This window comes from Lycium barbarum, chromosome 2 (genome assembly GCF_019175385.1).
Source record: "Lycium barbarum isolate Lr01 chromosome 2, ASM1917538v2, whole genome shotgun sequence".
Lineage (NCBI taxonomy): Eukaryota > Viridiplantae > Streptophyta > Magnoliopsida > Solanales > Solanaceae > Lycium > Lycium barbarum.
The window spans coordinates 138,096,620-138,168,708 of NC_083338.1; the positions used below are offsets into that span (position 1 = coordinate 138,096,620).

The 72,089-nt window shown below is 32.9% G+C and overlaps 3 protein-coding genes, 1 non-coding gene and 1 pseudogene across 8 annotated transcripts; 1 reads left to right on the forward strand and 4 right to left on the reverse strand.

The window, feature by feature from the left end:
* Positions 1–22,159: 22,159 nt before the first annotated feature.
* LOC132627523 (uncharacterized) lies at positions 22,160–25,795 on the forward strand. 5 transcript variants are annotated; one of them, XM_060342911.1, is made up of 6 exons: positions 22,160–22,404; positions 22,935–23,209; positions 23,290–23,401; positions 23,499–24,687; positions 24,790–24,936; positions 25,032–25,795. In XM_060342911.1, the coding sequence occupies exons 3-6, from the start codon at positions 23,348–23,350 to the stop codon at positions 25,523–25,525; spliced, it is 1,884 nt and encodes a 627-aa protein (XP_060198894.1). In that variant the 5' UTR covers positions 22,160–22,404; positions 22,935–23,209; positions 23,290–23,347; the 3' UTR covers positions 25,526–25,795. The 5 variants fall into 5 exon arrangements, with proteins under 5 accessions (XP_060198894.1, XP_060198895.1, XP_060198891.1 ...); XM_060342912.1 differs by having other exon boundaries at positions 23,337–23,401; XM_060342908.1 differs by having other exon boundaries at positions 22,935–23,401.
* Positions 25,796–29,007: 3,212 nt separating this feature from the next.
* Positions 29,008–30,156, reverse strand: LOC132629002 (protein WHAT'S THIS FACTOR 1 homolog, chloroplastic-like; annotated as a pseudogene).
* LOC132627524 (protein WHAT'S THIS FACTOR 1 homolog, chloroplastic-like) lies at positions 29,713–31,535 on the reverse strand. The gene has a single exon (XM_060342913.1). The coding sequence runs from the start codon at positions 31,404–31,406 to the stop codon at positions 30,201–30,203; it is 1,206 nt and encodes a 401-aa protein (XP_060198896.1). The 5' UTR covers positions 31,407–31,535; the 3' UTR covers positions 29,713–30,200.
* Positions 31,536–32,028: 493 nt separating this feature from the next.
* TRNAY-GUA (transfer RNA tyrosine (anticodon GUA)) lies at positions 32,029–32,117 on the reverse strand. The gene is given in 2 exon segments: positions 32,029–32,064; positions 32,081–32,117. It is a non-coding gene; the product is annotated as a tRNA-Tyr (tRNA).
* A 3,231-nt stretch (positions 32,118–35,348) lies between these two features.
* On the reverse strand, positions 35,349–42,871 carry LOC132627525 (probable pectin methyltransferase QUA2). Its single transcript, XM_060342914.1, has 9 exons — positions 42,489–42,871; positions 41,221–41,944; positions 40,996–41,128; positions 40,320–40,560; positions 38,964–39,189; positions 38,679–38,854; positions 38,259–38,562; positions 36,835–36,973; positions 35,349–35,908 (listed from the first exon to the last, which is right to left on the reverse strand). The coding sequence occupies exons 2-9, from the start codon at positions 41,934–41,936 to the stop codon at positions 35,753–35,755; spliced, it is 2,091 nt and encodes a 696-aa protein (XP_060198897.1). The 5' UTR covers positions 41,937–41,944; positions 42,489–42,871; the 3' UTR covers positions 35,349–35,752.
* Between the last annotated feature and the right edge of the window lie 29,218 nt (positions 42,872–72,089).

A 72,089-nucleotide genomic window follows, 5' to 3' on the forward strand; every position in this document is an offset into this window, starting at 1 on the left:
TATATTTACTTTTCAAGGCAAACTTTTAATTATGCCTTAAGAAAAAGTTCCGCCTTATGGGGCATACTTTTAGTTATGCCTTAACTAAAAGTGTGCCCCATAAGGCGGAATTTTTCCTTAAGGCATAACTAAAAGTTTGTCTTAAGGAAAAGTCCTGCCTTATGAGGCATACTTTTGGTTATGCCTTAATTAAAAGTCTGCCCCATAAGGCATAGTTCCTTAAGGAAAAGTTTTGCCTCATAAGGCATAACTAAACTATGCCTTGAGGAAAAGTTATGCCCCCTCCGGCATAACTTTAGTTTTTCCTTAAGGACTTTATGCCGGATCCGGTATACAATCCTTAAGGAAAAACTAAAGTTATGCCGGAGGGGGCAGACTTTGCCTTGAGACATATATTTCTTTTTATTTTTTATTTACTTTTCAAGGCAAACTTTTAATTATGCCTTAAGGAAAAGTTCCGCCTTATGGGGTATACTTTTAGTTATGCGTTAACTAAAAGTGTGCCCTATAAAATATAACTAAAAGTATGCCCCATAAGGCGAACTTTTCCTTAAGGCATAACTAAAAGTTTGTCTTAAGGAAAAGTTCTGCCTTATGAGGCATACTTTTGGTTATGCCTTAATTAAAAGTCTGCCCCATAAGGCATAGTTTCTTAAGGAAAAGTTTTGCCCCATAAGGCATAACTAAACTATGCCTTGAGGAAAAGTTATGCCCCCTCCGGCATAACTTTAGTTTTTCCTTAAAGACTTTATGCCGGATCCGGCATATACTCCCTCCAGTCCTGCCTTGCGAAATTATTTTTTTATTTTATACCTGAGCGGGGGTTCGAACCCAAAACCTCAGGTATCCAAGCTAAGGGCAAAACTTAAAGACCACAAATATGAGGGACAAAATTTAAAGACTGCAAATATGAGGGGCAAAATTTAAAGACCACCCAAAAGAAGGGCAATTCTGCGAATTGCCCTATTTACTTACTATTTGCTTTATGAAGATTTTGTTAATCCATTTAATTATTAGATTATGTACAAAAATGAATTAAAAAATGAGAAAAAAGATAAATAGGAATGCTGGTCATAGAGAGGTGCCACATCACCTTATCTATGCCTAACTTTATTATATAAATAGATTAGCCAACACTAGGAAGACATACAGCTGAGCTTGGTAGCGCAAGCTTATCCCCCAAGTGGGGGAGCAAGGTGATGTGAATAATCATGGTGCAACCTTGATTTGAGGTCGTTACACAGAAAGTCCAATTTTATGTAACGACAAGTGTTATTGCGTGATTATCTGATTTGTATTTTGTCATTTTATCTTTACTTATTATTTTATAATTATATTTTATCCTTTATCATACTCTTTTATGATGGCTCTTTCTTTGTCATTTTATCTTTACTTATTATCTTATAATTATATTTTATCCTTTATCATACTCTTTTATGATGACTCTTTCTTTGTCATTTTATCTTTACCTATTATCTTATAATTATATTTTATTCTTTATCATACTCTTTTATGATGGCTCTACAATGTACCTTACTTTTCTTGTAGGTTTATCCTTCAAATTGTTGATGTATAACATTATGTAACGACGGGAAACGATACAATTATCCAAATATTATATTCATCAAAACAATAAAGTACATTACAATACGATACATTACGAAACAATACATAACAACCATCGAAGAGCAAAACATTATCACCTTTTCCACTGTGATGTTTTACTGTTATGAGCTTTCTGTTATGAGCTTGAATCTAAGTCATGCAGCTCAATTAAGACATGTACCTCCATGTGAACTATATGAAGATAAAAAGGTTATTTTATGTAGGGTTGTTCACGGTTTTGGTTAAAACTAAAATTAAATCGAAAATTTAATCAAACCGAATAAAAAAATCGACATTTGGTTTAGTTTGGTTTGATTTGGTTTTAAATTTTAAAAACCGATAATATTTGGTTTGGTTATGGTTATATTAAAAAATAACCGAACCAAACCGATAAATTATATACATAAATTTTTTAATTATTATATGTATAATATTAGTTTTTCATAAATAATTATAAATATTTTATACCTTTTAATCATTAACAGAAGCTCACGTTAGAGTCTAATGTCTTTAACTTAAATTTTTAGCCTTTGTCAACCATTTGATTTTAGGTTTTTTTTTTTTTTTTTGAATTTATACCTTTTTTTTTTTGTCTGAATGGGTCCTAAACTTCTAATATTTTTCATATGAAAAGGACAGAGGTTGTAGATTTGGAGGTTCCTATAGAAGATACTTCAGTAACATCAGCATTTGCTGCAACTCAAACATATGGTAATGCCCTAATACTTCTTCCGTGGGTAATCCTCCTAAAAAGCAGAAAAGAACAACTCCTTGTAGTTGAGACCCCAGCCTTTGGGATAATGATAGAAAAACATCTGAAGTTTTGGATCATTATACAAAGTTTTTTTAATAAAATGGAAGAATTGAGGGCAAAATGCAAGTACTGCCCCAAAGTTTGAGATCATTACACAAAGTTTTTTTATTTCATATATTTTCATTTTAATTTTAGGTAGTCTTTATGTTTAATTAATATGTATGTTTATAACAACAACTAAAAGCTCGTATGCTCTACTTTATTTCCAGGTATGTGTATTAAGATGACAAAAATGGTGCAACCACCACTTAGTTAGTTTTTAGCTTTATATGTAATAGTTTAGCAACTTTGGGTAACTTGAATACGACACTATCACTAATAGTGAAAATGTTTCTATGATGTATGTTCCACCTTAAACGATAAATAAAAGTTATCGTTTGAACAAAAAAAAAAATGTCTTTTTCAACTTTTTAATGTTTTACTGATAAGTCTCATGGTTGTTAGTCATAAACCGAAAAATCCAACCAAACCGACAATAACCAAACCAGTGGCTATTATTTTATTTGGTTTGGTTATGGTTTTAGACATTTAAAAACCGACTAAATTGGTTTGGTTATGGTTTTAATCAATAACCGATCCAAAACGAACCATGAACACCCCTAATTTTATGATCATCTTAGCGGAAAAAAATATTTACATGTATGTATTCATTTCTAAAATTTGTCCCTTTTAATTATACTGAACTACAGTATTTATGTGTATTGTACGGTATACATTTTATGTTACGTAGACTTTAGTAGTATACAATAGTTAAGTATAATTGAATCACACATATAAATCTTATATCCCAAAAGTATACGACACAGAACTTGAAATTTTTATTTAGCATGTTGCAACTTGAAGTTTAATTACACGGCCTTGAGTTTTGCTAGAGTTATATAAAACTAATCTGGCATTCTAATTAGTATTAGCTCAATAATCGTCATTGCTAATAGATATATTGAGTTAATTCTCCTGTGCTGTCTGCTGGAGAATATTTTTATATGTTCTTTGGCATTAAGAAAAAGAGCAGATCATTTTCAAAAGTAACAACTTGTGCTAAATAACAAAATTTACTGATTCCACCCCTAGATTTTGTAGGGGCGGTAGGATATTTAAGAAAGTAAGTGAAAATTAAGGAGAGTGGACAAAGATATTTTAGAGATAATTACGTTTCCATTTGCCAGCAGAGGTAGCATAACAAAAAGAGCTTTTACATCTAGTGGTAAATACTCCCTTCCTCTCAAATAAAACTTGTGGTCCTTGTAAAAATATTTGTCTCAAAATATTTTTTATTTTAAAAAATCAGTACTAAAAATATAGTTCGAATTTCGAGAGTCAGATTTCTTTATTTTGACCTAAATTCGGACTCACCGTCTTTAAATTTTTTGAAAAATAATTTACATATTCCGAAACTAAATAAAAATTACTATAAGTCACAATAATTAACAATTTAAAATCTTTAAAGGACACACGAATAAATTGTGATCAAAGATTTTTTTGTTTGACTCTCGAAATTCGAACTATGTCATATAAATTGGGAAAGCGAGTATTAATTACATCATTTAAGAGGGAGTATTTCATTGATGGAGTTGACATAGATATAGTAATAAACATTTATTTAGGAGATATAACATGGTGAAATATTTTAAGAGACTAAAATAGTCATAATGCTATTGTTCTTAGTGCTTTCTTAAGGGGCGGGTAAATGAAAAACACAACAACCATTTTGAGAAGGACATAGTAATTAGTACATAGTAATTAATTACTATCTCCGGTTCAAAATAAGTGTCTACTTAGTCTTCAGCACACCACTTACGAATATACTAACTTCTCGGAAAAAATATAGTTATTTTGACCAAACTACCCTTAATTAAATATTACCTAATTAATATAGTTTCTTGACTACATAAAAACTCACTTATCTAAATGGGGATAAATTTGAAGAAAAAAATAATAATTCCTTCTTGATTACAAAAGGTGGACATTTATTGAACCAAAAGTGAACACTTATTATGAATAGTTTAAAATACGATGCAAAAAGAACTTGTAATTCTTAGACGTATATCAAGATATCAATGTAATGAAACTTGCGATATAATTAAGAAAAGGCCTCTCCGTTCTTGTCCCACACCGGCGGCTAAATACCTATAAATTTAATTAGTATTAGCCAACACAATTAAGACGTCATGCCGAGCTTGGTAACACAATCTTATCACCCAAGTGGGGGCAACAAGGTGATGTGAACAACCATGGTGCAACCTTGAATTGGGTTCGTGGCAATACATGTGGCAATATGGAAATTGAAGGAGAGGGATGCTATGACCTTTAGTGTGAGCATCAGCCCCATCCCCTGCGGCATGGCGTAACAGAGCAAGCTATCTTTCCCCACCGTGTCATCATAGACAAACTCCGGATCTAAGTCCAACCACAGCTCGAGATCTCTATCGGGTTAGTCGTTGGTTGAACCATCATTTTTTTTAGTACTGACAACCAAAATATTGATCACCTTTTCCACTACATGCAACGTTATCATGGTGCTTAGGTGTTCATTAGGAGTCACTTTTGTCTTCTTCTTTTTTCCCACCCGATGTCCGATATCCGCATTGGAGCTTGACTATATTCGGATTTACGTTGCATAGGGCCCATTCAGGGTAAATGCTCCTACCAAAGATTTCTAGATGTCCAGGGTTCGAACCCGAAACGTCTGTTTAAGGGAGGAGCAGGTCCATACACTACACCACATCCTTTGGTGATCACTTTTGTCATATATTGTAAGTTCATGTGTGCATAGAGGTTACGTTTATGAGAGAGTTTTATACAAATGTGATGATTTTTCGTGAAAGACTCTAAATTCTTATGTATTTACTAGAAAAGTTCTTGAAACCTTTTAGTCTTGGAAATAATTTCGGAAGAAAGTCCTTACCATTTAAATATTAAAAAAAAATTGTATATAAATACTATTTGCACACTAACCTTAACTAGGAAGCTAGTATATACAGAGGTCGGGGAGCCATTCATTTGTAGCTCCAAATTATTCAAGTCTCTAGTAAACAAATTTCTATTTTTTCTTTATCTAGCTAGTATTCTTTTTTGCAATCTTGAATATAGTAAAGTTGACTTGGATAATAAGAAATGTGAGCAAATCTACAAGATCATGATCGAGTTGGCAAGTGTTGCTCCGTGCAAAATGACGTACAGAGTTAGAGAACTAAAATCAAAACGTTAGGGATCGTTTTGATGTGAATGTCGGGGATAAAAACTTCTTCTCCAATTAAAGCTCTTAAAGGACAAAGTATAATACTTTTACAAGGATGAAAATACGATTTCAAAAGAGAAAAGGAGAGTAAAAGACTAAGTGGTTAGTAGAATTTGCAGGGATTTTATACCTTGAAGTTTGTCCTTTGTCTTCTATTTATAAATGTGGATGTTCTGGGTCTAAAACTGACATTTAGTTCGTCGGTTACTATTCTGAACTATATTATATATCCTGAAAGTATACGACACATATACATGTTGGATATTATGTAAATATTTTTGTTATTTAAAAAAAAAAAAACAGTTTTGTTAGAATATTAGTTCGGTTTCCCATTTAAGTTTTATTAACGGTTAAATTGATACCCAATAAGGTTCAATTAAAATTATTTTCTTAAATATATTTCCTTGTTAATGCTTTCTTAAGGGCGTGTAAATAAGAAACACGATAACTATTTTAAGGCGGAGGGAGTAACTAATTATAATACAAAATATAATGTACAAAAAAAAAGTTGTAATTCATAGACGTATCAAGACACCGAAGGAAAGAAACTTGCGACCTGAGAAAAGGCATCTCCTTTTTTGCCCCACACCGGCAGCAAAACACCAATAGATTTAATTAATATTAGCCAACACAATTAAGAGATAATGCCGAGCTTGGTAGCGCAAGCTTATCACCCAAGTGGGGGCAACAAGGTGATGTGAACAACCATGGTGCAGCCTTGATTCGTGGATTCGTGGCAATATATGTGGCAATGTATATATAAGGACATTGAAAGAGGAATGGTCTAGTTTGACACTTCGGGGGAAGTAAAGATTTGGGGATGCTATGACCTTAAGTGTGAGCAACCGCTCCATCTCCTGCGTGCATGATTAACAGAGCACGGTGTCTTTCCCCACCGTGTCATCATAGACAATTTCCAGATCTCTAGTCCAAATCACAGCTCGAGATCTCTCTATCGGGTTAGCCGTTGGTTGAACCACCATTTTTTTTTGGTTGTCCACAAGCAAAATATTGATCACCTTTTTCCACTGTGATGTTTTATCATTTATCCCAACATAATTATGGTTAGTGTAGGCGTTTTACACAAGATTTGTTTGAAGTTGAACAAAGAAAGATTATATGATGTTGAAGTGGAAAAAGAGCACTTAGAAATTGAAGCTCCATTTTGATATGAACTTGACTTGAAAAAATGTTTACAGAAACTTCTGATCGGCCGGTTCTGCATGCCAATATATGTGTAAAAAAAAGTTCACAAAAAAGAACTCATGCAACTTCTTCAACTTCACCAACATAATGTTTTTAATTGGATTATTTGAAAGTTGTACATTATAGAGCATGCTCCATGTGTATATACAGGTTAAAAACGTTAAAGAAAGAAATCATGTAAATCTCATGGATAAGTACTATTTTAATTGCATAAAAATAGTCAAAATGATACTCTTATTGATGCTTTCTTAAGGGACATTTAAATGAAAAACACTATAACTATTTGATACAGAGGGAGTAACTAATTATAGTTCAAAATATTCGGTACAAAAATAAGTTGTAATTCTTAGACGTATCAAGATACCGATGGAGTTAAACATGCGACCTAAGAAGAGGCCGCTCCATTGTGGACCCACACCGGCGGCAAAATACCAATATATTTAATTAGTATTAGCCAACACAATTAAGACATATTGGCGAGCTTGGAAACGCAAGCTTGTCACCCAAGTGGGGGCAACAAGGTGTTGTGAACAGGCATGGTGTGCAGCCTTGATTCGTGGCAATATATGTGGCAATGTATATGTAAAAGGACATTGAGAGAGGAATTTTTTGAGTACGGAGCCAAAATGACTTTTTTTTCAGCCATTAGATTAAAATAGGCTGTCTTTTTTTTTTTTATACCACAATGGGTACACAACGCACTGTTCATAGCCGAAATTTTTTGTTGCATTTCGCTACACTTGTAGCGAAATGCAACAAATATATATATATTTTTTTTTTGTATTTCGTGAATTAATCAACAAATATGAACGAAACTATTTTTTTTTTTTTGCATTTCGTGAATTAATCAACGAAATATGTATTTTATTTTTTTTTGCATTTCGTAAATAAAAAAATGAAATAGGAAATTATATATATTTTTTTTGCATTTCGTGTATTAAAAAACGAAATAGGATAAAAAAAAAATCGTTCATATAAAAACGAAATTGGAAAATATATATATATATATATATATATATATATATATATATTTTGCATTTCGTTGGTATATCTACGAAATAGTAAAACAAAAATTAGTATTTTTGTATTTCGTTTATATAAAAAAATAGGAAAATTTTTATTTTCATTTCGTTTATATAAAAACTATATATATATATATATATATATATATATATATATATATATATAGTTTTTATATAAACGAAATGAAAATAAAATTATTTTCCTATTTTTTTATATAAACGAAATACAAAAATACAAAAAACAAAAATTCATATTTCGTTTTTAGATGAACGAAAAAAAAAAAAAAAATCTTATTTCGTTTTTTAATAAAAAAAAAAAAGTTGTAAAGTCAAGACATAACTTTATTTTGAATATAAATATAATTCTAAAAAATATAGGGAGAAAAACTAGTTATAAAGTCGTCAAACTTTAGATGGTCATAACTTTGCGCTCGGACGTCCGTTTTACGCGGTTTTTTTTTTAATTGTGTATTTTTTCGAGATCTATGCGGACAAACCGCCATAGCCGAGCCGATTTTAAAAAAAAAAACAGCTTTTATCCCATTCAATTTTAATTTTCCCCCAAATTGGAGTGAAATTTTCAGTTTTATTTACTTATAAGATGATGATACGCAATAGATTTCAACGTAAAAATCTCTGGGTAATGTAATTGTGAATGTCAATTTCACTTCTGCGGTTTCAATTTTTGAAAATAAAGCTAACTAATTTTCTCGACATATAAAGTTGACTAAAATAACCTTACAGTCAAACACTAAGTTTTTTCAAACAAAACTTACTTCGGCCACCTTTTAAACACCTAAAATGACGATCCGAACGTCTACGTATCCTTGATGTATTGGGCCTACATTACTGTACGCAGAAAAAAATATCAGGTTCTATATAAAGTATTGACGTTTCGGAGTCTTGACACACGACTAATGATTGGTCAAGGTATGGAGTAAAACACTAAGTGTTGCAAAAAATAAAGTTGGCCAATTTTTTTTTTTGGTACTGTTTCTATAACGCAGTATTTTACTGCGTTATACAAAAAAATAAAAAAATAATAATAAAAAAAAAAAAAAAATATATATATATATATATATATATATATATATATATATATATATATTCCAATTTCGTTTTGATATGAACGAAATAAAAAAAAATTCACATTTCGTTTTTTAATAAAAAAACTATTTCGTTGATATACCAACGAAATGCAAAAAAAAAAAAAAAATATATATATATATATATATATTTTTTCCAATTTCGTTTTGATATGAACGAAATAATTTTTTTTTTCATATTTCGTTTTTTAATAAACGAAATACAAAAAAGAAAAAAGAAAAAATATACTATTTCGTTGATATACAAACGAAATGCAATATATATATATATATATTCCAATTTCGTTTTGATATGAACGAAATAATTTTTTTTTTCATATTCGTTTTTTAATAAACGAAATACAAAAAAGAAAAAATATACTATTTCGTTGATATACCAACGAAATGCAAAAAAAAAATATATATATATATATATTTTCCAATTTCGTTTTGATATGAATGAAATAAAAAAAATCATATTTCAAATAAAATAAAAGAAATAAAATATATATATATATATATATATATATATATATTCCTATTTCATTGGTATATAAACGAAAAAAAATAATTATTTTCCTATTTCGTTTTTATATAAATGAAATACAAAAAAAAAATATATTTATCCTATTTCATTGGTATATGAAATATATATATATTTCTATTTCGTTTTTATGTAAACGAATGAAATAAAATTATTTTCCTATTTTTTTATATAAACGAAATACAAAAAAAAATACTATTTCGTAGATATACCAACGAAATGCAAAAAATAATATAAAAAAAATAATAATAATAAAAAAAAAATATATATATATATATATATATATTCCAATTTCGTTTTTATATGAACGAAATTAAAAAAAATATATATATCCTATTTCGTTTTTTAATACACGAAATGCAAAAAAAAAAAGTCAGTTTCATTCATATTTGTTGATTAATTCACGAAATACAAAAAAAAAATATTTGATGCATTTCGTTGATTAACTCACGAAATGCAAAAAAAAAAAAAAAATTGTTGCATTTCGCTACAAGTGTAGCGAAATGCACAAAAAATTCCGGCTATGAACAGTGCGTTGTGTGGGTATTTCGCCCATTGTGGTATAAAAAAAAAGGCAGTCTATTTTGATCTAATGGCTGCAAAAATAAGCCATTTTGACTCCGAACTCGGAATTTTTCTAGTTGACACTTTGAGGGAAGTAAAGATTTGAGGATGCTCGGTCTGTGACCTTAAGTGTGTGAGCCAACCAGCCCCATCTCCTGTGGCATGGCTTAACAAAGCAAGTTCTCTTTCTCCACCGTGTCATCATAGACAATTTCCCCATCTCAATTCCAAACCACAGCTCGAGATCTCTCTATCGGGTTAGCCATTGGTTGAACCATCATTTTTTTAGTACCGACAAGCAAAATATCTTCGCCATTGTGATTTTTTATTATTTAATAATTTGTACAAAGACGTGTAGTAAATTTGGTAATCTCATGTGATATGCCACTACATGCAACATTATCATGTCACTTACGTGTTCATTAGGAGTCACTTTTGTCATCTTCTTTTTTTCATTTAGTGTCCGGTATTCGCATTGAAAGCCGATTATATACGGATTTGGGCGGCGTAGGGCTCATTCGGAGAAGCACTCTCTACCAAGCATTTTTCCATAACATGGCTCGAACCAAAACCTATGGACAAGGAAGGAGCAGACCCATCCGCTGCATCACATCCTTTGATGGCCACTTCTCATATATTGTAAGTTCATCTGTGCATAGAGGTTACGTTTATGAGAAAATTTTATACAAATCTGAAGATTTTCGTGAAAGACTCTAGATTCTTACGGATTTGCTAGAAAGGTTTTTGAAACCTTTTAGCCTTGCAAAGAAATTTGGAGAAAATTCGTACCTTTTAAAATATAAAAATTTGCACACTAGCCTTAATTAAGAGACTAGTATAGAAAGAGGCTGGAGGGCCATTAATTTTGTAACTCCAAACCATTCAACTTTCGAGTTAGCAAATTTCTATTGTTTTCCTCATCTAGCATTCTCTTTGCATTCTTGAATATAGTAAAGTTGGCTTGCATAACAAGAAGCATGAACAAATCTGCAAGATCATGATCGAGTTACCAAGTGTTCATAGTGCAAAATGACGTTTGGAGTTAGAGAACTAAAATCAAAACGTTAGGGATAGTCCCGATGGGAATGTTGGGTATTCAAACTTCTTCTCCAATTAGAGCTTTTAAAGGACAAAGTATAATTATTTTACAAGGATGAAAATATAATTTCAAAAGAGAAAAAGACAGTAAAAGACTAAGTGGTTGGTAAATGTGGTTGTGATTTAATGCCTTATAGTTTTTCATTTGTCCTCTATTTATGATTGTCGGGTGTTTAGGGTGTAAACTGACATTTAGTTCGTCGGTTAATATTTTGAATTGAATTATATTTTCTGAAATAATAAAACACATATATCCTTCGGATATTATGTCTGTATATTTTTAAGAAAATAGATATGAATATTTCCGCCTAATTTTGTTTTCATCACTTGGACACACGGCGTAAATATCTCAAGAAAAAAATAAATAGCAACAAGTAGTTACCAATTACCAAACTTTTACTCGTTGCACTTTTTAGTGATGGCCAATGGATGCGTGTGGGATTAAAGGCAATGAGGCTAATCATGTATTAATGAATTTATTTTGGTTAATGGAGTTCATAAAGTACCAAAAGTTGGGCCAGGCCATGTTTGCCTTTTTGTATTGCTAAGCCAATCAGCTCCCCAAATTTCGGAACCAATGTATGTGGACTAGTCTATCATAAGATTTGATGCTTCATGAACCGTAACAAGAATAGTGGCAAAAATCATTTACAATTTCTTATCCTTATCAATCCACATTTCCTTATTTATTTTTTCCCCTTTGTTTTTTGTGAAGAGGTGGCAGAAAAAATTCAATAACCTTTATCGGTAAAGTTTTTGAATAAACACATCTTTGCGTAATGTACAATCGAGACGTGTATGACAAATCGTTATCATCACAAAATGTGACCTTCCGTAGTTTTCATGGATGCATAAGTATAATTAATCCCAACATAATATATGGTTCGTAAAAAGATTATTTAATGTTGAATTTCAAAGAAAGTACTTGAAAGTAGAAATTGTTTAAAATATGAATGTGACTAGAAAAAGAGTTCAAAAAAAATTCAAAAAAAAACAATATTGATTTACTTGAAATACTATTCAAGTAAGTTGTTCAATATTTTACCATAATTTCAAATGGTTGATTTCATAACAGGTCAGCGAATTTTCATAAAATACTATTTTGTCTATCTTTCAAAGACATTGCCCTATTGTTAAAAAAAAAAAAAAAAAAAAAAAAAAATTTAGAACTTAGAGGACCCAAATAAATTACTCATGATTCTCCTTTCTTTGGAAATCTTTCTTCTCATTTGGCTAGTTTATGCCGAAATACTATTAAGTTGTAAAACAAACCTATCAAAACTAGTACACAAATAAAATTTACTGTCCCAATTTTTCTACTTCTAGCACAAGTTTTTTGGTATATTTCAACCCTTAAATAATAATAGTCGTGGTTTCACATGCTTCCCCAATTTTTCTACTTCTACCAGGCATATTCAAGCTTTTATTTTCGTACCTAACAAGTCAAAATGGTAGCAACTTCGTGAAACATGAAAATGAACTCTGTACTAACCACTAAACAAAAACAAGGCCGTAATAAAAGGAGAATATTGTTTATATCAACAAAGAAAACGTTATAAAGCGAAAATGCAAGTGGACCTATTGCTTGCCTACAGCAGACAAAGAACCTGTGATAAGACCTTATCTCTCTACTTTATTTTAAAATAAAAAAACATTCAGTGGAAAAATTTTCATACAACTTGATTGATTTCTTTTGACTTTTTCTTTTTTGTATTAAAAAAAATGGAACGTGTTCGAATGAACCAAATTGCACTTCAAAGCAAGCACTTGGTATCTGTAAATTGGAAAAGACTTCTTTTTCCCTTTCTAAATATTTGAATATACTCCATTCATTTATTTAAAATGTAAGTTGTCATCATTTCTACTAGCCGCTAAGCTTATTTTCCTCCCAAAAGTACTTATTTTTTTAATAAGTGCTTATTTTAAAAAAAGTGAGGTGTTTGGCCAAGCTTTTCAGAGAAAATAATTGTTTTTGAGGAGTAGCAGAAGCAGTTTTTCAGAAGCTAAAAAAAATAGCTTTTGTCCAAAAGCACTTTTTTGAAAAGTACTTTTGAGAAAAATACACATAGAAGCACTTTTTAAAAGTTTGGTCAAACACTAATTGCTGCTCAAAAGTACTTTTTAAATTAATTGGCCAAACACAAACTGCTTTTGGCCAAATGTACTTTTTTGAAAAATACTTTTGAAAAAAATATTTTTTAAAATAAGTCGTTTTTAGAAGCTTGGCCAAACAGGCTATACGTCAAAGAACTCCTAAAACTAACTCCTCTGTCCCAAAACGTGTTGCTTTAGTAAAAAAAGTTTGTCCTAAAATAAGTGTTGCTTTACTAATTCAAGACAAAATATAATAACTCTTTCCAAGTGTACTCTTATATTGAAGAACTATTTCTTCTTAATACATAATGCTCAATTTTAAGAAAAAACATTTATTAAAATAGGGCTAATTTAGCAAATTATATCTTGTATTTATCGTTCTTCTTAATGGACATAAAATAAGCTAAAGCTACGGTTATTTTTGGACGGAGGGAGTATGAGACTTAAGATAAATGTATAGCATGATTGAAACATATTTGTTAACTAATTGACATTTTCTATATAGGTATTTATTTCAATTTTGTATCTTATCTTTTGCTAAGTTTATGTAGACAAGTTTTTTATTCTCCAGTACAAGCAGAAGAATACGTTTAATAGTACATTTTGTATTTTTGAACTAAACAATAACATTGGAGTTTGTCATTTATTTGCAACTACTTTCTTGTTAAGAGAAATCTTACACCGTGTAGATAATTTTACACTTTTCATCTCATTTTTGAACTATAAGAGAGAAAATAATTAATAATAAAAGAAAAGAAAAAAGAAAGAAGAGTGAAGGTCTGAATAGAGCAGGGTTCGATTGATTTCTTCTTTAATTTGAAAAAACTGTAGATAAGAAAGAAAAAAAAAAGGTCTTCAGAGACACGGATATATGACGCGATTTGTGCAGTGGAAAAATTAAAGCTTTTCTTTTTTGTATTTTTCATAATCTTTTATGCCAAATAGGATTTTTCGTTTCGTTTACAAAACTAAAACCAACTTGAAAATTTCATAATTCACAATGTACACGTTTTATTCCTTTATATATGGGTTTTCCCTGCATTGATCGTATAACTTTTTTTATACTATTTGATAGATAATGAAAATGACCTATAATAATCAGTAATACTTCAATTAAAATTTGATATGATAACTTAAGAATATAATTATAATAATCTGAACAAGCCAAACGACCTCTAAGTGATTTATTATGAAAACAAAGTTAAAAGTTATTTTATTCATCATTCACAATAAATTGTACTATTAGAATTCATCCTAATAAAAATAAAAAACAAACAATTTCAGCTAACTGCCTAACATAAAAAATCTAGAACAGCCAAAATTGTGAATGAAACATCACAATCAAATTAGATTTACCAGAATCAGTTGGTCTCTCCAAATTTAGAACAAGATTTACTCCTCCGTTTACTTTTATTTATCCACTATACCAAAAATAAATTTTTACTTTTACTTGTCACTTTTAGCATATCAAGAGAAGATAATTTTTTTTCCTATTTTACCCATAGTATTAATTACTCTTTTCAAATTATCTTTCAAGACCATTAAAAATATGCATTAATTAATATGAATATCATGGTAAATTACACACTTTATTTATTACTCACTCCGGATCAAAAAAAGAGTTCACTTAGGCATTTGCACACCCCTTAAGAAAATACTAACTCCCAGATAAAAATAAGTAATTTGACTAAACTACCCCTAATTAAATAGATATTGAAATTTGATCATATAACACATAATAGGGGCAAATATGAAAAAACAAGATTAATTCTTTCTTAATTTGCTAAGTGAACTCTTTTTTTTATCCAAAAAAAAATATTAAGTGGACTCTTTTTTTATTCGGATGGAGCATTTCTTAAAAAGCGTTTAAAGTCCTAGTTGACAAGTAAAAGTGATCGGAGAGAGTACTTACATTGATACGGCTCTTCAAATCTGCTAAAAGCTGCTCTTAAATGTTTGAGGAGTGGGCGTTCGGTTTTTCGGTTCGGTTTTATCAAACTTCAGTTTTGGCTATTTCGGGTTCGGTTTTTTGAAGGTGGACACCGAACACCGAACCAAACTAGATCGATTCGGTTCTTTCGGTTTCGGTTTTTTAAAGTTCGGTTTGGTTCGGTTTCGGTTTTTTCAATTCCGTTTTTTTGATATGATATTAGAAGCGATTCCCTTGACACTAATTCATATTCTCAAAAGCAATAAAACATAAAACTGATAAATTGAAATCAAAATCAAACAAACAGGATATACAAGAATAGAAAACTATAACAATGATATAGGATTACTAAGTGTTATATACATACCGTAAGAATAATTAAGAAAACACATAAAGGACATACATTAATCCTAAAGACACATCCTAGTTGCCTTCCTTAACATATTTGATTTTCTCAACTGAATTAGAAAATTAGGGATACAAATGCAAAAGAGGGCTTGTTACAATTGAGTTTTTTTTTGTTTTAAACTTAATGGGCCTGGACTATTTTAATTTTTTTGGGTAATGTATTAAATTTCGATGTGTGTTCGGTTTTTCGGTTCGGTTTTATCAAACTTCGGTTCGGCTATTTCGATTTCGGTTTTTTGAAGGTGGACACCAAGCACCGAACCAAACTAGTTCGGTTCGGTTCGATTTGTTGAAGTTTCAATTCGATTCGATTTTTCAATTTTTAGTATTTATGCCCAGCCCTACGTTTGACCTCACGAATACCGTTGTTGAATTTCTCAAACACCGTACGGAACAACACCGTTTTTTTCATGGCCTTTTCGTTATCAAAACCTATCCACGTGGAATAGTAGTGGAGTTGTTACCTGTCAAGTTGGTACCACAAACCATAGTTCTTCGCCACGTGGTTCTGGGACCCATAAAAAGATTCTGATTTAAAGATTGAAAAAAGTTTTGAGTGGTATTTGTTCCTAATTATTCGTATTAATAATTCTGGTCTTTATTTATTTCCTTTTGGTACGTTTCCGTGATTATTGTCATATTGTATCTACACTGTACTATATTTTAATCTCTAGTCAATTTCTTGCTAGGTTTTTTTTTAATTTCACCAAAATTTGTCTGTCTTGTATTATTTAAAAGTTGGATATTAAAGCTGAACAGAGGTGGAGGCAGTGGCGAATCTAGGATATTCTCTGAGAGGTTTCAAAAAATAAAAATATAGTACTCGTGGCTTGAACTTGAAACCTCAAGATAAATTTTAAACACCCTCAACCACTGAATCAACCCATACTTTTGTGTTCAGGGTGTTAAAAATTTATATATGTACATAAAACATATAAAAATACCTTATATATACAGTGTAATTTTTTGTCGAAGGCGTTCAGGTGAACGCACTTAATGGGCTGTAGATCCGCCCCAGGGTGGAGGTAGCTAAAGGTTAAACCAAATCCAGCATTTTTGATATATATATATATATATATATATATATATATATATATATATATATATATATATATATATATGTGTGTGTGTGTGTGTGTGAACTCCAAATAAATAATTTCAAAAGTATGATAGATTCAATAATATATTAATAAATATTGAACTCCAAATAATTAATTTCAAAAGTATAATAGATTCAACAATAAAACTTTAAAGGTCGAATGCAATAAATTTAAATTTTGGATCGGCTTCTGTACGTGTATATATATATATATATATATAAAGTTGACAAAGAATAAAATAAAAACTCATGACAACAACATACCCAATGAAATCCCACAATGTGGGGTCTGGGGAGAGTAAAGTGCACACAGACCTTATCCCTACTTCGGAAGATAGAGTAGTTGTTTCCGAAAAACCCTTGGCTCAAGAGAAAACATGATGAGAAAAGGTCAGATAAGCACAAGCAGTTCCAAGCAATATACGAAAGTGAAAAAGCCATGATAAAGCAGTCTAGAAAAAAGAAGCAGTAGCTACCACAAATAAATAAGATAATCGAAGTACAAGAAACAACATATAGTAGCAAGAATCAAAGGACAATAAACTATAGATCAAAACTGCGACTACTAGTACGAAGGGATACGCGAGACTGCCTATTAGCATTCTCCCTAATTTGAGTCCTCCATAACCTCCTATCTAAGGTCATGATGTCCTATCTAAGAACCTCTCCCCAGTACCTCTTCGACCTAACTCTACCTCTTCTGAAAGCCAACCTCTCACACCTCCGCACTGGGGCATCTGTGTCTCTCCTCTTCACATGCCCAAACCATCTCAGTCTAGCTTCCCGCATCTTGTCCTCCACCGATGCCACTCCCACCTTATCTCAAATATCTTCATTCCTAATCCTCTCTCGCATGGTGTGCCCACACATCCATTGCAGTATTTTCATTTCGACAACTTTAATTTCATCTTTTGGACGTGAGAGTTCTTGGTTGCCCAACACTCTGCCCCATACAACAAAGTCGGTCTCACTACCACTTTGTAGAACTTGCCTTTAAGTTTTGGTGGCACCTTCTTATCACACAGCCCTCCTGAAGCGAGCCTCCATTTCATCCACCCTGCACCAATACGATGTGTGACATCATTGTCAATATCCCCATTTCCTTGTATTATAGACCCAAGATACTTGAAAAAATAAAAACTCATGACAAAGGTAGAAAATATGAATAAAAATCTATCTCTTATAAATTTCATTAATCTTAAATCTTTATACAGCCACATAAACAAAGTACTAGATTCATTCTACAAATAAAGTATTACACTTTTATTAAAACTAAGAATCTGAATATTCTACTAAATCATACCTCCTCCTGCAACTAAATAATTAATTATTCTAGAAAACTATAGCAGTAACAGTTGGAACATCCAACACTAATATCACTTTAAATTTTATATCATTACATATGAGTTATTTAGAGGTATTTAGAGATAATATAAATACTTTTTTTGAACTCTGCAAAAAAACTTACCAAATTACAACTTGAAATTTTCATTTAGCATGTTGCAACTTGAAATTTATTACGCCTTGAGTTTCGCTAGAGTTGGACAAAATTAATAAGTCATTCTAATTAGTAAAGGTACTCAATGGTCATGATAATAGATTTTGAGTTCTTATCTTCTATCTGGTAGCGAATATTTTATATATGTGTCACGACCCAATCGGAGGGTCATGACGGGAACCCGGAGCTAACCTACTGAGCACCTCTTAGCATACTTCTCATAATCATATCTAGGTGAGCCACATGGCTAACTCATAATTACCACAAACTGAAGAGACACAAGTTCAATCGAACATATGCATGTCTATATAAACATCATCAACTATGCCCAGATGTACAAGCCGACAAGGCTGCCAAAAATGATATACAAAAGTATGAACCGATAAGGTTATAGAGCATCTAACTAAATACATCCGTGTACGAGCCTCTATAAGGAGTGCATAACATCATAAAGACGGGACAGGACCCCGCCATGCCCAAATATATACACAAAAGAATAATACCACTAACTGTAGCTCCGAAGTAAATGGAGCGCTCCTGTGCAATCGCTAATGAAGCACCTAGGGATCTGATCCGTCTCCCTGCCTATCTGCAGGCATGAACGTAGCGTCTACAAGCAAAAAAGACGTCAGTACGAATAATGTACTGAGTATGTAAGGCGTGAACAACAACATAATGAAAATGTGGAAGAAACATGAGATAGGAGAAGTAACATGTACATCTGATTGCCTCTTAAGGCGGATATCATGCATGCTTAGCTTTTTTTTTTAAAAAAAAAAACACTTTCATACATATATAATATAAATGTTAATGTTGCGAAACGTGCAGTCCAATCCATATATCATACCATCCCGCGTCCGGGATAATATCATAACCTGCCCACTGCAGTGGTGTGCACATCTACGTGCCTGCCCGGCCGACTATAGCACAACGTGGTGTGAGAAAATACATACATATATATATAAAGCATGCATGAGAGCCCAAATAAAACGTTACAACTCTATCGGAATGACGTAAAGTCGGTATACCTCCGATTTTCTATTATGGAATCATCATCATCGCCATATCTCACCTTGAAAGAACAACTTCCATAAGATGAGATCAACAACAATGAATAAAACCAATAATCATGGAACAAGCTCAATAACATCATGAGAACATCAAGAACTATAAGCTTTGGTATCTCTAGAAATAGAATCATCATCATCATCATCATCATAGAGAACATTTATCAACAATATCATGAGAATCTTGAGAATCATGAGCTTCTAGCATTTCTAGGAATAGGGATATTATCGATATCATGTGTAGGTTCACAACAAAGGAATCATGCCTTGAGAAAGAAAGAGTTGGCCTTAACATACCTTTACGTCTCCTTAATTACTTAACGCTCTCCTTCCAAGCTCACAAATCTACATTCAAGAGGATTCATACTAAGGTTAAGTCTTGAAAACACTCATAAGTTCAAACTAGTGTAATTCACGAGCTAGCAGAATTTGAGCAGCACTTCCCCTATTTTATCAACTTCCACCATATTCCAAAACAACTCCCAAACAATAATATTAACATCAACAATACCATAGTCAAGGAATTATATTCAAATTAATCTTAACTCAATCCAAAATCTCCTTTCAAATTCACTTCATAGTCATCAACTTCAATTCAATACTTTCTTTGATTCTTTTCCTTCCAAGAGTTACTAAACCTTTAAGCCAACTCAATCATATAAATAAGATGGAGAACATACCTTATAATAGAGGAAATTCACCTCACTCAACTTCTCCCAAGATCAAGTTCATCACAACATTGAAGAGAAGCAAGAACAATCATCTTCCATGGATTATCTTGAGGTTTTGGTGTTTGATCTTCTCTTTTAATGGTGTGGAAGGTTTTGGAATGTTATAGAACCTTCAAGAACTCTCTTAAAATATGGGGAGAAGAGTGTGGAAAGTGGGTGTGAAGAATGGGGTCTCTTGGAACTTAAAAAGGTTTTAAACCGCCTCACCGACTTGAGTTTGCGGTCGAGATGCGGCCTAGCATACTCAGTATGCGACCGCATCTCACTCAACATAGTGAGGATAGTGCTAAGGCAGTGTGCACCTCAAAGTAGGTGAGTTTGCAGCCAATATGCTGCACATCATACTAAGTATGTGGCCGCATATTGCCCCAAATTTCCTGATTTCGCGAAAATGCGTTCTTTTCGATTCGTTTGACCTCCAATACTTATGAAACCTTCTTGGCACTTGTATAAAACTTCACTAACCATCTAAGGAGCCCTATAACTCCACCTCAAGGTAATGCTAAGCAATGCATAGCTCAATGACACGAAATCTTCCCAAAAACATGACACCAATCCTAACCTTCAATGAATTTACTTCCGCCGATTCATTTAACTCCGAAACCTTAAGGTACATACTTAAAATTATTAGATACCCTCCTTAACCTTGTAAGGGCTTCATATCCACTTTAGGCTTACGTTATTTTACTTATAATGCAAACGACATGAAATTTCTAAGGTGTAACAATATATTTTCTGGTATTTAGAAAAAGAACATATCATTTTCAAAAGTATAACAACTTGTGCTGATTAACAAAATTTACTAATACAAAAGATGTTAATAGCGGTGGTTGGATATTAAAGAATTTGAAAGTGGACAAAGATGTTTTGGAGTAACTCGGTATTACGTTACCATTTGCCAGCAGAGGTAAGTAAATCACTTTCATTTACCAACAAAGGTTGTGGTGTAGTGACTGGTATTACTTCATCCTTAATCAAGAGGTCTCGAATTCGAGCTCCCTTGGGTACGGAGTCACCATTGTTAGGGAGTGCTTTGCCCCCCAATGTGGGACTACCTGAAACGAATCAGAATTTAGTTGAGCCCTAATATGGATACCGAACACTGGATGGAAAACAAAAAAAAAAAAATCACTTCGATTTAAACAACGCCCAGCAAATAACCAATCTTATTTAACGCAACTTAAGGTTTTCAGCTTTTAAGTCTCACATTTACTCCCGCCGTCTCAATTTATCCGACATATTTTTCTTTTTAGTCTATCGCAAAAAGAACATCTTTCTATAATTGAAAACAACTTCATTTTAAAATTTCCCTTTTACCCTTAGTAAATTATTTATAACCACACAAATATATAAGATTTGTTTTATACCATAAATATTAAAAATCTTTATTTCTTTCTTACATTTTGTGCCTAATCAAAATAATGTCACATAAATTGAGACGAAAGGATGCCTTTTTCTTGTTGGTCATCCATCTTGGATACAATTTCGAAGCCTAATCCATTCCAGGGTTTCGGCTTCTGATCCGAGAGCATTTTACCATCCAAAGTCCGACACGATTCAAGTTAGATCTTTTAAACCATGGTCCAAAGATTTTTTTTTTCCGACCAAATTGAAAATTTTATGAAGAAAATGGTAGATCACAAATTTAAAATTTTATATGTTTTTGCAAATTTTAGATGACAAATCTAATATGTTGTTTATAAGGTCCAATAACATATGAACAACCATTAAATCCAAATCCAGTATCATCCGAAAGAATAATTTCTATATACATACAAATTTTTAAAATAGGATAAATTTAAATCGTGACTAAAAAAGAGATATTTGTGTAAATCAACCGATGTAAAAGATACGTGCGGCGTTGGTTTGATTTGATATGTAGTAGGACACATTTTTTCCTGAAAATATCTCTCTTTTAAGAGAATATATTTTGTGGCATCTAGTACAGTAACATCTCCAAGGTAAATGTTTTCCTCCAAAGGGAAAAAAGATATTTTGTTAACGAAAGTCATTTTCCAACTATCCTAAACTAAACACATTTTTTTTTAAAAAAGAATGCTAAATACTTTTTGCACAAAAAGTAAAAACGATTTGTCGTATGCAGCAGCAGCATCATCATCATGTTGTGTGGCCGCAGGTCATTGTTGCCTCAGACACCGTGTATTTTGCGTGTATGTTCATCTCTCTCTCTCTCTCTCTCTTCCTATTTCCAGTCTCTTCTAACCTTCGCTTGGTTCTCACTCACCTCTTCTATCTAACAAAAAAATACCCAATTCTCTTTTCTTGACTCCCTTTTGACAAAGACTCTCTCTTTACTCCCTGAAATAATTATTTTGACCCCAATTCTTGATCCTCATTGGATTCGTCGAACTCACAGCCTGGCGTACTTTTTCTTTGAGAGGTACAATTTTGATTGATACCACCTATGAATTTTGTCTCTCTTTTTTCTTTTAATTCTTTCTTGGTTTTCGTTTGTAATGTATTCAAAACTCTCTTTACTCTGTTAAGATTCCAGTTTTTTTTTCTTTCTGTTTTTTACTTTCCCTTTTTCAGATTTCCTAGGTTGTTGTCAGCTCATATGTAAGGATCTCTTAGTTTTTTATCCTTTTTCTTTCTTGCTTACTACTCACACGTTTTCTTTTTTCAAACTGCTTTGAAATATTTTTACTTGAGCCAAAGATCTATCTAAAACAGCCTCTTTACCTCCCAACGTAACGGTAAGATTTGCGTACACTTTACCTCATCATTGAAATTATGCTGGTTATATTGTTGTTGTCTTTCTTGTTTACTAACACCGAGGTTGCTAATGGACTTTTTTAAGGCAAACCCCTTATGTTTTTATTGTTTGTGCAGAGTCATATAGTCAGAATTTATTTATTTGAATGAGGTTCTGGAATTTTCATTCTCATGGGTGTTGTTTTTTCTTTCCAGGGGAATTTTGGTGAAGCTTCTGGAGAGAAGCAGAAGTAGTTAACACTCTGGCCAACACTCGAGTGAAGTCCTCTCCCTCTTTTGGTGAATGGGATAGGGTTGAGGCCAGAAGGAGGATACTTCTTGGAGTTTCACTTCTTCATTATCTTTCTTCTTCTCCATATTTGTCTAATTGGGCTCTTTCATTGCTTTGGCGTTTGCCTATTGATTACGGCTAATTTGCCATCTACTAAAGCTGCTGCTTTTTTCAAGATTCCATCTTTTTGTAATTCTGTGTAAGCTTTTTTTCTTGACATGTGAATTGTAAACTTTCAAAGATCAAAACTTATTTTTTTGTGTGGGGTTGAAAGATTAGTTGGAAAGGAGGAGCTAACAAATTGGAAGAAAGAATTTGATTTTCAGAGTGAAAGAAAATGGCAATTTGCAACTGCTTTTGTGGTCCAGTAGGGAGAAGCAGGAAAGATAAGGTGGGTACCATTTTTTCAATTCAGCTCTTCTTTTCTTTGAGCATGCATGTTATTTTTGTGATTTTTCATCTGATCTCTATGTTTTGTTCATTTTTAGGGAGATAAGAGAGTTCCAAGAACTGCTGATGAGCCTGTACTAGTTGAAAGTTCTGTAAAATCTACTGCTAAAACAGATGACTCGAAATCGTCTTCCTTTGTTGTTCCTTTACCTTTTGGGGGTTCTAGCAAGGTAATGAATCATGAAAGTCCTGTTAAGGGAGATACAGAAGAGGTGGCTTATGAAGGAGAAGATGAGCATGATGAAAGCTTGTCCATGAAGAGGGACAACTCTGATTTTGATCTGCAAGCACGCGGTGATCAATCATTCAACGAAGAGATTAATCGTAATTGCTCATTTGAAAGTGAAATGAATGACCAGGATCATAACAAATCTGAGGAGATTGTGAAAAGTGGACACATTAGTGATCCGGGATTTGGTAAAGTAGAACCTTGGGCTTCGCCAAGGCTTCAGCGCTCATGCTCCGATTTAGCAATGAGGGATATGCTCACTAAATTGAGTGAGCAGTTATCACTCTCTAAGTCTAAATCTTTTGATGAGATGCAGAGATTAGCTGAGAAAATGACTTTAGGAAGTCCAACTAATTCTGTGTTGACGCATCGTAGTGCTGACAGAGTTATGTTGAAGAAGCATTCTTCAACCCAACTCCTACCATCCAGAAGTCGGAAACTGTGGTGGAAACTATTTCTATGGAGCCATAGGAACCTACAAGGAACAGGTGCTATCCAGCAACTACCAATCCTTCCTAAGACGGCTCTAAACCAGCAGGGCGGGTACTGCTCGGATACACTAGAACTAGGGAAAGGCATGGACTTGAACAAAGGGCGCCGTGATAAAGGCAAGGAGGTTTTGGATGACTTCCAAGGAGGAGTAAGTGGGTTTTGGCCACAAAATCAGTGGGTTGCTTTCCCCGAAGAATCCTCTAGGTTTATGAGAATCAATGAATGGGTGAATGAACTTCCTAGTCATCCACCATGCTTAATTGATGAACATGATCATGTTGAAGATGAGGTTGAAGCTAGTAAATCACCAGCAAGAAGCTCATCTCTCATCAGTCCACATCCGAATATAAATGTCCGGGAAGAGGTTGCACATGCTAACACAGTCATCCGTTCTCTCAATTCTTCCTCAACGGTTGCTCACATCGCAGGCACTGGTCTGAAAGTTATCCCTGCCATGTCGCACTTATCTAGCCTTCGATCTGTCAATTTATCAGGCAACTTCATTGGTATGTAATCAAAGGACAATTAGTACTAAACTAATTTAAGGCTACAGGAAATGGTCATAGAAAGCCCCATTAACACAATTTATGTTTCCTACTGTAATGCAGTTCAAATAACTCCAGGATCACTACCAAAGGGTCTTCATGTTCTCAATTTATCAAGGAACAAGATTCACACAATTGAAGGACTCAGAGAATTGACACGTCTGCGCGTGCTTGACCTAAGTTACAACAGAATCTCTCGAATTGGACAAGGTATGTGGTTTCCTTAGACCTTCCACCAAAGGATAAAATGTCTTGTTTTGGCGACTGGCAATATATGTGACTTTGGCTTATCAAATTGCATCCAGGTTTGTCAAATTGTACGCTCATCAAAGAGCTCTACCTGGCTGGTAATAAAGTAAGTGATATAGAGGGGTTGCACAGACTTCTGAAGCTGACTGTTCTAGACTTGAGCTTCAACAAGATAACAACAACTAAAGCGCTTGGTCAGCTAGTGGCAAACTATAACTCTCTGCTGGCTCTGAATCTATTGGGAAATCCAATTCAGATCAATATAAGTGATGACCAACTGCGAAAGGCAGTTCGCAGTCTGCTTCCAAAGCTAGCTTTCTTAAACAAACAGCCTGTTAATTCACAAAAGGCACGAGAGGTAGGAACAGAAGCAGTTGCAAAAGCAGCATTGGGCAATAGCACTCGGGGCACTCATAGAAGAGCAATCAGGAAAGTTAGCACCGGAGCTTCTTCATCTTCAAGTGTGTATAGGAGCAGCGCTAGTGTTGCTCAGAAGAGCAGGCATAGGCTAAGAAGCCGAGCTCAACATCAGTCTTCCAAGGCAAAGTGATCTGCTTTAGCATCTCCTTGTTCCAAAATGTTTCATGCTTTCGGACAGTGCAACCCGAGAAAGCATGGTTTCAGTGTGTTTCGATTTTGTTTTATCTATTTTTATTTGTTCTTCAAATTAGGAGGTTCTTCCTCATTCTGCATTGTATTCAGCAGGAAGTCTTGTTTGAAATCCAGCTACTTGTGGCTTTCTATGATTGTTCAATTTGGCGTGTTTTTCCATATTAATTTGCACCGTTATAAACATACTTTGCCTTCTGTTTCTGGTTGATATTGAATCTTGTGTTAAATCTTTTTGATCTTTCGTGGAGTATAGCTTTGGATCTACTAACTTCTAGGAAATATCTTGCTGGCAGATAGTGAGTAAAAGCAGAAATATCTATGCCAGAAATGCTTCACAGGCAGGAGTTATACAATGCAAATAGTGGAGTTATGCTCCTTTAAGGGGCTGATTTGTTGTGATTGGATAGAACATATGATAGGTAATGCAAATGTTAAATTAAAATTTGACTAATTCATTTCTTTTTTAGTTTAACCATCCGCACAACTTCGATTTGTATCACGTGAAGGGTACACAAATGGTGGCGTAAGTGTTTCCTATGAAGAACTGTTTATTCTTAGAGCTCGAACTCGAAATTTCAGGTTTAGTGTATATATATTTCATCCATCCCAAACATAATTGATTATAGGTGAAATGAAACAAAAATATCTGGTTCGAGACAGGTCAATAAAACGTGTAATAACCAAAATGATCGCTATAATGTCTTTTTCAGCACGCTAACTATGTCCCACCATGAATTTAACATTTTAGGATCGGATGGCCCCTTGATCACTCCTAATAGTGGGTGGCTTGCCCAGCAGTGAGCTGGTCACGGAAAAGAAAACACTATACCCAAACAGTAGTAAATTTGAGGTTTAGCAGTTGGAAGCAGGGGAGGAGCCAGTGAGGGCCAACATCCGAACCCTTTCGGCGAAAAATTACATTGTATATACAAGATGAAAATTATTTTTTATGTATATATAATAGATATTAAATCCCCTTGGCTTCTTCGTTTGACTACTTCTTTATATATTTGAACCCTTTTAATTAAAATTCTGGCTCCGTCACTGGTTGGAAGTTCAATTTCTGAAGCTATAATAAACAAGAAACTAAAATCATTAACCTTTACTAAAGAAAGCAAAAAACTTCCCAGTTCCCGTAAGGGAAAAAAGAAAAAGAAAAAGAAGAGAAGAATCTTTGACTTAAAAGAGGAGAGACAATCCAAAAATGCATCGTGCTCTTTCGGTGAAAGGTCAAAATCTCAAGTGTTTGAGAAAAAGTTCTTTTGAGCTACACAAGCATGATTCTTGTAGTCATAAATTTCCGACGTTTGTGTGGACTGAAATTTTCAATTATAACCAATAAAATTGAGACGTATTAGCTTGGAAAGTTGAATAATCTTTTGACAAAATTGACAACGCATTGCTGGATTAATAGGGCCAAGAGCATCACGAAACTGATAAACCATATGCTTTAAAAATGCTTGTTATAGAATCTTCCACACCTTCTATTGATTAGGAATTAGGATATTTAGGAGATAAATAGAATAAAGGTAATATCCTCAAACAGCCAAGCAATTCACAAGGCTGATTCTGTCTATTTTTGGGCTATCTTTTTCCAAATGAAAGACCAATGGATAAACACGAATTGAACAATCAATACCCACTATTTTTTGACAGATAAATAAACAGAATTTTTCTTTAATGGTCCCTTTAATAGATATCACCATCTTTAGCAAGAATGTGCTCTGGCTTCATAGCAATAACAAGGGCTCTGATCTCTTGACATAAATTCCAAAGAGAACAAAAGTTGGTTGTCACTGGAGTACGTCTTTGTAAAAATGAAGTTAATACTTAGTTGTGCTGATAATTTGAAAAGAGGGATATAATATAGATGAACCACCTAAATGCAAAGGCAAAGTGGTGAAGCCTAGTCCGTGGTCGCCTCTTTATTTTATTTTTTATCAGTAGTCTATGGTAGCTTATCATCAAAGGCCAATCCTAATCAAAGATGATATTTTTGGGTAAGGTAATTTTAATACCAACAAGGTACTACAAAAGTACAATAGGAGGAGTACAAGTTTACCATTACGACTTTAGCCAAAGAGAACCAAAAAATCAAAAAGGTGACATCTTCTAGCATACTACCTTCACACCAAAAGTATAAATTCTGCAAACATCTATTCTTTACAAAAGAAATGTGTTGTTTCATTCCTTCAACTTATCTCTTATTCCTCTCCAACCAAATAGTCCACAAATGAAATATTCCTGTCCAACCAAATAGTCCAGATGATGTATAAAAAGTCTTCCGTATCTGCTTTGCTTCAGTCTTCTTTTGTCTTGGCAGGCCAATTTACTTTTACCTTGATATATTTCTCATTGAGTTATGTATTCCAGATGAGTGCAATGAACATTGATTTAATAATTCATAATTTACCCCATGTCTTCACAAAATATGCATATTATATCAGCTCTGACCCCCACCCTATAGCTATCCAAAGAACCAAGTGAAAATAGAGGAAGTAAATGAAGATATCACAATTGAATGTACAAGATAAACAGTGGGAAAAGGACTGAGCAAAGTTGTAACTTTCATGAAGATAGAGAGAAATGGAGTCGTAGTTAAACTAAATTCAGAACCAGTTATTCAAACTTCTCAAATAATAGTAGAGAAATTACTGAATACTATCTTATACAATGAAATGCAATAGTCTTCTACATTATATTTCTTCTTCTGATAAATAATTTTTTACATTGTGAACGCTATAGTGCTCTACATTTTGGAGAAAATTACGGCCAAATACATAAGCGCCACCTAAAGTTGGCACAATTTTTCATTTAGACACTTAAAGTTAGTTTTGTCCCTATTAGACACTCCAAATTCGTCTCAAGTGTGCCAAATAGACACAACTGTAGTGTTCTATTATTCCTTGATGCATCTTTTTTTCTTCCTTCAAATAACGGTAGTGTCAAAATCAACTTGTGTGCAATGAGTTCATTGTACAGTATTTTCCCTTGATGTATTTCTCAATGAGTCGTATAATTCTTTTTTCAGATGAGTGCAATGTATATTATACCATAATTTACCTTGTCTTCACAAAATATGCATATTATACCAGGTCAGACCACCATCCTAGCTATGAAAGAACCAAAGTGAAAATAGAGATATTAGCCTGTTTGGATTGGCTTATTTTAGTTGCTTTTAAGCCAAAATAGCTTTTAAGCACTTGTTTTTAAGCCAAGCAAAAATAAGAAACCTATGGCTTTTGGCTTAAAAGTCATAAGCCAAAAGCCCATCCAAAACAGGCTCATAGTAAATGAAGATATCACAATTGAATGAACAATACATACATGATAAATTGTACTAGGAAGCAGGACAATGCAAGATTGTAACTTTCATGCAGAAGGAGAGAACTAAAAGAGATTTTACTCATGGAGACATGGTTAAACTAAACTTAGAACAGTCATTCAAACTTCTCAAATAATAGTAGAACACCGAATATTACATTATACAATGAAATGCAATAGTTTTCTACATTGTATATCTTCTTCTAATAAGTAATTTTTACATTGTGAATGCAATAGTGCTCTACATTTTGGAAATGATAAGAGTGCGGGCAGCGTTACAATTTAGAGCTGAAAGGATTAGGCAGCAGGAAAATGGTAAATAAGAGTTCGAAACAACTCCAGATATCTCAAGTATTATGTTGTTTTGATCGGTAGAAGTCGTCCATCACAATTTCTGCTCAATGAAGCTCCATCATCACCATAAGTTACTCAAGAAGTAAAAGTTAATTAAAACTTTCATGTCTCATAGACATCACTGCTTGGCTCCAAACACTTTCATGTCTGCATATGTATAAAGCTTCTCATTGAACATCACCTGTGGATCCTTACTTAGCAAAACTCCGTCTTCCCCATAAGCATCCTTTAGAAAAACAGACCAATTCATTTCTGTACCAGCCAAATAAAACGTCCGGGGCTGTTTCAACAGCATCTGATAAGTATGCTTAGTAAGACAAAACTCCTCCTTGAACTCCACAATGTTATGCATATAAGCTCTCTTCTCCAACGTCAAGCTTAAAAACTCGTGAATCAATCCAACCCTAACTTCTCTGCCTCCACAGTCCACAAATCCAACTTACCCCCATCAGAATAAGGCGAAACTAATGGCAACATATACAACAAATTCAACTTCCTTTCATCGCGTTCATCCAAATCCAATGCCTTCCCATGTTTTATCAGAAACTTAAACGCCTTCTTCACCTTATCCTGATCAACCATATACTCTTTCTCTAATGCGCTAACTCCAATGTAGGATCCCAATTTACAAGCTCAACTACTCTTTTCCCATCTCCCTCAACAACAACCTTAAAATAATCCTCGTACTTACCTGTCCTATCTCTAAAATCTTCAGGTATACCAAATAAAAGTCTATTATGATAAAGTTTACTCAAAAGGAATCCTCTTTTCATTTGACATCATTAACAATTTCCTAACTACATTAACTCTATCACTTTCCATTTCATTCATTATTTTACCTTCCTCATCCAACAATTGTTCTTGGTTCAAATTCTGCTCTATGAAGCTCCATCATCACCGTAATTTACACAAAAAGTAAAAGTTAATTCAACCTTTCATGTCTCATAGGCATCATTGTCAGCGTCAATACCTTTCATATCTGCATATCTATAAAGTTTCTCATTGAACAGCACCTGTGGATCCTTATTTAGCAAAACCCCGTCTTCCCCGTAAGCATCCTTTAGAAAAACCGACCAATTCATTTCCGTACCAGCCAAGTAAAACGTCCGAGGCTGTTTCAACAACATCTGATAAGTATGCTTCGTAAGACAAAACTCCTCCTTAAACTCCACAATGTTATGTATATAAGCTCTCTTCTCCAACGTCAAGCTTAAGAACTCATGAATCAATCCAACCCTAAACTTCTCCGCCTCAACAGTCCACAAATCCAACTTGCTCCCATCAGAATAAGGCGAAACTAATGGCAACGTATACAACAAATTCAACTTCCTTTCATCGCGTTCATCCAAATCCAATGCCTTCCCATGTTTTATCGGAAACTTAAACGCCTTCTTAACCTTATCCTCATCAACCATATACTCCTTTTCCAACGCGCTAACCGCCAATGTAGGATCCCAATTCACAAGCTCAACTACCCTTTTCCCATCTCCCTCAACAACAACCTTAAAATAATCCTCGTACTTCCCTAACCTATCCCTAAAATCTTCAGGTATACCAAATAAAAGTCTATTATGATAAATTTTACTCAAAGCAATCCTTTTATCTTTCGACATCATCAACAATTTCCTAACTACATTAACTCTATCAATTTCCATTTCATTCATTACACAAGATTCTTCTTCTAACAATTGTTCCATAAAATCAGTGAAACCAATCCACATCTTACCATCAGTATGCCTATAAATCTCGAAAATTTTCGGGTGTTGTTGAAGGGATCGGACAACTTTTCTGCCACGTGGAAACCCAAGTTGTTGGTGAAGTTTTCCAGCATCATCAAGACGAAGAACATTAAGGGGTTGTTTGGATAGGAATTCTTTGGTTTTAGTTAAAAATCTGAAATGGGTGTCACGAAAAAGGATGCTTTCGAAGTGGGGGTTGATGTTTGGTTGAGTTTGAACTAATTTAGTACGTGGGGATTCTTTTTTCTTTCGTTTCTTGCGGAATTTTTTAGGGGTTTTGGTGACGAGGAAAGAAGTGGAAAGTTGTCTGAACTGGGAAGTGAGGAAATTTGGGGAAATTGAGGTTTTGGAAATGGAAGAAATGGTGGTGGATTTGGTCCAAAGGAAATGGAAAAGTGTCATTTGTGTAGTGTTAGTTTTTGATTTTTGGGTGTTGGAGTGAAGGGTTTAAGAATGAAAGGCAAGGGTTTAGGATGATTCTTTTGCAGAAATTAGGAACGGAAAAAAAAACAAGAAGAAAGAGATGAGATTAAGAGCCCGTTTGGATCGGCATATAAGTCGCTTATAAGCTGTTTTCAGCTCTTTTGAGTGTTTGGCTGGCCAGCTTAAAGCCATTTTGTGTTTAAAATAAGCCCAAAAAATTAATTGGGCTCGTTTGGCTTAACTTATCTAAGACAGCTTATAAGCCAAAAAAAATAAGTTGGGCTACCCTAATTTTTTTTTTTTTGGCTTATAAGCTGTTTCCAGCCTATAAGCTGCTTTTTTTAAGCCGATCCAAACAGGCTCTAAGAGCCCGTTTGGATTGGCTTATAAGTTGCTTATAAGTTGTTTTCAGCTTTTTTGAGTGTTTAGCTGGTCAGTTTAAAGTCATTTTGTGCTTAAAATAAGCTCAAAAAAATAATTAGATCAGTTGACTTAGCTTATCTAAAGCAGCTAAAAAAATAAGTTAGACTATCCCAACTTATTCTTTTTAGCTTAAGCCCATCCAAACAGGCTCTAAGTTGAAAAGGAAAAATAGAAAAAATCCGACCTGCCGGATTCGAACCAGCGACCTAAAGATACTGCTATGGAACACACTACAGTCTTCCGCTCTACCAACTGAGCTAAGGTCGGTTGCTGATATAACAGGAAGAATTATATATCCTATAAGCCTCGTACTTTACTGTAATATTACTCCTCCCGTCCTAAAATAATTGTTACTTAGGAATTTAAGATAAGAAGAGTAATTGTTTTCAGCTATACCCTTATATTAAAAATTTACTAATAGTATTCAATTCTCAAGAAACGTCTACTCCCTTTGTTCACTTTTAATTGTCCATTATTTCAAAAATAGATTTTCACTTTTACTTGTCACTTTTAGCATATCAAGAAAAGGCAATTTATGTTTTCCTGTTTTACCAATAGTATTAATTACTCACTTCAAATCATTTTTCAAATCCAATAAAAATATGCACCAATTAATATGGGTACATTGGTAAATTATGCACTTCATTTTTTATTTCTTAAACAGCGTGAAAAGTCTAAAGTGGACAAGTAAAAGTGAACGGAGAGAGTAATAAATACGGGTAATTTACTAAAGGGAAAAGGGTCAAATATACCCCTCTACTTTAGTTTATTGGCTAACTTTGTCCTCTTTTACTCAAAGTAATCAAATATATCCCTCCCGTTATAAGTTGGGGCCAAATATACCCCTACCGTTAGCAAAGTTTCAAAAATATCCCTCATTTCTAACATATTCCCACATAACCAAGTCTAGTCATTGAAATTGGATGACATAGACGCCACATGACATTTAACTTATTCTATGTTAACTTATTTTATGTGGTGCCTACGTGGTAATTTTTTTATAAATAATCTAGAAAATTGATTTTTTTAAAAACAAATCTGAAAAAAAAGGCTTTTATTAAAAATCTGAAACTTTTTTGTTTTAATAAAATCCGCTTTTTTAAAATATATTCTCGAAAATTTGATATTTTATTAAAAAAATTGAAAAATGATTTTTGTAAAAAATCAGTTTTTCAGATTTTTTAAACTTAATCCATATTTTAAAAAAAATAAGACACTTTTTAAAAAAAATACTTTACAGTTTTTCAGATTTAAAAAAAAAAATCATTTTCCAAAATTTTTAACTAAAATATTCAATTTTCGAGAATATATTTTTTAAAAATGGGTTTTATTAAAACAAAAAAGTTTCAGCTTTTTAATAAAAGCCATTCTTTTCAGATTTGTTTTAAAAAAATTAATTTTCTAGATTGTTTTTTAAAAAATTGTCACGTAGGCACCACATAGAATAAGTTAAATGTCATGTGGTGTCCATGTCACCCAACTTTAATGACTAGACTTGCTTATATGGGAATATGTTAGAAATGAGGAGTATTTTTAAAACTTTGCTAAGGTATATTTGACCCCAACTTATAACGGGAGGGGTGCATTTGATTACTTTGGCTAACAGATGGCAAAGTTAGCCAATAAATCAAAGTAAAGGGATATATTTGACCCTTTTCCCTTTAGTAAATTACACATTGTATTTATTGTTTTCATAAAGTGCGTGAAATGAGCTAAAACGGCATTTATTTTATAATGGAGTAAGTACAATATTAATCGACCAATTGAGATTTATTTTATAATGGAGTAAGTACAATATTAATCGACCAATTGAGATATTATTGCGGAACTACTTTGCCAGAAACCTTACTCTGATATTGAGTTTTCGAAAGCTAGACCGGAAATGATAATCCCTACAAAAAGATAGTTGCCTTGCAGTTGACAGCATCAGTGTAGTTTTGTTTCAGACCTTCTCTTTTTCTCTATTTACTTATTGGATTGGTAGGTAAAAAGATAATTTTAGTTCTTGATAGAAGTTTGAATTATATACTTGTAGCTTTTTAGATATCTGCATTTTGCTTTACAAAATATGAGAATTAATACTTTAATACCACCAAATATTAGTACATATTTTGACTCATGCTCCACATCATGTCATTCTTTTTGGTTAGGGGAGTATATCGCTTCATTGATACAATTGCCTTCTCTTCAATTTATCTTAATTCTTACCTGCAGTTTCTTTTTTATTTTTGAGATAATGATGTTTAGACCATAATTGTTACTGTTTTAATGTTGTTTTCCAAAATTGTATGTGTTTTCTTATTTTTCAAGTGATTTTAATCTTTTAATGAAATTTTTCTAGCATTAAATTATGAAATCTGCGGTACTACAAATTCTACAAACGATCTATAAAGATCCTTTTAGTGATCAATCAACTTTAAGAATTGTTGCTTACTCATTATTTAAATTCATTTTGAATACTATAGATCATGAGAAAATCATTTATCCATTAATAGTGACTTTATATCATCACTCACATCATAATAATTAGAATGCCTCCCATCTACTAGTAGAAATGCAACTTAAGGTCACGGGTATGAGGTACTATCTCATCAAAAATGTCCTCTTAAGGTCACGCGTATATCTTTAAAAATGTCCTCTTAAGGTCACGGGTATCTTATTAAAAATGTTTTCTTAGCATTTGAATCTGTATAGGTTAAAATAGTAAATACAGAATTTATGTAAAATAATAATTAAATACTACATTCATAATATGCTAAAGAATACGGAGTATATTAATGTACAATTATACATGATGTTGTAAAAACTGTTTATTTAATGTATGTAGTATAATGGTCGTTGCTCACGCTTGGCTGTGATGGTAGTGTAATAGAGGTCGGTGATGCCAGTAGTTGATAGCGAAGTATTGGCTGGTGGTTGATCGCAGTAACTAGTAATGGAAGTGGTTGACAATGATAGTTGTTAGATAAAAGGTGGTAGTTATTGGTGGAGGTGACTGGTGATTGCGATTGTGGTTGTGGAGTGATGGCTGGCATCATATATCTACAGATACAGGTGTGTTTGGTACGAAGAATAATGTTTTTCACGAAAAATAATTTTCAAAACAATAAGCGATTTTCTCACTTTTTTTTTTTTGGTGTTTGGCATGTACGTAGAAAATTCTCCCAAAAACACTTGTATATAACCAAGTCGGACACTACGAGGGTTGGATAAGGTGTGAGAGTGGTGAGGGTGGATCTATGGGGGGTGGGGGTAAGGTATGGTGTATTGGAAGGTAAAGTGGAGACAATTAGTGTGAAATGTCCCTTGTTTTCCCTTTCATTAGAGAAACTTATTTTCCTAGAGTGTATATTTTACAAAAAAATTGACCAACTATGAAAAGATTGAATATATACCACACACCCATAATGCCAAAAGGTAGAACTTTGTGGATAATGAACGAACCACTTGGCAGAGAGTATTAAGAATTGAGAATAATCTATCAAAAAGGAGAAAAAGTGCAGGGAAAGAGAGTCAAAGCCAAAGCAACTGATATGCTACAGCAGCAGCTAGGATTGCCCTTATTCTATAATAACTTCACAATTTCAATCAACATATGGTTCTGTGTAGTTATAATGAGACATCACAAGGAAAAAACTATCGCGCCCCTAAACAATTCCCATTTGCACTGTGCCTCAAATGTGTAATTACATAGCCCTATGTACTCCTTACGGCTACATAGGAGTGTTCTGGTTGGTCCTTTGCAGAACCATTCCTTTTCTTCTCTTCTTGCTCTCTCTTGCTTTTCTGACTGTCCAAAATTTCGTTTCCGCCCTTCTGTGTGAAATGTATGTTGTTTAATAATATGATCCAACAAAACAAATTAGTATTATCATCTACAACCTTGAGATCCCCACCAACTTTTAGCTTGCTTGTCTTCTTGAAAATGGTTTCTGGCAAATTAGTAGCTTCTCATCACTGCTTTCTACCTCTACAACTCTCGCGTCCCATTTCAACCGTGCTGCATGAGCCCTTGCTAACTCAATAAGAGGGACAGTATCACGTATAATCACCCAGCCCTGCAACATGCAAATAGCAGTTAGCAAAAGTGACAAAGAGAAGCTCAGTCAAGAGATAACAGCTAGCTGAAATGAGCATGCATGCACAAGGGTGTGTTGATGTTACTCAGCATTCAGGTATATTAACAATGGCTGAAAGTGGGTGTCGGGGTTTTGGCATACAAGATCAAAGGGTAAATGGCATGTTGAGGTAGAAATAATAGATATCTCATAAGTAGGGCATCGTGTTCAGGTCGCAAAACGCGAATATAAACCATAATAACCTGTACGACCTCATTCTAAGTAGTGGGAGGAAAAAAAGGATGCTTATAAAAAAGGATCTTTACACAAATAACCGCCCGGATTCTTTGTTTGCCTTTCCTAATGCACTGATTATACATATATTATGTATTATACATGGATTATACGTATATTATACAACCGCTGGCTATTTATAGTTTAAACGGGGTTGGGCAAACGGCTATTTAGGTTAATTCTTCTATTAAAATAAGGGACGAGGGAAAAAACTAGTGATATGAAAAGGGTAAACTAAGAAAGAAAGAAATATAGAGCTATTTGGGGGGCACTATATGATGGAGCACCAGACCACATGCTACTTATGGAGCCCACTTCAGTGCCCCTCTAGCTAAGAAAAGGACTTGTCAGTGTAGGATACACTAATGGAAGTGGAGAGCAGAAAAATCAAAAACTCCTTTTGCAACCCAAATCCCACTAAGACTTTAAAAACCTCTGATACTGAGACACTTTGGTTGCTTGTAAAAGTAAGTGGATGAATCATAATAGAGCTATCTTAATTGTAATCTTATTGCACCATTATAGCCATTAGAGCTTGAAAAGTCACTACTTGTTGACTATCAAGAAGTCCATCTAACTGCTGCATGATTACAAAATGAGGACTAGCAAAGTATAGAAACAAATATACATACCTCTGGACGAAGAACACGGTCTATCTCAATAAACAGATCAAACATCGGACATCTGCTATGTTGGCCAAATTCCAGTGACAGAAGTCCATTAGCATGCACCAGATCATAAGTTCTAGGATATGTTGGAAATGCCTCACACCTGCAAAGGAAATAGCAAGCAAGATTAGTCACATAATCCACCCCAAAAAAAAAAAAAAAAAACAAATACAAAGAAGTCGCTTTGATGAAGTTTATGAATCAAGATGAACTGATTTTATGTGACATTCAACCAAACTTTCATTTTATAAGTCAAAAATCTGCTGAAAACCAAGTTGATGTCAAAAAACTGAGAAGTTTGTTGATGTATATGAACACGAGTCATCTAAAAGCATGTATCATTCTCGCCAACTATATATACAATGTGGTATTCTCTCTTAACACCAGAAATAGAAGTGGAAAAAAGAGTATTTTCCTGCTTTCTACATCATTTTACTGTTTTGAAACAATATTCATATAGACAGAATTTCCCCTGAAACTTGAAACAATATAACTCCAAGTAGAGAAAAAGCTATGTCGCAAGCGCTGTCCACCTGCAATTCTTTGAAGACTAAGTATTTTAGCCTCCAAATTACACATGTGGTCATAGAAAAGACATTTTTAGCAAGCATGAAGTGCATGACAATGCTGTCTAATTAACTACCACCTCATTAACTCCCCACCCGATTTTGTATCTTCGGCAGTTACTAAATATACCCAAAACCAAAACTAACTAGCACCATGTTTTTAATTGTCAAGCACAAACCAGTACCTACAAGTTCCTTTGAGTGGATAAAATAGAACTCCCAAGAAGTTAAAAAAGTCCCAGAGTTTAGACTGGCAAACATGTTACTCAGTTATCAGTACTTTGTTCTTTATTATGATACATGCTCCCTCTTCATCTCAATCACAAAAAGTGAGTTACTATTAATTAGCATAAACCTTCTCCAAATTTTAAGCGTCTAAAAAAAGCTAAAAGATTACTTTCATGTAAGTAGGGGCAAAGAAACTTCGCAGAAGATGGTGCCTTGGTGAAGGAAACCTAGTCATTGAACCTAGTTACGACTGAATAGATCGTGCAACCAACGACTAGTGAAAAATGGTAACAACTATAAGGGAATGCTCAATGTTGAAAGGAATGGATGAATGTCGGCTTAATAGTGATATGGTAGTTCAAGTTCGAGATAGTATTGGTCAACCAAATAATATGACTTGTGAGTTGTGAGGTACAACAATTATTAGGAATCATTAGAGTTAAGGGCGATCAGAAGCTATCATCCAAATTCAATTTACTGACAGATTTATGCATCTAGCATTCTCTATATCATATAAACTAGCAAATGTTGCATGTATTAAGAGTTGATATTTATCAAGTGCATTTCTTCACTAGAGAAAGAGAGAAAATTTACCAATCATGCAACACACCAACAAATCCCCTGTCGAGAATTAGGGGAAGATAGTTAGGCCCACTGGTGGGAATCACATTCATGACCCACGCCGACTTTTTAGCATCCAGTAGAGCAGCATTTAGACCACCAAAATGGGCATTCATGTCCAACACATTTCTAAGCATATTATAGGGAGGAGAAGGGTCATCATCACCAGGTCGCTTTGGGTGATCGGAAAATATTAAAGGTGAAAGAAGTGACCAATAATTGTTAACTGCTGAATTCCAGTTAAGGGAATCCTCAGCAAGAGCTTCAGATGGCAAACCTAATAACACAAAGAGCGCTATCATTAGATGTTCAGAGGAAAATAAAATAACAACATGTAACAGAGTGCTACACATTTAAAACTTTTGAAAAGGAGGATAGCCCATTAGTCATTACCATGAATCTTAAGTTCGCTGGAGTTCAATTTTGCCCTAGAAGGCCATTTTGTCCTTTCTTCAATAGGAATCCACCGGCGGCTTTGAGTTCCAGCAATGCATGCTTGTAGTGGTCGATAATAGGGGGATTCAATGTCCTGTCCTTTACTGCAAAGAGAAGGCCCAACACCTGGTCTCCTGTAAATGGAAGCAACTCTTCTTAGTCACACAAACGTTGCTCACATGTACTATTGCGGGTCAGGAAACGATAAATCAAAATGAAGATTTGTGGACGAGGTCTGCACACCTTGCAACGTAACATTTCTTTAAACTTGTCTTTTTCCATACAACAGTTTCGTCTTGTTGTGCCAACAGCTCCCAGCACATACTTTCAGCAAAATTCCGGACAAAGTTCCATTTTTTCAGGTTCTTTTTGTTGCGGACTGAGCGCTGAGTATTCGTAACAGTTGAAGTCCAGACAAAATATCCACCAGGCCTTAATAATCGATCAACTTCAACAAGAAGAATACCGTCTGCACCAGAATTCATATTTTATTAAGGTAACAAATAAATATGAAAGATTTACATTTTACATTAGTTATAGAAGTAGATTCGAGAGCCAAAACAGCATTATAATAATGGTGAACTTACGAAAAGCGACGCAGTGCGAAGAAACTTTATGAAGCTACTAACTAGTACAGTGCAGAATCACAGAGACTCTAAATGGTTTGCTCACACGTAATAGCAGTTCCTAAAAGGAAAGAGAAGTGTTGCACCCAAGGTTATGGACTGGTGGTTAATGAAGTGGGAGAAGAACCATGAGGTCTCGAGTTCAAATCCCAGCCGAGGCAAAAAACACTAGGTGATTTCAATTCTTCCCATCAACCTACGCCTTGGCCGCAGACTTACATGGTGTCTGTGTTGGCAGGTAGCACGTACATAGTGGAATAGTCGAGGTACACGCAAGTTGATCCGGACACCACAGTCATAAAAAAGAAACAACCACTTAAGAGGAAGCACCAAAGGCAAGCCCCCCCCCCCCCCCCCCCCCCCCCCCCCAAGATTCATTAGTGATGTAACATTAGAAAGAATCATATAAACTTGATTCTTCCTGAACTTTTGTTACAAATAGCAGTATGAGAAATATACTGGACATCAAGATTACTTTTTAAATAGCCGATGCCTATTAACTTTTGTCAGATCCCTTTTCTTCAGGGGAGGAGCAGGGAAACCAAATAGAAATCTGTATTTGAACAATTAAGGTGTGATTTTTGAAGGTTGAAGGGATTGGCTTTGGAACTGCATCACAACTTATGTAAATAATATAAGTATAGGAGCCTAATCCAGTTGAGAAAACATTATTTGTCAAGTTTTCACTTATTTCAATTACAAATCCTCTGATGCATTTATAGAAACTTCTTCTATGTTCCTAATGGCATGCATGAATTATGAAACATCACTCGCTTACCAATTTATATCAAAGTGAGACCTAAATGAGGTTCTAACCACACTTTGAACTCTACTATTAAACAGGCGCTATCCGAAATTATCCTGATAACAAGAATTAAGGATATTAACAAAGTACATATTTATGTATGCATCTTAAACAAAAATGGTAAATTACTGAAATTGTCATTTTCTCCAACTGGCTTATGAAGAGTACCTTTCTGATCCCAGTCAACATGACATTCTGCACAATGTATCATATCGAAGGAAAGAGATGGATAAGGCAACTGCTTCGAATTAAATGATCCAATCATTGCGGGAAGACCTCTTTCAAGTGTTAGCTGAACTTGACTGCCTGAAGCTTCATAATTTGCAACACACATGGTCAATAATTGGCTAGAAAAGAGATGTGCCCCAAAACTGCCATAACCACATCCAATATCCAAGATAGTTCGGACCTGAAAAGGAAGCAGGAGTATCAAGTAGTTAGAGTTTGGTGCAACTTTAATGGCACCAGACAAAAAGGAAAATAGAAGTAATATTTCCAAATGTGACAGAAAGCAGTCCTTCAAGAGCCGAAGAGAAATTTAAATGAAAATTCAATATGAGAACAAATGATGGAGAAAAATGAAGGATTTCATAACAAACTACATGAATAAGATCTAGATGTTGTAGAAGCTTTCTTTACGACTAGAGCGAAACTATACGAAAATAAATATAAGTATACTGTCCAGATATGTATGTGGTAAGCAAAGCAAGGGAAGCCATTGTTCACTGGTCAATGGAATTTTAGCACAGGATAGTTTTTTTTAAATCAAGTAGCACAATATGATAAGGAATTCTGAATAAAAGGATGAACCAGAAACCAGGCCCAACCATTAGAATCCACTTACTCCAGCTTGTACAAAGTTTGATTCATTTCGTAGCCCAATCATTTCTGCTATTTGATGTGAGTAGTCTTCAATGCTGTCAAACATGGCAGAGTCTGAACGAAAGGAAATCTGCTCTTCCTCCAACATCATCAACCTATCATTGCATGAAATGAGGAGAAAAATAAGCACAAGAGCAGATAATACAATCATAGTTAAGCAAGAAAAAGACTACCATTTTGCACTCACCTTTTTGTCAAACTGCCAGAGGAGAGTACCTCTTGTGCAGTAATATTAACATTTGCATGCCAAATGACGTCCCTACCAGTAGGCCACCTAAGAGGAATCTTGTAATTAACAGAGGGAAGTACCAAGCAATTCTGTCTTGAACCAGGTCCACAGTAGCGGTCAACCTCCTGACCCTTAGTAAGGCCCAAATCAAGATTTTCCGACACATTGAAACATGGAACAAAGTTCTCAGATTCAGGAGGACAGTATTCGATATCCTTCACATTTGTTGCACCAAGAGAGAGCTTTCCTATGTCCCTCAAATCCGACACTACTTGCTCCTGAAGCTTCCTGTATCCATGGTATATTTGACCTCTTGATGAGGAGGTTATCGACATTGTCCACCAAAAGGATCCGGTAAGAGCAAGAACTATTATGACAACTAAACTCAGCCTGATCAAAAGCAAAGCGTACTTAAGTCGATTACGGCCTGTTCCAGGGCTAAATGGATCAGAAAGTAAGCCATTTTCACCCAAACTATGTTTTGAAGGAGAATTATCTGGAAACAGAATCCGGAAAAGGAATTTTGTAGACAAATAAGGCTGATCACTAGCTGAGCGATTTCGCTCCAAATCTTCCTTTTCTATTTTATCTTTCATCTGAGAGTCATCCCAGAAATCAGGACCATTAACTGATAACCTCCCCACACCTGAACCTCTATGGAGTGGCCTTGCCATGTTCCAACCTGATAAACCCCAAGCAGAACAAATTACAAAAGATATACCAAGAACAAAACTTTATATACTTAAATAAACAATAACATGAATAAATAAACTCCATCTCTAGGAACAAGATCAAATCACGTTTTTCCAACTAGATCAAGGGACCCCCAAATGAACTTCACAACAGTATCATTAACATAACAATCAAATGTTACAATCCACCTAGTGATGTTCAGGAAACAGTTGAAACAAAAGCAGATACATTAAACTAAACAATAAACAAAGCCAGTATAGGTGTGTGTTCTTTCCTTATCAACCAAGTAAAAGCCGAGATTTAGTTGAGTAAAAATGGAAGTAAAGTCAGTTCAGTATACTACACAAGCACATAAACAAAAAAAAAATTTAAAAAAAAAAAAAAAAAAACACCACCCCATTTCCTATTTTAGATCAATTCAATAAGTAGAAGACAAAAATGGAATCTTTTTCCAAAACCCACCAAGAAAAAAAAACCCAGAAACCACAGACCAAAGTAGTAGTAATTTACAAAAAAAGAAAGGTTTTGAATACCTCAATGACAAAAATAGATGAAGCCCAGTTTCTTAATAGCAAAAAAGCCTTCAACTTTCACAAAATTTCCCACAAATCAAGAATTGTCTTCTTCTACCTGAATTTCAGCTCCCACTCTCACATTCAAACAAATTCAAGAATTGGCTTTAAATTGTGTATACATATAGAGAGAGAGAGAAATAAAAATATATATAGAGAAAAAGGGTATATTGAGAATATAATGTAGTTGAAGTAGGGATCCAATCACTACAGTTTTGCTCACCCGTGAAAAAGAGAGAAAAAAAAAAAAACACTCTTTCAATCTACTCTTTCTTGCAAATGAGTCTAAAAAAACAGTGTAAATAAACATGTAGACATATAACCAATAAATTATACTAATAAAATAATTAATTTTTTAATTAATAAAATAATTAATAAATTATACTAATAAAATAATTAATTTTTTAATTAATAAAATAATTAATGAAGAAGCTGCGTGTTCTCCAATAGGCATACACATTTCAACAGAGTAGTTAAGGGAGAGAGAGATTAGTAGTACTAATAATGACACAAGGTCAAGGAGAGTAAGTATTAAGTAGCTAGAGTTCAAACACAACTGTAATCCTTAACCATTTAAAGATTTGTAGAAAGTGACACAAGAAAGAAGGAACCGACTTTATTGCACATCACTCACTTACTCGTCATCCTTATTCGAAGATCAATTATTATCCCTTAATATTATTAGTATGAGTTTTATGAAGTACTCACTTCGTTCACTTGTTCACTGTTTTAAAAATAGATTTTTATTTTATTTGTCCACTTTCACATATCAAGAGAAAAATAATTTATTTTTCTTGTTTTACTCTTAATATTAATTACTCATTCCAAATTATTTTTCAATTTCACTAAGAAATCTTACACCGATTAATATGGATATTATGATAAAATATCTATATCATTTATTATTTCTTAAAAGGTGTGCAAAATCCATAATGGACAAGTAAAAGTGGACGGAAGGAGTGATTATATTTAAATTCTTGTTAATAATTAATGCTTCTCGATCCCATTTTAATTGTTGTTTTTGCTCTTTTCACATCCATTAACAAAAAAAAATTACTAAGAGATAGTTGTGGGATTACACTTAAGAGTGTTGTTGTTATTATTAGATGTTTTTTAAAAATTAAGCAACATTAAAAGGACTACTTGGAATAATTAGAAACACTTACTAATATTGGTCTTAAATTTCCAAAATAGCACTTTATTTTGAGCTAATTATTTTAAGCTAAAGCGTCAGTTAAAATGAGATAGAGGGAGTAATATGTAAAATGTTAAAACTGGTAACTAATCTGCAATACAGATTAAATTACACTTATAATATGTAAAGTCGTATAATTTGTATCCTATAATTAATTGATGTATCTCTTTCAGAGGACTTTTGGGAGTGTGAGAATTTAATAGTAGATCTGGATTTTGATAACAACTTGCGGCGGATTTGCAGCGCCCTATTATCTTTACTTACCCATCCGTTTTTTTTTTTTTTTAATTTTATAATTTATGCATAGATAACATGGAAGTAGCCGAGTAGAATTGACCAATTGGATACAGTAGTATTTAAAAATCATATGACATTAATTGGTAAAATTTTCACCATAAAAGAAAAAACTACTATAAGGAGTCTTAAGTTGTGGTCCAGTTTTAATGCCTACCTATTTGAGTTTGTTGTCCATTACGGTTGTTTTGTTATACGGAACACATCTTTGCCCACTAGATAATTAAATGATTAAAACTTTCTAATTTTTTTTTATGACATGAGAACCCGCAGTCGCTACCCTTTGGGTGCGCATAGGGTAAACTCAGCTCCTGTGCAATAGCTCGCAAACCCCACAGGAGAGGTAACCCGCACTAGGCAAGCCTCGTGCGACAAGCTCGACCCAGAAGGCAAATCTTCTGCTGTCGTTGGCAGGGGATTTCGAACCTGAGACCTCCATTATGAAAGCCTCATGCTTAACCAAGTGAGCTACCCTTGCGGGTAAAACTTTCTAATTTTCAAAAGTTAAATCATCTAATAGTACTTTTATAATGAAATATTTAATTCTATTTTTTTTCCATAAAGATAGTGGTACTTCTTTTGTCCCGATTTATGCAGCGCTCTTTGAATTTCGAGAGTCAAACTTTTTAATTTTAATCATAAATTTGAACAAAGAATCTTTAAATTTTTTGAAATAAAATTCACATATTTGGAATAAAATTCATGTATTTGGTACTATGTAAAAATTACTACTACGTCACAATAATTAACAATCCAAAATATTTAAAAGACATATCAAAATATTGCAGCTAAAGCAAACCTCGTTTAATTCTCAAAACTTGAAATGTGGAACATAAATTGGGATGGACAAATAGCAAGGATGATTAATATCCTTCCACAGTTAATTAGAGATTTTGACTTCGAATTTTAAGATTAAAAAACTTATCGATAAAAAATACTTTACCTCCTTCAGTGAATTTATTCGGTAAGCATATGAGTTAGTCGACATTGGTAAATGTAGCTAGCTAGTATATGAAAACAGGATTAGAGATGGAGATGGAGGGAGGCACATTAGGCTCCACACAATAATGTGAAATTCGAGAAGATAATAAATAACGGCAGACACTTTTTAGTAAATACAAATTCCTATCCTTTGACAGGTAGGCAGATCAAAAATCTTGTACTATAAAAATTTGCACTTTAACTACTGCTAGTCTGCTATTTATTCCTGTACAACTATATCCGTGAATCCTAGCCGCGCTTGTCTGGCTCTTTTGTATCTTTCTCACTTTGGATATACTCCACCGTCTCATATTCCTTGATTATTTTTCTTTTTCACGCCTCTTGAAAAATTATAAATAAAATATGTGTTTTATTATTTTATTCATATCTCTCTCCAATAAATATATTCTAATTAATATTGATTATGTTCAAGAACATTTAATACTGAGGATAATATGGGAAAAAATTAATTAATTTTATCTTAGTTTTGTAAATGAACAAGTAATTTGAGACATACATTTTTAGTAATGTGGCCAAGTAATATGGGACGGAGGGAGTATTTCACTATGTATAAATTATGATTTCATTTCACCCCAAAAAAATAAAGAAGAAAATTGATGGATTTTGGATATGTTTGGTGCTTGAGTTATGATTTCATATCAACCCCAAAAAGGTACCAAGAAGAAAATTAATGTAGTATGTATACCGTTCATTGGATACGACTAGTTTAGCAAATGTTATTTATCGTACTATAATCTATGTATAAACATATGCGTAACTCAATCACAAACAAAATGACCTCAAGTACATGTACGAGGTAATGGACTAGTGGTTGAGTTTCGGTCAGATAATTATTATATTTATGAACAAATCACGATTTTCAATTAGGAAGTTAGTTTTCAGATTAGGAGATCTTTATATTTGAAGGGAATGATTGATACGTTAGTGAACTGAATTATATAAAGGCGGATTCAAAGTTTAAATTTATGAATTAGTATAGCAATCTCAAATTAATATGCAAAGTAACTGAGTCACAATCATATATATATTTACTTGTCTTTTGTGAACCTATAAATTACATAGTAGATTCATCTACGTGAAATTACACAGTTAAACAATTAAGGCATTTAAATTAAAAGAGTAAAGCAGGAACCAGTGTATTAGAAAAATGGTTCTTTCATTCACAAGATTGTCTATTGTCGTACTTAATCACTGCTAGTAACTATGTACTAAGCAATAAGAAAATTCTCTTTTAAAATGACAGATAGAATCACGTATGATTTACGATGGAATTAGTTCAAATTTGATTGGCCGACAAAGTTCTCCAAATCTATGCTAGGACCGGTCCATAAGTTTCCTCTAATTGAGGGAATAATGAAGAAAAGGAAACATAAGAAAAAGTGAAAAACTTTTGTTGTCGTTTCAACAAAATAAAACAACAATGGAGATTGTTCAAGGTAGAGTACCAGCAGAGTTACTAGTAGTACTTTATATTGTAGAGATACAATAATTTTTACAATAAATATTACTATGTCTTTTTTCTTTTTCTCTATGCGAGCCACTCACCTTGCCTTCAAAATGTTAAAAGAAAAACTTGAATTAAGACAGTCATGTTCCTGTGATGATTAGTATGAAAACCCGTAATTTTCCTTAAAAGACAACTAGTATTGAAGTGAAATGGACACTAATAACACGAAAATGAATTCAAATTGTTTATAGTTGATATGATCTGACATCTGATCTTAATTAATTTGAGATTAAGTCGTAGTTGATTATTTAATTGAGTAAGTATATTCTATAGAAAGTATGCGGATAAAGAATTCATAAAATTATCTATGAAAGAATAAGCCCCAAAAGAAACGAGGAAATTTTTGAAAATGCAACAAAATTATTTGTGGCATTATATTAATGGGAAAAAGGAGGAAGAAAAACAAGAGAGGGTATACGATCTCAAGTGTCAAGGGCATGGACCATTGTGGTTGTACTTATATTTATGGACCGACTCAATGGTGGTCGCAACAACTCTGATTGCCAATCAAATGAAGTCCCTAGATCATTTGAATGCTATTACGTCTCCATTGAAGACGTAAAAGATATCACATCAGATTCCGAATGCTAGTTACTATTACTATTACTTTACTACTATTAAGAAGCACCGGTTGGTGCTCCTTTTTCGTCGTCCGTTGTGAACCCCCATAAAAAAAATAAAAAAAAAATTGACCCCATATTAAACAGGCTCATAAAAATAAAAAATAAAAATTGTAAAAAATAAATTGTGGGCCTTATATATATTAAACAACAACTAATATGAAAAAAAAAAATTGTGGGCCCATATTAAACACCATCCAGTATTAAAAAAAAAAAAAGTGGAACCCACTACATCCAAACTCACGGGAAAAAAAAAGTGGACCCCGTATTAACAAAATCAAGCAATATTGAAAAAAAAATGAATCCCATATTTAAAAAACAAACAATGTTAAAAAAAAATGTGGGCCCCATATTAAACACCATGCGTATTCGTAGCAAACAGTAATATAATAAAGTTTTAAATACGAAGCACAAACTATAATGTTATATTAATCGTGTTTTGAACATAGTATCCCATATTGACAAAATCAAGCAATATATATAAAAAAAAAAAATCTCATATTAAAAAAATAAACAATGTCAAAAAAAAAGTACAGACTTTGTAAGAAGCACCGGTTGGTGCTCCTTTTTCGTCGTCCGTTGTGGACCCCCCCCCCTAAAAAAAATCGGGCCCATATTAAACAGGCCCATAAAAAAAATTGTAAAAAAAAATAATTGTGGGCCCCATATTAAACACCATCCAGTATTAAAAAAAATGTGAAACCCACCACATCCAAATTCACGGGAAAAAAAAAGTGGACCCCATATTAACAAAATCAAGCAATATTGAAAAAAAAAAGTGAATCCCATATTTAAAAAACAAACAATGTTAAAAAAAATGTGGGCCCCATATTAAACACCATGCGTATTCGTAGCAAATTAATAATATAATAAAGTTTTAAATACGGAGCACAAACTACAATGTTATATTAATCATGTTTTGAACATAGTATCCCATATTGACAAAATCAAGCAATATATTAAAAAAAAATGAATCCCATATTAAAAAAATAAACAATGTCAAAAAAAAAAAGTGCAGACTTTGTATTCTTAGCAAACACTAATATAATAAAGTTTTAGATATGGAGCACAAATTACAATGTTATATCAATCATGTTTTGAACATAGTATATATAAAAATAAAAATAAAAATTGGGCCTCATATTAAACAGGCCCATTAAAAAAATTGTAAAAAAAAAATTGTGGGCCCCATATATATTGAACAACAACTAATATTAAAAAAAATGTGGGCCCCATATTAAACACCATCCAGTATTAAAAAAAAAATGGAACCCACCACATCCAAACTCACGGAAAAAAAAAAGTGAACCCCATATTAACAAAATCAAGCAATATTAAAAAAAAAGTGAATCCCATATTAAAAAAAACAAACAATGTTAAAAAAAAAAATTGGGGGCCCCATATTAAACACCGTGCGTATTCGTAGCAAACACTAATATAATAAAGTTTAAAATACGGAGCACAAACTATAATGTTATATTAATCGTGTTTTGAACATAGTATCCCATATTGACAAAATCAAGCAATATAAAAAAAAATGAATCCCATATTAAAAAAATAAACAATGTCAAAAAAAAAAGTGCAGACTTTGTATTCTTAGCAAACACTAATATAATAAAGTTTTAGATACGAAGCACAAATTACAATGTTATATCAATCTTGTTTTGAACATAGTATATATATATATATATATATATATATATATATATATATATATTATATGCATAAAAATAGTGCAAACTAATAATGTCCAAAAGGGTGGGCCTCATACTAAACGACGCCAAGCAATATGAAAAATAAAAATAAAAAAAGAAGAAACTATATAAAGCATGGGTTTAGACCCATGCTTCATCGTCCGTTGTCCCTTAAAAAAAAGGGTGGGCCCCATACTAAATAACACCAAGCAATAAAAAAAAAAAAGTGAAACTCGCCACATCCAAACTCACGGGAAAAAAAAAGTGGACCCCATATTAATAGAATCAAGCAATATTAAAAAAAATGTGAATCCCATATTAATAAAACAAACAATGTTAAAAAACAAATGCTTATAAAATCAAACAATTAAATTAATAATGATGGACTCATTGCCACATGCGTATCAACCCATTAGTGGGAGCAAATGAAATTATTGTACAACAACATACTTAAAATACTTATATATTAAAATAAGATAGAATTTAATTACTTTTTCATTTTTTCCTTACTCTAATAAATGTGAAAAGAGATTAATGTCATAAAAGAAAAAATAATATTAAATGGAGATCAAATAATTAATAAGCTAAATTAGTGAAATTATAATTCTAATTGATGTTTCCTTAAAAAACCGTGTAAAAAACAACATGACAAGTAAAATGAGTTAAACAAAAAATATTTACTAAAAATTAAAAAATAGAAGTTCTTCATGGCCCCATATTAAACACCAACCAGTATTAAAAAAAAAAAAAAAAGTGGAACCCACCACATCCAAACTCACGGGAAAAAAAAAGCGGACCCCATATTAACAAAATCAAGCAATATTAAAAAAAATGAATCCCATATTAAAAAAAACAAACAGTGTTAAAAAAAAGTGCTTAGAAAATCAAACAATTAAATCAATAATGATGGATTCATTGCCACATGCGTATCAATCCATTAGTGGGAGCAAATGAAATTATTGTACAGCAGCATACTTAAATACTTATATATTAAAATAAGATAGAATCTAATTATTTTTTCATTTTTTCCTTACTTTAATAAATGTGAAAAGAGATTAATGTCATAAAAAAATATTAAATGGAGATCAAATAATTAATAAGGTAAATTAGTGAAATTCTAATTCTAATTGACGTTTTCTTAAAAAATAATGTAAAAAACAACATGACAAGTAAAATGAGTTAAACAAAAAATATTTACTAAAAATTAAAAAATAGAAGTTCTTCATTTAAATAGAAAATCAAATTTCTACTTCGTTTCATCTTAAACATGTAAAATTAATATAATAATTTGAATTAGAATTATCCAAATCAAAATTTGATAAAAAAAATTATATGTATTACTTTACTATTACTACTATATAGAAGAGCCGGTTTATAGAGGCAAGATCGTTGTCTGTATTCGGTCCTACTTTTTTATTTAAGAGTAAAAAAATCCTTTGTGATCCCACCCACTTTTTTATTTAAGGGCAAAAAAATGACGTTTTATACTTTATATTACCAACTCTTCTAAAAAGTAGATAGAAATACTTTATTATATTTCTATTTTTCTACTATATAGAAGCATCGGTTTACCCATGCTTCGTCGACAGTCGCTCTTTAAAAAAAAAAACAAAAAAAAACTGGACCCCACCCTCCCCAAACTCATGAAAAAAAAAGTGGACCCCACCCTCTCCAAAAGATAACATGACAAGTAAAATGAGCTAAACCGAGAATATTTACCAAAAATTAAAAATAGTATTTCTTCGTTTAAATAGAAAATCAATTTCTACTTTGTTTATTTTTAAACATGTAAAATTAATTTAATAATTTGAATTAGAATTATCTAAATCAAAATTTGATAAAAAAATAATAAGTATTTTACACCTTTAAATTAATAGAATTAAAATTGAAAGTATCAACTGATGCTTAAATATTGCTATTGTTTTATCTCAAAGAGAGGAAAATAGTTTCCTTTTAAATAAGTCTTCTCTTTTAAAAAGTATTAATAAATTTTCGTAGCAAACACGAATAAAATAAAGTTCTAGATACGGAGCACAAACTACAATGTTATATTAATCGTATTTTGAACATAGTATATATATATATATATATATATATATATATATATATATATATATATATATATATAAACACAACTACATATACATAGATACATTATAATCTGAAGTGTTGGATCCGTGCGTAACACGGGCATAGGCCATCTAGTATACATATAACTTACACTGTTAACGTCTAAACGATATTGGCCTATTATGAAAAAGCAATTTGTATGCAATTTGCATGTATACTAAAGTTTCCAAAACTTTACTTTATATGTCAATTTGATGTTTGTCTTGCATTAATTCAAATAGCGCCATATTATATATATATATATATATATATATATATTACAAAGAAAGACAATTGACACCCCTTGTATAAGGGTGTCTCAGTCACTGACCCGAAGGAGACATTAATGTTTGTTGGAACAATACAGTTTTAATTGAAAAAATAGAATGAAGAATAAAAATACTTCAGAGTGAGGCGCGAATATTTCGCTGTCTTTATGGAGATTCAACTTCACTGTAGTTGAATTTGCACCAATTCAGTAGTGACAGTCTCGAATTGTGTCCTCCAGAATACATCAATTCGAGAACATCGTATAACTTGAACAAACTCTAGACTATTTATTAAGTGCAAAGCTCTATCATTAAGAACAACTTCCTTCAATAAAATAATATTATCCTTTGTAAAGAATACATTTGAGACTTGCATTTTTTTCTTTTCTCACAATTACTCTTTGTTTCACAACTTCAACCTCATCCTTAATTTGACATGCAATAGGGTGAAAGACTTGTAATTCCTGTAATCAAAATAGAACTTGTAACCAAAAACTAAAAGAACAGAAAATTAATTTTGAGCCCACAGTAAATTGTGTTTCGTTAAAGAATTTAATGCCCTCACAGTTGTCAAAGTTTTGGATTAATTCTTCCCAGGATAAAACGAAATTCCTTTCTGCAATATCGGCAATGAAAATTGCAGAATTTCAGCGAACTCAACTAACGGTAGTAATCACACGACACACTTACTGTTTTATCTTTGAAAAAGTATGCACGGAAGGGGAGATGAAAAGATTATGTTTTTCTTTTTCTTTTTCAGAGAGATAAAAATTTGCAGTTTTCTGTAAGTGAGTAAAATGAGGCGAAGTTGAAAAAATTTATAGCCATTGAAGAGGCACAAAGGCACCTCTTCGGGGAAGAAGGTGACCGTTTGGTTGGTTGTGACCGTTCGCGTCCATTAATTAATATTAGGATAAGGAAATTAACTGAAGAAAATGGAAAATTTGGTTCAAAAAAATTATGTGAAATGGGTAAACAGTTTCTTCAAAGACATAATAAATAGATAGCTATTTAAATTTGATTTCTACTGTCAATTAAACACTCTAACTTACAAAACGATTATCTAGATACCTCAACTTGTCTCCACTGTGTCATTTGAACACTCCAACTTACAAAATAGTCATCTATACACGTTCAAAATTTATGTGTCATGTCAGCGACGGGTGTCCACAAGATAAAATGGAGACGAGTTGAGTTGTTTAGATATGTATATTCCAAAGTTGAAAGAGTGTTTAGTTATCAATTGAGACTAAGTTAAAGTATATGTCTATGTAGTTGAACGAATAATATGAAATGAAACCGGTTAAAAAAGAAGCACGATCCGACCAAAAAAAATAATCTAATTTTAGGAGTCACAGATGGAGAAACAAAAGAATTCATTAATCATTCACTGGAGAAATTAATTTTTCAGAAAAACTCACATGCAGCCATGGATACACGAAATTTTCATTTTAAATGCACATTAAAAATTCAAATGGAAGCCGTGTTTGGGGTGTCGGTGAAGCGCCGTAGCTGATGTGTCGGTTGGTTGTACAAATGCATAAATGTGGGTGCGCCGTAGCAGATCCGCGCCAATTGGATTTGACCTGACAATTCACGGGTTCTTATTCTAATTAAAACCTGGGTTTTTGGATAATCGAGCTAGATTTAACCTTCATTTTATTTTATTTGGTTGTTACTTATTCTAATGTGTCTCGATACTCGAACGATCGACAAAAGTAAAATTCCTTTTGTACTTATTTTAATTACTTATAACAGTGTCGGTATTTCTCTTTCTTCGTTTGAACATAAAGTATTTGAATCTATACGTTTAATGAGAGGCATTTGATTGTCATTTCACTCTTTCTATTTTAATGAAAAATGTTGCTCTCGCAGTTCACTTTTTTAGTTCAATATTGACTTTGCAATCCAACTAAGGAGCCGTTTGGACTTGGTTTGAAATCATGATTTGAAATTATATTTGGACATATAATTTGAATTTCTTAAATTGTATTTTTTCTTATAGACATAAAAACCTCACAAGTTGTGAAAACTATCAAAATATTCTCAATTCTTATACAATCTTACCAAATGAGCAAGTCATAATTCATAACAAAATTAATATGCTACTATAAGACCTTTCTAAAAAGTACAACATCAATTGATCAAATTTTAGTTCAATAAAAAAGAAAATTTAACATGAATAGTAATGTAACTATTCTTTAATATAGTCCTCCCACATGGTAGACATAAATAAAGGTTGGTAAATGGTTGATGGGAGCAATTGTTAAAAATATCTACCAACTTATGGGTATTTTTTTTACAAAATATAAACTTATGGATTAAGTTTTATATTTAAATTTTTTGAAATCATGGTTTGAAACCTCAAATCATGCCGTTTGGATGATTTAGGATTTCAAATCATAGTTTGAAACCAGGAGATGAAATGCATGTCCAAACGCTGATTTCATCTCATGCTTTCAAACGATAGTTTCAAATCACATGTCCAGTTTGCCTATTAAGATAATCCTTATCAATGGTAATGTTAAAATCTTTTTTTTTGCGCAGATTACCTTTTTTTGGGGTGGTCTTTAATATTTGTCTTTCGCTTAACATTCAAAGGTCCTGGGTTGGAATCCAAGCTCAGTAAAAAAAATAAAAAATCGCAAGGCATAAGTTGGGATTCACAACCCCAATTTATGCCTTAAGGCAGAAGTTTGCTTTAAGACCTAACTTTTCTTTTGCCCAAAGTTAGGCCTTAGAGCAGAGGTTTGCAAAATTCCAACAAATTTTTTTTTTTCTTTGCCTTAAGTCAAAGTTTGAAATCCAACTTATGCCTTAAGGCTTAAGTTGGGGTCCAACTTATGCCTTGCGAATTTTTTTAAATTTTTGATTGAGTGGGGGTTCAAACCGGAACCAAGGGGATTTTAGCGAACGACAAAAATTAAAGACCACTGATTTGAGGGTCAAAAATTAAAGACCACCCCTACCAAAGGACAATCCTGCCAACTTGCAGGAATGTCCTTCGCTCGGGGGTGGTCTTTAATTTTTGCCCCTCAAATTAGTGGTCTTTAATTTTTTTCCTTTGCTTAACACCCTGAGGTCCTGGGTCCAAATCCAGACTTAGTTTAAAAAAAAAAATACAAAGTATAAGTTGGATCCCAACTTATGCCTTAAGGCAGAGGTTTGCTTTAAGATAAACTTTTATCCAAAATTATGCTTTAAGACCTAACTTTTACTCAAAATTAGACCTTAAGACAGAGATTTATAAAATTTTACCAAAGTAATTTTTTTTCAACATTCTCTATCATATCATTCACGTGGCCTTTATCAATTATAACAAACCTCTATTGTTTTTGCCTTTCCCGTCTTATTTATTTCTTAATTTGAAGACCTCCATACATACTTCTTCCCTTAGAGGCTTATAGTCTGTTTGGCCAAGCTTCTGAAAACAACTTATTTAAAAAAATACTTTTAAAAAAAGTACTTTTAGTTAAAAGCAGTTTGTGTTTGGCCAATTAATTTAAAAAATACTTTTGAGCAGCAATTAGTGTTTGGCCAAACTTTTAAAAAGTGCTTCTATGTGTATTTTTCTCAAAAGTACTTTTGGGCAAAAACTATTTTTTTTAGCTTCTGAAAAACTGCTTCTGCTACTCTCCAAAAGCACTTACTTTCTCCCAAAAGCTTGGCCAAACACCTCACTTTTTTTTAAAATAAGCACTTATTGAAAAAATAAGTACTTTTGGGAAAAAAATAAATTTGACCAAACAGGCTATTAATCAGTCGTCATCTCACTATTTACAATAAGCACCATCAATTACTATTACCACAGCAACCATCAGTCACACACACGCACATATATATCTATCTCTGATTGTTGTTATTAGTCACCATCACCATTAGTTATCACTATTAGTTACTATAATTGTCAGCCATCAACCACAACAACTATTATTTACCACAATTTCAAATCATTATTTGATATCATAGCCAAACAGACCCTTAATGATAATGGTAAATTTAAAAGAAAATAATAAATCTCTTTTAACTTATTAAAATACAGAAGTAAAAAGAATTACTTTTAATATATTGAACAAGTATAAAAGGATATAGAGGGTGCGTGTACGAATTTACATATGTGTCCAGTTGATTTACTTCCGTTTTCCCCTTAACTTTTCCATGTCATGAATTATAGAAAATTTGTTTTTGCATTCCATCTAACATGGAGAGTCGTAGCAAGTATTTCTCTAAATATTTTTACTTGGTAAAAGATATAACTCTGTTTTTCCTAAAATGTTGTTCATGCGTCAAATTAAAGACTCATTTTCTCGTTTCCAAAACCTTAAAATAAAAGGGACACTCAGCACATTTAAAAAAAAAAAAAAAAGACAGCTAGCCGATCTCTTTCCAAACATGAATGTGTATATATATTTGGAAAAGAGTAACTCTGCGTGCTTCAATCTCAGTTGCATTATTGTTTGTGGCAATAGAAAGAAGTGGAAGGATGGTTAGCAACTACAGTTTAGTACTTACTGATACTAACATGACTACAAGCTTCCTCAAGATATTGTCTATCAGAAAAGGCTCATAAATACCCCTAACCTATTGAAAAAGACTCATAAATATTCTTTTTCCACTTTTTGGTCTAAAAATATCCTTCCATCCACCTTTTAGGTCTAAAAATACCCTTAAGGTTTGTTTTTGGCTCAAATATACCCCTCAAACTAACAAGTTAAAATTAACTCTTTTAAAAAGCCAAATGACATTTTGTAATTGGTCAATAATAAAATTCCGTAATTTAAAAAAAAATTCCAGATTTAAAAAAAAAATTGCCAGTAATTTAAAATTGCAGATTTTAAAAAAAAATTGCCAATAATAAAATTCCGTAATTTACATATATATTTTTTTTAAAAAAAATTGTGTGGAAACTTTAGGTTTAAGTGTTTTATTTTTTAAGGTTTTGATTCAAGCGTGTTATTTTTTTAATCAAGACATAAGCCAAATGACATTTTGTAATTGGTCATACATTTTAATTTTAGAATAAGTAAAACCCACCCAATTTTTAAGACGCAAACCCACCCATTTCTTTTCAAAAAATAGTAGAATAATTGAATTAGATTTATGTTCAAAATAAAGTTATGTCTTGATTAAAAAAATAACACGCTTGAATCAAAACCTTAAAAAATAAAACACTTAAACCTAAAGTTTCCACACAATTTTTTTTTTAAAAAAATGTAAATTACGGAATTTTATTATTGACAATTTTTTTTTTAAATCTGGAATTTTAAATTACTGGCAATTTTTTTTTTAAATCTGGATTTTTTTTTTAAATTACGGAATTTTATTATTGACCAATTACAAAATGCCATTTGGCTTTTTAAAAGAGTTAATTTTAACTTGTTAGTTTGAGGGGTATATTTGAGCCAAAAATAAACCTTAAGGGTATTTTTAGACCTAAAAGGTGGATGAAAGGATATTTTTAGACCAAAAGGTGGAAGGAGGATATTTATGAGCCTTTTTGAATAGGTTAAGGGTATTTATGAGCCTTTTCCGTTGTCATATTTACTATAATCTCTCTGGCCTAAGAATTAACAGTTTTAATAAATAAAAATTAATTTCAAGTTATTTATTTGATGTCTCACAAAAAAAAAACAAATCACTTATTACCCTTTTCGAAATATATTATTGTTCCAAATAATAGAGTGCTAATTAAGAATGTTTAAGCAGAGGTGAAAGTACGTACCTAATTTAGACAAATATTTTTATATAACTATGATTAAGTCAATTACATATATACTTTTGACGGGGCGTGAAAAACTATTAAGAGGCAGAATATGGACACGAAATAACATGTTATTGGCATAATTACTTGGATGCCACTGACTAAGATCTTAGATTTTAGTTCAAAAATATTAGATGAGCTTCACGAACAATTGACCATTGACCAAAGATAGGTGTTTGCAAGACTTTTAGGCGTGTTTTTTTGGTTTGAGAAATCCCAAGTCAAACTAGGCTTTGGAATGGTAGGGAGACACACCAATAATTTAATGATTATGACAAGATTTACTAATTGAATCCTCATTTTCGGTAAGCATCTTTCTTATATGTGAAATTTCACTCCGTTAGTAGTTAATCTTATTTAATTCATTGATCAACCAACTCGATTTGTCACCGCTTCCATTTATATCGGATATTCAGTTCTTGGTATTTGATATGTAATATTTAGTTGGCCATTCGCTTTTTGGATCTTTGCTAGAATTCAATAAAATCTGCTGTGCTTCACAGCTTCATTTCACTCAATTAGTAAAGGGGAAAAGAAGATACAAAAATTTCATTTTGAATATTATTCTTAACCAACGAAGTAGTACTGCTCACAGTAATCAACTGTTTCCAAGAGTGATATTGGCTTTGAATTAGGTTCATTAAAAACTTTATACTAAAAAAATATCAGGAAAAAAACGCCAAACTATTTACGGACAAAAGTGGCCTACATTTCTGGTTTGGCAAATGGCAATGGAATGATAGTATTAAATTCAACAAGTTCCCTTATCTACACTGCGAGTAGTGGAGTACAGTTTTCAGTTTGTTATTGAAAGGACTGAAACCAAACTAAACTAGTGCAAGCTTTCTATTCGCACACACAAGTTGTGTTCGATCGTTTTCCCACATTCATAGCAATTAATTATGACAAATTAAATTGAGATGTTTTGGTGATTTGTGTTTTCAGAAGTAATGAGCGAATAACTACAAATTCCCGAGTCGAAAAAAAAAAAGAAAAAAAAAAGACCCGATTACTAAAGGTGAAATTTTTGCCGGCTGTCCTTTTTCTTAGCAGTTGTTTTGTAATTTTTTTTTTAATTTCTTTTGCAACTAATTATGTATCTTTTAGATTACTGGATAAAGATACCTTGGATCAAACTAAAAATTCTATGTGAAAAATTTAAAACATGATTTAAAATTTTGTAATTTATTATAAAAGTTAAAGGATAGTCTAATGTTTTATCTGTAAAATTAAGAAATATATGACCAATCATTAAACCGGCGTCTAATGTCCAGAAGAGTAACTTACCAAGGACTACATTTATATAATTTTTAAAAATAATGACAACACCTAAATGATGATCTGAAAAAGAGTAAATCAACCCCGTTATAAAAGCCAAAACAAACCTTTGGGTTGTGATATATTTTCTTTTTTCTTTTATTTTTTACTGTCAGTGGCGCTATTTAGTATTTTTAGTGCATGGTACTACTTTTAAGAGATTAAAAGAGATTAACTATTGATGAGTTAGAATAAATTAAACAGACATAATAATGGAAAGTCAACAGTGAACTTTCAAGTGGATGTTTCTATTTGCCACTCTGTATCTTTGACTCTAGACAGAGCATTTCCTAGAAGAACAATCAAATCTAACATAAGTAAAAGAAATTATAGTAGGGAGCAAGATGGACAACCTAAGTATGGGTCTTTCTTGTTTTTAGTGTATAACTTAACGTCTTTACGCGTCATGAGTTCTCTCCTTATTTGCTGGTTCCATATGTATTTGACCTCCAAAAATTTATACTTTTCACACATATAAATAAATATAAATAAAAAATATATAAATATAAAAATATATTTATGTATGTATGTGTAGTGAGATAGGTCTAATTGGATGAGCAATAGTCAGGTCATTAACTAAATTCGAATTCAGTAGTATTATATAAAGTTCGAATTTTGATCTCTTAATCGACGAACTGTTTCGCATATATTGCAGGATTATTTCTTAACCGACAACATAATTTTCCATTTTCTTTTCATTCGACATTAGGAACCAAAATTTACACAGCACAGAGAAATGGTCCTATGCAAGGCCAAAATGGTCCATTGGGACACCTATGTTTTGCCTCCGTTAAGTAACAACATTAGAAAGTCAAGAACTTTACAAATATTACTATGTTAGAATAAGCCGTGTCCTCCTTTAATGCAAAGAAGATAACATGGCCAAGTTGTAAAATAACTACTAAAAGAAAAAGGAACAAATCAATGTTTTCTTTCGTTCTTTCAGCTAAATAATATAAATAAATAATATGTTTCAGTTTATTTATTCTCATAGTTGCTTTCTTTCTTCTTCTTTTTGCATGAAAATGGCAAAACTGGTTACGTAAATGTCATCATAACATTAGAATCATCGAAACAATTGCTCTGGACGCGCTTTTACATAAGCAATTTCGTCATTCTTTTGTTTCTTTATAGCTATTTTTTCTCTCTTATGAACACAACACTTATCTATCTGTATAGCACTAATTGAGCAGCCTCCACCTAGGAATCAGAATCTTCAGTCAATTTTTTATTTCTTTACATATCTGAATTTTCCTTTTTTTTTTTTTTTGCCTTAAATAAATAAATAAACCTCTTAATCAATTTGGTGAAATTATCACGCACAATGATTGTCTATTGAACCAATAATTCAGAAAGAGACCTTAAATTTGTATTTGTCGGTCCTCTGTTTAAATACCACTACTTTCTACTACATGTTATTAATTTGTTAATTACATGAATACCAAATTTTATACATACTAATTAATATACTACGATTCGATCTACACTATAAGGCAATTGTCAAATATCAAGTTGTTAATTAATAACATGACCATCAAATTTGACATATATTTTGTAATATTATCATAGATCTGAACTGAGAAGTCAATCTCATAGCGTTAATTAATAATTCGAACGCCAAATTCGACACCAACTTATAATACTTCGACGAGTTTCTATCTAGACGATCATCATCATACCTGAACCTCAATTACTGGTTGCTAGTGATTAAGAAGTCATTGTTTGATATGCTAAGAATATTTGAAAACTCTGAAAAGGAGAATAAAGCCTCATTTGTTTTTATTAAAGCTAAAATATTTGAGTACGAATATACAATTGAATATTACGATGTTATATTAAAATTTGAATAGTAAATAATTAACGCAGTTTATTTGCGCAATATCTTAATATATATTTAATATATATATATATATATATATATATATATATACACACACACACACTAGTCTCACGAGGCCCAAACTCCAGATATAAAAAGTAATATTTTAATTAAAAAAATATAATTTATGTTGGTAATAATTAAACTTCAAATAAGTATATTCTCAATATATAAAAGCAAAACTTTCATTTCACTCCTTTAATATCTTAACTTTCATTTTGATGAAATTCTTTACTTCAAATTAAATGTGGATCCATAATTTGAAATATATGAGTTTTGAATCCTAATTTTTTAAGTTATTTAGTTCTAAATTAATAATTTATACATATTTAATGAACTTTTAAGATAAATACAAAATTTGAACCAAAGTGCTGCCGAATCCGTTAAAATTGGTAGCTGACACTCTAATTCCGCCCTACTTCAAACTCATTTTGTGTTTAAAAGATTAATTTTAGTTAACCAAACAAGAGATTTTTAAGACAACCTGATCTTGACTTATAATATTGTCTTCATTCTCAACATTATATGAAATAATTTAATAATTTTTAAAACTATCTGAAAAATCATTTTTGTACTAATCTTGGTAAAAACATATGAGCTTATTAAAGTATAAATATAAAGTATAAGAAATGCCTACATATGAGTAAAAGAATTTTCAGAAATTCTCAAATTTCATAATACAAATATAAAATAAAAGAAATGCTTACATGTAAAAATCTATAATAAGAAACAAATGAAAAAGAAGAAAACAAAGAGCAACAAGAAGCAAGAATATCTAGCGAACAAATGACTATTTTTTATGTTAATATATAAGATCAATATAAGAAAGCAATAGGGAAAATAAAGTGCAGTGGATGGTGTTGTTCCTCCCTTCATCAAGGGTCTCAGTTCGAGCCTGAGTATGAAAAGGTCCTTGGTAAGGAGCACTTCCCCCGATTGGGCCCTATGCGACGCGAATCTGGATTAGGCGAGCTTCAATGCGGGTACCGAATACCGGATAGAAAATAGGTAAATAAGGCAGAATGTTCGATAGCTTTTAAAAAGTAAACCATAAGATCAAAAAATAAATTTGACTTTAAAAAATAAGATCAGGACCTAGAGGTAATTAATTCAAAAGTTTGACATTTTTTGAGAAACTACAAAAGGACTACAAAAGCCCTTTTGTAGTCCCTTATATAAAATAGTAATATGGTGATTGGTGGTTGTAATTGCCAACAATGGTGGTTATACGAGACAACTATAGTGGTGATTGGTGGTAATATTGGTTGGTGATGGTTGTGGGTAATTAATAGCTGACAGTAATAACTAACGTTGTAGAGATGAAAGTAGTTGACGGTCGCGGTTGATAATTGTGGTAAATAATAGTGATAACTAATGGTGATGATGTGACTAATAAAAACAATTGGATATATATATATATAGTGATGATTGATGATTGTTATGGTAATAGTAATTGATGGTGATTATTGTAAATAGTGGGATGACGACCGATTAAGCCTCTAAGGGAAGGAGTATGTATGGAGGTCTTCAAATAAAGAAGTAAATAAGATGGAAAAGGGCAAAAGAAAAAAAGAGGTTTGTTATACTCAATTGATAAAGGCCATGTGTATGATATGATGAGAAAGTTGAATTAACGTCAATTCTGTTAGCAAAAAAAATTGTGCCATTGACACTTAAGCATTATAAGTAGTAGCAGGATGGAGACTCATAAAGTGAATTTCACCCACACAATACTTATTACCACTCACTACTGATTTTTTTGTTTTGTTTTAAAAAGAGAGACCACATCTGATGACTTCGTCAACTTTGGCCAATTCGCTACAGACGCTTAATTAGCTCTATATATGAACAAGAAGTTTTTGGCTACATTTTAAACATCTAGAATTTAAACCTAGACAATTTTGATTTTACGAAACGTTAAAAGAAACATTTTATGACGTGGCTGTCCGAAACTTAATTTCTATCAAAACTTCATGTTTAAGAGGCAAATGTTGACAATTTTGATTTTACAGTACGCCAAAAAAAAAAAAAAAACATTTTCCAGGAAATTTTGATAGTAAAAACAAATGTGTTCTGGCGTTACAACTTATTTAAATTGGACCAGCAAGTTGGCTAGTATTAGGTCGGCTAAACTTTCTTTCCCGCTGATCAAGCACTTAGTTTTATAGTTAAACCTCTCTATAATTGTCATTCGTTATAATAACATTTTACTATAACGCCTTGATTTTCTTCGGAACCGATTTTTCATGTTATATTTTACTTCTCTATAACAACATTTTGCCTATAACAGCAATGACATCCATTATAGCGGTACACTCTTTCTAAAATTACCTCTCTATAACAGTCATACTCAAATAGCGTGTAATAACATTTTGTAAGAAATATGTGACAACAAAAGTGTCAATGAAGAGCTTCAACCTACTGCTACTTGGAAATAAAAGAGTTAACTGTTAAGAACTTAGACAGTCTTCAAGGGAAAGCTATTGAATTTCCTTTTGCTGAAAGTTTGGACAAAATTCTTCGTCAGTTCAAGCGTTATATTATCACTAAGAGATTATAATTTAAGAAAGAACCTATAATTGTATAGTTCTTGCGTAAAACTTGAAATATTTAAATTCTCAATTAATTTAAAATGCATATGTTCCATATATTTTAATTCTTTATCTGTGTGGTACAACTACTTATGAATTTAGTAGTAATTTATTAGTCTTTTCAATTTTTAATTTATGAGATATGACAATCAATTGAGATTTTAAAATTTACAAGTATATTGTTTTCGTTTATAACATAAAAAGTACAAAAAGTTAATTGTTTGCGTACTTTTGTTTATAACAGTTAAATGAGATCTAAGTATTGAATGCCAGTATACATGCATAACAACACCTCACTATAGCAGCCATGAAATTTCCGGACAAACGCTGCCACTATAGAGAGGTTTGACAGTATGTGAATTCTTTGTTTGAGCTAAACCAAGGCTAATTGGCGATCTTAGATTATTTCCGATTTGGTATTTATTAAGTAGTTTCTTTACTTCATGTTTAAATAAGTTTGGTAGTAAAAATCATAATACTAATCATTTCCTTTTCTACCATATATATGTAGAAGATACATATAAATTAGAAGATATATACGATTAAAAAATCATATTAAATTAAAGGAAAAAGTCATAGATAGCCCCTTAAATTTGGCCACATTTTCCTTTGAGGTACTTAAATCGAGGGTTTTACCTATTGGGTACCTAAACCAATCTAAATTCGATCCCATTGGGTACTTTTTTTCACAATAATTAGCAAAATTAAGAGAGTGTATTACACTCTTCATGACGTGGCAACTTTGTCAAATGAAAACGTGACACGTGGCGGTGATAATAATTAAAAAATAAATTATACAACCCCCCCCCCCCCCCCCCAAATTTCATGTCCTTCGTCTTGCAAAATTGTAAACTTCCGCCACTACCTCCGTCCGGTCAGCATCTTTGTCCGACCGCTGCCACCACGGAAAAAAAACACCCATTACTTTCCTCCACCCCTCATTGCCCATCCTTTCTCCACCCCATCTCCATCTTTATCTTCTTTCTCTTTTCACAAAAATAAAACCACCATTTTTTCTCCACCCATAAACCACCATTAAATCACCTCGTTACCACGTCCGTCACACCACCGACGTTCACACCACTATAACACCACCCCATCGCCACCTTCATCTTCTCCACAAAACAGACCCCTCAACCACCCAACCACCTCACCCACCACCATCTCCATCTTTATCTTTTCTCTTTTCACAAAAATAAAACCAACATTTTTTCTCCACCATTAAATCACCTCGTTATCACGTCCGTCACACCACCGACGATCACACCACTATAACACCACCCCATCGCCACCTTCATCTTGTCCACAAAACAGACCCCTCAACCACCTCACCGCCCTGTTTTTCCGTCCAAACACCACCTTTAAATACCCCACAAAACCCAAAACGAACCCCCTCTGAAAAAATAAAAAAATCTAAAGCCAATTTATTTCTTTTCTTTTTTAGATGATTCTGTTTTTCTTTTCAATCTGATTTTTTTTTTTATTTTGAATATAATTTTTTTGGTAGAAGAGAGGGAGGGAGAGAGAAAGACTATGGTGTGGCAAAGGTGGCGGTAGTAGATCTCCATTTTTTCCGGCTACAAGTTGAAGAAAAAAATGGACGGAGGAAGACGAGGAGGAAGAATGGCTGATAGAGAGATAAAGATGGAAAAGAGATTGAGGAGAATGAGATGGAGAAGATGAGGAGGAAACGTACAGTTTTTTTTTTTTAAGGTTAATTTTTTTTTTAATTATTTAGATTATAGATATTTAGGTGTATAAGTTGAAAAAAAATTATTTTGGACTTGTTTCACGCGTTTCAAGAGATTGGAGAACACTTCTTTTGCCATGTCAGCAAAAAGTATTCAATAGGTACACTTTTTGAACATTGATGGTATTCTATCGGAACAAGTTTAAGTTTAGATGACCATGAGGAAAATGTGACAAAGTTTAGGGGCGACTTTTGCTTAAATTAAAATTTTCAAATATCTAGTCAAAATAAAGTTTTGCACTATTCTAATTGTTTCCTTTTTGGTTGAGGTAGTTGGGAGTAAGTTTGAAATAAGGTTGAGAAAGGAGATTAAATTTAGAGTTGAGATTAATGAGATAATGAGTGAGCGCTTAGACTTTTAAGTAAAGAAATTATGTCTAACGCAAACACCTCATACTCTCTAGTCACTAGTTTGCAACGTTTCTTCTAAATATTCATTGTTGAAAAATAAAACACTGATAGTTTAACAATTTTTTGTATTATTAATTTATACAAAATTAAATTCATATGAGAAATATGTTAAGTAAAGTTTTTCATGAATGAAACAGTAGAAAGGAAAAGAAAGGCCCATTGTCCACCCTAGCAGAGTCTCCAGGCCTCAAAATTGCATGTGCAATGTTTAATTAAGGAGGTGTGCAAAAAGGCAACTGTTTCTTAGTGACAAAGAAGAGTGTTGTAGGGGGGTGGGGGACACAGTGCCTAAGGGGTCTCTTCCTATCTTTTTTTAGTAATAGAAACAATAATTCAGTTACACTAGCATGTGGTCTTTCAATTTGCATCATATATATCATGTGTTACGTCCAGTGTAGAATAAGACAAGTGCAAATTAATTTTTGTACATTGAATCATATGGCATTAACTGATTTTCTAATCTGAACCAAGCATTCAAACAGGAGGACTTGAAACTTTCCTGAAGAAACACGGCAAGTGATTATTACATTTGAACTCTCAAACAAGAACATGAATCGACTCCTTGGGTACGGAGTCACCATTGGTTAGGAAGTGTTTTGCACCCCCCCTCCCCTCACCACACAATGTGGGACTACCCGGCATAAATTCGGATTTAGACGAGCCCCAATGCGGATACCGGACACTGGATGGGAAACAAAAAAAAAAAGCCAGAAGAAGACTTGTTATTTGACCATTATTACAAGTAAAATTATTCAATAATAATAAAAAAGAACATGAATTGATGAATCAAAATCATTTTGCATCCGTATGATAATTTAATTCGTTCAGAAGAAAAAAAAAACGAATAACCCAAAGGAAAAACGGATAACCCAAAGGTTGTACGAAGATAATATTCCAGTTCATAGTGTTTCTACTTTACACTTTACTAGCCAAACAGGGAGGACACCATGAAAATAGTCTTGTTTCCGTGTGCTTTTTATTCTTGATCACCAACGTCCAATGTGTTTAATTTTGCTGACAATTGCAAGTAGTCTTGTCACATGAGCAACGGCTTATTACTTCTATCTTTAAGGGTCGTCTCAGATTGTACTAGTACATGAATTAGTATTAATACAAGATTATTAATGTAAGGATGGCATGCAATGCATAGATTATTTTTTATTGGTTGTTTGGCTCTTCGTATTAACAATGGGATATATAAGGTAAAATTTAAAATATACGTTTATTTTGTACACTTAATAGAATTGAGGAAGGTGTTGATGGATTTAAGGAAAATATATAGGGTATTTGGGCACTTTTGATGTTTAATCCATATATTAATCAATCCATGTATTTTGTCAATATTCCATCCTTAGATATGAAATAATACACCAATTGGTGTATTCAATTATATAAAGATTAGTTATGCATGATTCATAATACAAACCAAACATTGCATAAAGTAATACCATATTTATGTCATGATTATGTAATTGTTAGATCTAATACGTCAAACCAAACGAATCCTAAGGTTTTGTGAAGTGTTAAAATGATTTCGAATCATATTTGCGCAATTGGCCCTTTGGACTACCTAATGCTTAAATTAAAGGAATAGGCCAACCCATAAACCATATGATCCAACATGGACGTGTTCTTAAACTGATCACTATTTAATGGCTGAATACAGAAACTCCACCTTGAACTTGTTCAAATTTTTCATTTAGACATCTATACTAAAGCTTGTATCCATTGAACACTTAGGTGCTTTTTAGCCATAAAAATTATTCACTTTTTTCCGATTTTTTTTTCCCACTTTTTTGACCTTTGGGCGTTTGGCCATAAATATTCGAAATACAACTTGAAGTTGTATCTCGGAATACCAAAAATAAGAAAAATTTGTTTTTCAAATATTTTTCACTTTTTTACTTTTTTACAACTACATTTCACCAAAAATTACAATTTCAAAAATTATGACCAAACACAACTTCAACTTCAAAAATTCCCAAAAAAGTGAATTTATTTTTGGTATGCCAAACGCCTACGTAATCTCTACAACATTCAATCAAAAAGCCCAACGCGTGAGGCTCAAACGAGAATGATGTGGCACATAAATCAAATCAAAATTTGACATGTGTCGATAAAGAAAAAAAAAGGACAAGTCGGCACCATATCCTCATCTTTGTTAGTATATGTCTGTAGCCAGCTACATGAAAGGTGAGCATGGCAAAAACTGATCAGAGACCGCCTCATTGCCGGAAAAGAAAGAATATAACGGTGGCCAGAATTCCAACAAGGAGTATTTGTTTCCCTTTACTCTCTGCTCCATAGCCTCCCACTGTCACAAAACAATTTGTTACCTACAACTTAATAGACGCAAATATAGTGAAAGTTTCAGTGGAGTTTTCCGGTAACAAGCAGCCAATAACCTCTCTATCTTCTTACTCATATTCCTTTCTAAAATTAATTTTTAAAAATAAAATCATGAAAGAACTTAACATATCCGAAAAGACCAGTAAATTTCACCGGAGTTTGATCAAAATATTTTCCGGCAACTGTTGTCTACGGCTAAGAGGAGTAACACCCAACAATTGGGGACACCACTTAGATCGCCTTCTTCTCTCAGGCAACAATTACTAGCAGCAACTGCAAAATCTCTCTTCCAAAAATGACTTGATTCCAAATGACACCAACTCCATCAATAATTACCTCCTTGAATCCCACATGCAGACTTATTGTTATCACGAATATCTATTTTTTTTTTCTAATAATATCTGAACTTGATGGGCACAGTGGTGGAAGAGACAGTGTGGAGTACACATGCTATGCCATGTGAGCATAATGTGTTCAATAGACACAATTTCTATCAACTTCTAGTGTTTAATAGGTATTACTTTTAGTTTAGGTGTCTAAATGAAAAAAATTGAGAATTTTAAGGGGCTACATATGTATTCAGCCCTTATTTAATTTTACCTTAATACTAATGTGACCGTTGTGAATAACATTATGTATATGCATACAGATTGGTGAATGCAACTTGTGAAATATTTAGAAAAAAACGCATAGGTGCGACAAAGTCATTAAATACATGTCAAAGGTTCCGAAGAACTAGGGAAATATTACGAATTATATATTGAGCATCCCTTATGAGATCCCAAATTAATAACTTCTTCTCTCGAAGTTGGTGATTATTACAAATAGATATGGGAGGTGAGTACTCAGAATCATGGGAGTTGAAAAAGAACTCCAAAGAATTTGAGAATACACCTACACGTAAAGTAATAGCACTTGGGAAATGTCTGATGTAAAGGGTAAGGATGGTGAATTGTAGTCTTGATCATCAGATGCACACAGTAGAACGAATATGCGTGAACTAAGTCCCACATTAAAAGTAGAAAAGAGAAAGAAAAAGACCTATAAGGTGTTAAATAATCTTAATAGTTTGAAGTCATTTGGGGAAAATTGTGTAGACTCTTGGCCCAAAACGAATAATGTGATTCTAGATTTTTCACCGTAGGTCTTTACTGCTCGGAAAAAGAATCAAACACTTCACCTACATGAAAGAAATCAAGGAAAGGGAAAAATTGAAGATTTCTTTAAGTTTTTTCACCTTAAGATCGTTGTATCGTACGTCCTACCCTCTCCAGACCTCACTTGTGAAATCACATTGTGTTTGTTGTTGTTGTAGTACAATAAAAAGACCAGTCGAATATGTAGCATTGCTAGAATGTCTTTAAGTACTGCTTTGTGTTTCCTGCAATGGAGATTGGACAACAAAATTTTGTAATTCTTGTAGCAAAAGGTCAGGAGATTTAATTTTGTAGCCAATTATAAATGTTATTATAGTTACAAGTTGCTGGAGGCCCATGCTAAGCCTAGGTCCAAACTCCAAATATAAAAGGAATAATTTTTGCGCGAATTTCCCTTCATACGGATCGATCTTTAATTTTTGGTTCTGCTTCTCATTTAATGAAAATTTGTGGGCCAAAGTATCTTTATTCGCTATGTCACGACCCAACTAGAGGGCCATGTCGGGTACCCAGAGCTAGCCTACCGAGCACCAGCTATCATGATCATTTCTATCTATCTCAGTGGACCATATCACTAACTCTCAATTAGCACAACCGAAATGAATGCGCTTCTCAAATAAAACTCATAATATGACAACCTTCAGTTCCACCTCAAACAGATATATGTATATATACACACAAGCCCATAAGGTTGCAAAATGATACACAAAATATACACTAGGGAGGCCATGAATCACCTACTACCCACGCATGTCTTCGAGCCTCTATCTGGAGTACTGAAAATCATAAGGACGGGACAAGACCTCGCCATGCCCAAAATATATACACAAAGGGAGTATACTAATAAACTGCAACTCCGAAGTAGTGGAATGCTCTTGTATCCCCGCTGACAAAGCTCCTAGGGGTCTGGATCGCCTCTCTGTCTACCTGCGGGCATGAACGCAGTGCCCACAAAATAAAGGACATCAGTACGAACAATATACCAAGTATGTAAGGCATGAATAGTAACATAAATAAGAAACAAGGAAACATGCGATAAAGAGACCATATGTATATCAAACTGCCTCTTAAGGCGGAAACCACGCATGCTAACTTTTACTCTTAAAACATTATATATATATATAGGTACGGTGTAATCATCATTAGCCCGCGTCCGGGCCTCTCGCGTTCGGGGTAATCATCTCACGCCGCCGCCCACTAGTGGTGACTGCCCGGCCAACTAGTCCCGGTGTAACTATCATTATCCATAAGCCGCCCACCGAAGTGGTGTCTGCCGGCCAACTACGCCCGGTATAATTATACATAAACATAAGCATGCATGAGAGTCCAATCAAATGCTACAACTCTATCGGAGTGACGTAAAGTCGGTAACCTCTGATTATGTTATGGAACAATAATCGTCGCTACATCTCACCTTGAAGGAACAATAATCATAAGGTGAGATCATCAATAATAACTAACATAAACAAACAGGTGGCAACTCAATAGCATCATAAAAATATTGAGAACTTTAAGCTTTAGCCTTTCTAGAATGAAAATCATCATCACTATCTTTTCTTGCTTTGAAGAAATAACAACGTAAGATGAGACTAACCATCATGAATGTGATCAAGAATTACATGGTGAGCTCAATCATATCATAAGACTCTTGAGATTTAAGATTCTTTAGAACTTCTATGAATAAGGGTAACATGGATATCATGTATGGAATCATAACATAGGATTCATGCCTTTGAAAAGAAGAGGGTAGCCTTAAATACCTTCACGTCTGCTTAACGACTAAACATTTTCCTCCAAAGCTCGCAAACTCTACATTCAAGAGGATTCGTAACAACGTCAGGTTATTGAAACATGCTTAGGCTCAAACTAAAGCGACTAAGAAAGCTAACGGAATTTGGGCAGCATTTCCCCTTTTTCACCAACTTCCACCATATAGTAAAACAGCTCCCAAACATCAATATTAACATTCGTAATATGAAAATCAAGGAATTACATTCAATTTAATACCAAAATCAACCAAAATACCCTTTTCAAGTTCACACCATAGTCATCTTCTTCACTACAACATCCATGACTTCTTCACTTTAATTCTTTTCCTTTCTAAGAAGTCACTAAACCTTTACACCAATCCAACTATACCAATAAGATGAAATACATACCTTATGGTCAAGGAACCTTGCGTAGCTCAACCTCCTTCAAGACCAAGTTCACTTCAACCTTGAAAGAAAGCAAAAACAATCACTTCCTTTGGATTACCTTGGGGTGTTGATGTTGATTCTCTCTTTAGAGGATTATGGAAGGATGTAGAGTGGTGTGGAACCTTTAAGAACTCCTTGGAAGTGTCTAGAAAGGTGGGGAAATAAATGGAAAAAGTTAGAAATAAACTTAAGGTCGTTTGGGATTTAAAAAGGTGGCAACTTCGCACCCCGCACCGTCTTGCGGTGGAGATGCGGCTGTATCTCCCCTCCTCTCCTTAGGGAGGAGGCTGGGAAGTGAGGGCTTCCATTTTGGGGGTTTTGTTGCCCATATGCGGTCCAACATACTGAGTATGCGGCCGCATATGGCCCTATTTTGCCCGGTTTCGCGAAAATGCATTCTTTTTGGTTCGTTTACCGCCAATTCTTATGAAACCTTCTTGGCACTTGTATGAAACTTCATTAAACATCAAAGGGGATCTATATCTCTTCCTCACAGTGATGCTAAACAATGCAAGAATCCTATGACACGAAATCCCTCAAAACATAACAAAACCTTAACTTTGTTCGACAAACTCGTTTTCTTTGCCTCAAATGCCTTTGGAATCTTAATTAGAATTATTAAAAATCCTTTCTTACTTACAGGGACTTCATGTACACCCTAGACTTACGTTAGTCTACTCATCATGCAAATGACTTGAATTTCCAAGGTGTAACATTCCTCCGCCCTTAGGAACATTCGTCCCCGAATGTTAAATTTTTAGGGAGTCTGCAGAAATTTTGCTAGGGTTTCCCTTGTAACTGTACCACTACCATCCCATCACAACAGCCCAAAACATACAATGCCTCACAGGGCTACAACAACAATAACCATATTGGCCACACACGACCAATAAATCATCAATAGAAGCATTACATACCTGGGGACAATGATATCTCTGCTTGAACCTCTAATGGGGGTGGAAATAAATGTGGATACCTGGACTTCATATCTTCCTCAGCTTCCCAAGTCATTTCTTCCCTGTTATTATTTCTCCATAGAACTTTAATTGAGGCTACGTCTTTGATTCTGAGTCTTCGAATTTGCTTATCTAGAATAGCAATGGGTACTTCTTCATTGGATAAATTATCCGTAACTTGGACATCATCTATAGGCACAATTCTAGAAGGATCTCCAACGCACTTTCGAAGCATTGATATATGAAAAACTGGGTGGACTGACTCCAAGTCTGAAGGCAAATCTAGCTCATAAGCCACTTGGCTCACCCTGCGCACAATCCTATAAGGCCTAATATACCGGGAACTAAGCTTTCCCTTTTTCCCAAATCTCATTACACCTTTCATCGACGACACTTTCAAGAATACCCAATCATTAACTTGGAATTTCAAGTCTCATCGACGATTATCCGCATAAGATTTCTGGGGACTCTGGGCTATCAACAACTGATCTCGGATAAGCTTG

What these genes read in the sequence shown, in the direction of transcription:
- LOC132627523 (XM_060342908.1), top strand. Translation starts at nt 23,348, where the DNA reads ATGGCAATTTGCAACTGCTTTTGTGGTCCAGTAGGGAGAAGCAGGAAA. An exon ending in TTTATCAGGCAACTTCATTG is followed by an intron (nt 24,688 to 24,789) that starts GTATGTAATCAA and finishes ACTGTAATGCAG; the next exon opens with TTCAAATAACTCCAGGATCA. An exon ending in AATCTCTCGAATTGGACAAG is followed by an intron (nt 24,937 to 25,031) that starts GTATGTGGTTTC and finishes AATTGCATCCAG; the next exon opens with GTTTGTCAAATTGTACGCTC.
- LOC132627524 (XM_060342913.1), bottom strand. Translation starts at nt 31,406, where the DNA reads ATGACACTTTTCCATTTCCTTTGGACCAAATCCACCACCATTTCTTCC.
- LOC132627525 (XM_060342914.1), bottom strand. Translation starts at nt 41,936, where the DNA reads ATGGCAAGGCCACTCCATAGAGGTTCAGGTGTGGGGAGGTTATCAGTT. An exon ending in AAGAAATGTTACGTTGCAAG is followed by an intron (nt 38,855 to 38,963) that starts GTGTGCAGACCT and finishes TTCCATTTACAG; the next exon opens with GAGACCAGGTGTTGGGCCTT. An exon ending in ACCGTGTTCTTCGTCCAGAG is followed by an intron (nt 35,909 to 36,834) that starts GTATGTATATTT and finishes TGCATGTTGCAG; the next exon opens with GGCTGGGTGATTATACGTGA.